Consider the following 60,948-nt stretch of genomic DNA (forward strand, 5'->3'; position numbering starts at 1 on the left):
AAAACAATAAATATATGAAAATGTAAGTTGAATTAATATTGTATATCATCCTGGTGTGTGGCTAAAGACAATGTATCTGGTCAGCAGTGCAACTGCAGATTCTAAGGCTCTAAAAGTAGTGAATTGCATACCTTCTTTCAAAGATTTAAGTCTACTGACTCCAGAAACATTCACCACCAGCAAGGTACTGAGTTGTTTTAACTCCTGTGAATATGCTATATATGAAAAAAATCGGCAGGAGAGCAATATATATACTTAAGTCTGTACATGTTTTAAGTGTAATTGTAACAGTGGGATATCACAGTGTAATGTGTCCTTTTACCAGACTATTTTGGATTTTCCTTTGGTCCCCTTGGAAAAAACAAAACAAAAAAAAAGCCTACAGAGTATTTCAGTGAATTCTTGGGTGGATGTTGGCTTCAGAACAGCTTCTGTAAAGTCCTGTCATGTTAGAAATAAGGCTGGGCATCATCCAATTTGTTGTGCAGACCAAAGCACATATTTGTTATGTTGTAGATACAAACAACATAACAAAGGGGAAAAAGTCAAACTAAACTGCTACATCTTGACATTTCCAATTGTCCAGTTGCATGAAATCCACAAATCAGAATCTGAATGGTTTGATCAGCCTTTTGGTTTTCTCAGTAGCTGTCATCTCAAACAAAGCCTTAAATACAGGTATTTTAGCTTCCCATCATTGCAAAATCTGCCTAAAGCCAGGAACCAAATCATCCATGATCATCGAGTTGTTCTCCAGTGCTACCTTCTACCTCATACAAAAAAGTCTGCTTCAAAAAATTGTGCATACAGTGCAGAGCAGATCTACGTATTTCATTTTTTATTAGGAAATCTTTTCACTTTCAGATAAATATATTTTTTCACTTGCTCGAGTTTTTTCGAAAAGAACTTAAAGTAGGTATCGTATCAGCATGGTAGCATTGGAACCTGATGTTGAGAAATATTTAGGTTTTCATTAGTGCAATGCTGTCATTGAAAAAAGTGAACCTGCCCAGAGGTTTTCCCTCATCAGAAGCACAAACAAAACAGATAAAAACAAAGGAGCAAGCCACGTCTGTGATTGAGAACAGCTAAAGTATCAGGCATTTTCTGAGTAAACTGAAAAATGTGATACTGAGTTTTCTGGCTGAACTATGTGTATGTCTGCCAAACACTCTTCTAATGTAGAGCCCTCGGGCTTAGAAATTGGTGTTGCAATTAAGTGGTGCAGTTTTTGAAATTGGTGGTGCAGTCAGAGGTGACTTAGGAAGATTTAAGCACTTTAAGCATTTTTAATTGCTTAAATACTTTTTTGATGGCAAACAGAGTGAAGTTGGCTTTTTGTAAGCCCTCAATACAAAGAAGCAATAGGAAGACTATCCCCAGGGTTATGGATGAGTCTGCACATGGAGCAGCCCCTGACTATTGACACTCAAATGCTGCAACTTTGGCCCATTTGGCATCCAGGTGAGAACAGTCTTTAGCAAAGCCAGCGCAGGAGGAGAAGAAGTGGAAAGTGCAAAGAGATGAAAGAGATAAACGGGAAAAAAAACCCCACACAGAACAAAAAAACAGAGAGTCTCCTGCAAAATACACTGTGGTGGTAGCTTTGGGCAGACATTTTCAGATGACATGACTGCAGATGCAGATGTGTTGGAAGAAATATGTGGTTACCCACCCTCTGGCCTGAAGGGAGGGAAGATGCAGGAAGCTGCAGAGGACTCAGCCTCTAGCAAAGTGCTTGGTTGAGATCCTTGACCAAAGAGGTTCCTTGGCCTGATGCAGATCCACCACAGCCCGCTGGCCTCCCTTGTCTCACTGGAAGAAATGAAGTCACACAAGCAGGAATCTGGTGCAAACCATGAAGTACTTTCATATTCTAAGACATGGAAAATTGCCACTTCCTGTGATCATAGCATATCATAAGCTTTCAATGACCAAAACTATGACTAAAGAAAAGAAAGGGGAAAGGATGTTCTGCAACAGTGCAGTGATGGAATTTGTTTAGTCTGCTTTTAGTTAGAATGAGTAAAACAAGGAACAGTGTTTTGAAAAAGTCTGAGTAAAGGCATGCACCACAGTTCAAAAATTTGTATAACCAGCATAATATCTACCTCTGACTGACAACACCAATTTTCTCACAAAGTCAGTGATTGATACTGCAAATATAATTATGGTAGCAGAGTAATTGACATCTATCCTATAGATCAGGAAGCAAATACATTTGGAAGCACTTTTCTAGTATGGAATCTCCCTTCATGTTCAGCAAAGGACATATACGTGCATTAAAATTTCACTTATAACCTCATGTTCATTCATTACAGGGTGAGACTTTTCAAACCATTCAGCACTGGCCTGATTTTGCTGCCTTTGAAATCTATAGGCATTTCATCATAGACACAAGTGAAGAACAACTAGAATAAGTACAAGAACTCCTGAAAACACTACCCATATGGTTCTGAATGGTAAAGCATGATTTTCTCTCTCACCACAGAAATGAAATGTTAAGATTTGTATTTTGTTCATTAGAGGCAAAAAAGAAGGAGAGAAAAGAGCTCTTTTAGAGATAAATAAGTTAAGAACAACTGTTAAGTTAAGATGAACCCCTCCTGGCTTTCAGATTTTAGACCAAACTGTATGTCATTCAGACTGTGTCATTCAGACATGATAATCTTCAGCCTCATCCTTATCTGCCTCCCTCTGCCTTTGCCAATGTGCTGTGCTTTATCATCTTCCTTGTACTCTGAGGTAAAATCATCTCACCTGAGGACACATAATGTTGAAATTTTCCACATAAAAATCTAGCTCATTTAGAATTTCATTTTCTTCTCTCTTGGATTCTGTAGTTGAAGTACAGTGGCCTAAAGCCTAACACCACTCTGCTTTAATCAATAGTGGCACAATTCCTTCAGTTTGACTTCAAATTATCGCTGGCTCTTTTCAATTCCTTATGAACCTCTGCTTCCTCTTCATTTCTTTTTGATGGCATGAGTCATCCAAACAGATCTCAACACTGTTCTTGCAAGTGCTTACCCTTTGCTAGGGATAGGAACGTTGTTCTGGCCAGCACCTTTGGTTTAAAACTCCGGGGATTGTTCCTAAATTCTCTACCTCATCAGATAGCTATCTATGGTGAACTTACAGCTCCAGGTGCATGAAGCTGCAAAGTCTTCTTAAACATCTGATTTTGTCAAGGCAGTCACAGCCAGTCTCAGGCATGAGAAAAATTTCTCCCCCTCCTGTAGGATCTGAGCTACACCCCTAGACAATTATTTGAGCTACCTCATCTGTATTCACCAGCCTCTGCAACAGTCAGCTCCCCATCTGGTCTGTTTACCCCAGTTGAATACAAGTGTTCTTCCTCTAACATAGCACGTTCATCTCACAGGCCTCTTTAGAGCTCATTTATCATCCCAGATGCTACCAGTTAAGTTGACAACGTGGCTTTGACCATGCTCCTGCCATCAGCATCCAGCACAGACAAAAGTCCACACATACATACCATGTTATGTTTAGGGAAGACCAAATAACTCCATCTTAGAATACCAGAAGAATCAACACATGAAATTGCACGTTCCATATGAAGGATTTTAATGAAACTGTAAAATTTTAGTTATGATGCCTGGCTGGAACAGAGCAAACACAGGACCAGAGCTACTTGCTCAGAAGAATGGCTATCAAGCTAAATGACAGCATTGACACAGTAATAAAAGTATGTAAACTGTCTATCAACACTATCAAACATAAAATCTGATGATTTATACACCAGAGCTGCAAGATTCCCTCCAACAGATGCAATGAAAAGCAGAAAGCAGGACATTTCAAGATGGCATTTGACAAATGAACTGCATTGGTTATCTGGCAGAACAGACCATGATAATAGTCTGAGCTCGACAAGGCAATCCATAGTATCCTCTATCTTCTTTTTACCTTAATGCTGACTTCTATTGAACATGTTGTATAATTTTATTCTCTTCAATCATTCAGGACCCTTTCAGCTGAAGTCCTGATGTTTTTCACCTGCCAGTTAATATGGGACAGTATTTTATCATAATTTTCCAAGTTGCTATGGTATCAATCAGCAGCCTTATGCCCCATATAAAACCATGAAGACTGGTAAATTCTGTCAGGCAAAAGTGTATGAGACAGTATTCTTGTTACCAAAGTAAAAAAGTTAATTATTTTGCATCATTTTTAAATTAATAAATAACAAGAAGTTCCTTTATACCTTAAGAAGTTCTTAACCTCTTTTAAATCACATTTTGCCACCAGAATGTTGTTTGACACAAATTTTCAGTGTTCCAATATTAAAAAAAAAAAAATCCTAACAATTCCCTCTAGGTTTTAAAAAAAATACCTGAAAACAAACTGTTTGTTAAATTAATCATAAATTCACAACATTTTTCGTTCAACAGAAAATTTCAATTTTCAAGTGTCTATACAGAATAACTCATTGGATCCAATTCTGCAACTGATGTAATAATACTCTTTTACAAGACATTTCACTTGATACCACACAACGCTCTAATTTAAAAAAAAATAACCTAGAATGAAAATAACCCACACATGGCATACATTACATAGCAAATTTCTAAGCGTAATTGTAAACAGACAACCAAAATCTAATAGATGTGCTTTTACTGCAATTTCGGAAACTATTGACCCTATACTGTATAACATTTTGTAAAAGATCCAGGGAAAATACATGAAGCTGTTAGTGTTGAACTTGGCAGTTGACATTAAGACCTGTAAAATAGTAAACAACAAAGAGAGAAGGGGACACTGAGTGAGAACAGCCTGGATTAGTCTTGGCACGTACCGATGGTACACATTAGTCTAGGTAGACAAATATATAACTGTATGTGTAAAATCATATACAGGCTATATACAGGATATAGTGTTTCTGTCATGGGAAGCAACGATTTTAAAGAGTTCAAGGATGGATAACCTCTACATCGTGGTCTGCTAACATTAAATATAGGTAGAGTACTAATGGGAATTTTGGGTGTGTACACAGGGAGTATTGAATAGCAATAGGAATGACAAATGCTTTCGAATTTAGCACCAGGGCAGTCACTGCAACAATATTGTGTCTGTTTCTAATATCAGCAGTTAAATAAGGATATTGACAGTGCAGAGCAGATTGGCATAACTGTAAAGAGCCTTAAAGCTGATTGAAGAATAGGAAAATTATGACTAAGAGATAAAGACTTGGGAATATTCATCTCTTTAGCCTACACATCTCCCCAGAGAACAGACATTTACCAGGGTATTTTTCAGCCATACAGGCATAGTTGCAACAAGCAATCAGGACCTCAAAGTGGAAACAGAATAGTTCAAAGAAGACAAATATTGAAACCACTTACTCCATTGTGTAACTCTTTTTCTATCCCTGGCGACTGCAAATCAAGAAATGGGGGCTGTTGTTAAAGACTTGCTCTATTTTAGGACAGAATTAATCAAGGGAAGTTCCTGTAATCACCCCAAAAGTCCCATAAGCCTATCCCAGTGTCCCCTTGTTGCACACAATGAACATGACAGACACAAAGAGTCTCAATAAAGCTGTTAACTCTATTTTCCAGTCCCTTTTGACATTGCCATATGATGAGTTCTGCTGTGACTCAGTTGCACAGAGTGATCTTCCTGGTCTGGAAATAACCCTGAACTGCTCCTGCCTTGTCCTTGAAGGCCAACATGACCACTGTACAGCAGGAGATTATCTCATTTCTTATCCCTCTCTTATCCCGGGATATGTTCACAGACTTCAAAGGGAACTTCAAATCTTCTCGACAGCAAGCCAGTATGTGGTGGCACCTTCAGTGCTTCCTCACAGGAAGATGTCTGCTATCCCCAAGCTTTTCACTGGCATTGGTCTGCTACTGATCTGACACATCTACTTCAAGACAGAATATATTAGGCCTGAGATAAGCTTGTCATATTTTAAAAGATGCTTTTGAGCATTGTGTAGTTTACTCAATCTACGTGCTGTCCCAACTTTCCAGCTCACATGGGATTTTCCTTGAGCTGACAAGTACAGAGTATCGCTTTCATCACTCACTGGCACATCTCCTAAATACAGGCTTGTTTCTTAAAAATCCAGTTTCTGATTACTATACCCTCCTCTTCAGGTCACCTACATCACTACCACTACCTCAGGCCTATGCTTCTCCATCAAAGAGTCTCCTCTCTCTTAAACTGCAGACAGGAATTTCCACTGCAGGGGATCAAACCTTCTTTCCCAGGCAGCCACATTGACCTCTGTCTCATAGTGAGCAAAGGAGATATTATAGAATTACGACCATTTTACTGTCTTCTACCAAGCTAGTAGTCTGTTCCTGAAGATAGTATTGCAGAGCTCATCCAAATGATATAAAAAAAATCTTCATCACAGTCCTTGAAATACTTTGATTTATAGTTATGGAACAGAATTCACAGAGGTAAACTTTGTTTAATGAGTTTCTTAGTTATTCTGCTGCTTCTTTATTCAAAGCAGTCAATGTTATTTATAGACCCCTCCCTTCTCACATCCCCATCCTCTGTCTTGCCTTGCATAACTGTCCTTGCCTCGACTTCCTCTTTTCACACAGTAGCTCCAGGTATATAGCAGTAATTTGTATGCAAAGGTACTGTCTCACTGAAAGACTAGTCTTCACCTTCAGGAAACCAAAATTATTTTTCCCCACTGATGATGATGGCTTTTTGTAATCGGAACTTACAAGGTAATTTTGGTCCCTTCTTTCCGCCAACAGCTACTTCCACTCTTCAAACCACTCTACAACAAAAAACAAGTCTCTGTGTAAAACAGTGAGACAGTACCAGATGACAAAACAACTCTTTGAAGATTTGCAATAGATGATTTAAAGCCCAACAAAAAAAGAAGGTGACTGCAATACAGTGACTACTGAGGTAACTTCTCAACATGGACGTGTGAAAAAGCTGTATTCTCCAAAGGAAACCTGTTTTGAAAGGGAGAAGTTAATGGTAATACACTGGGAGAGGCTCCCAACTGCTTTATCTGCAGAAACATGGGAAATGACATTCCTGGTGCTTAAGCACATCATATGTCCTACTGGTATTATAATAATAGTTACATTTGCTAAGGTGAGAGCAAAGGACAATTTCACAATTGTAGAGGTTTAACAATGCAACAGCTGGAATATATTTTAAAGAAGCTCCTTAGTCTACTGAAGCTGCATGTCCCACAGTTTCTAATTAAAAATCCTTTGAATCCAGGTGCTGCATGTCCCTGCGGTGAAGCTTGATCAGACTGCATTGCATGGAATACAACGGAAGTCCTGTCAGGCAGAGAAGAACATCTGTTTCCCATCTATCCCTATCCTATGGAAATAAGCTCACAGCCCTCATTAAAAAAAAAAAAAAAAAGAAAAGAAAAGAAAAGAAAAAAAAGAAAGTAATATGCGCTCTATGAGCATTTGTAGTTTGAGACAATCTGATCACACAGCTGTTGGGATCTTTCTCTAATTGAAGAACATTCAGCTTCTTACATCATGGAATTAGTTAAAAAAGTATGTGCCATGCTTCTGTTTGACCTGGTCCATGCTCAGAGGATGTGTCAAGAGGCAAAGATCTACCTAAATCTAGCTGGTTATTTTGCTCCCACACTGAAAACACAGAAGCCGCTGCAGCATGGAGGAAGTGAGATTAACTGGAAATGGCCTCAAGCACAAGGTTTAAACCCACATCACTATGTCTGCAGCTGAGTCTGTTCACCTCCCAGCGGCCACATCTAAACAGAGGCCATTGCTCCACAGCCCCTGTGTATCATTATTTAAACCAGATTTATTTAGATCAAGTTTAAGTTAGTTAGGAAAAAATCAAACAAACAAAAATGAAATGTGCTCTTGAAGCAAAGCAGCTTCCATTGAGGACCACAGAAATGTAGTTACTTAGGTTCTATTAAGCCTATTAGGTTCTATTAAACAAGAGAGAGAGACTTAACACTGGTGAATTTAGATTCAGGAAAAGTACATGAAATAATCATAAAATCTGGTAGGTTCCGGATCCCTGAGATCCGGAACATTTACCCTGAGATCTACAAATGCCAAAGTCATCTGAAAGAGTGCCAAGACTAAAGGAGGAGCTAGTTAGAGGCGATGCAAGGCATCGGATTTCTTCTCTCTAGAAGCAATGAGTCATTAATTAGCCACTCCTTAAGGAACTCCTCATTGATTTGTAACTGAAGGAGGTAGAAAGAGAAGTAATGGCAAATGAAGGTGGCGGTATTGTGAGTGAAGAAACAAAGGGGAAACCATCACTTCAGGTGCCTGTCCTGTGCGGCAGAGCAGCTGTGGGGCTCCCAGTGCTGCTGCCAAGCACCAGCCTAGAGGTAGACAAAGTACAGGCCTGTGCTAATGGAGCAGACCTCCTACCAGCCCATGTTCACCTCCAGGCACACATGGCATGACACCACATGGGCATGACAGAGCCTGAGAAAAGGGCTGGAAACCATGTTTGGTCTTGATCTTCCCAACAAAAGCTCTTATCCTAGAATACTATCTGTCCATAGATTATAGCTGGATAAAAAAAACCCACCAACCCACATGGATCATGTCTTTCCAGACACCTGAAGTTTTGGCCTTATATGCCTCTGGCAGAAATCAGTTAGCTCATTGTAGTGACTATAATTACATCAGAAGTAGTAAAGAGAAAAATGTACCCAGCCTGGATTCACTGTACCTCTATTTCAGTTACTCTCATGTTTTGTAACAGTATTGTGCCAAGAAGCAACTTACTCCAGATGGTGTCACTTGAAGTGTGGTGAGGATGGGCTATTGCAATTAGGAATGAAATCAATAAAGTATTTCTTCTTGTTTCAAACATTACACTGGAGCTATAACCTCAAAAGGATGCAACCACATCCCTGCTCTGCAGCATCTGGATGTGGATATCAGACTTGATTTCAGCAGAGCTTAATTAAACAGTCTCTGAGCTTTCCCTGAACTCAGAGCTTCCCTCAAAATAAGTTTGATGAACAACACAGCAGATGGAAAAGTCTGTGCAACAATCAGATGATGATATTTTACATTGTATGAACAATTCTGACTATGAGAAATAATTGGTAAAGGGAGCAGAACCGTACTGAGTGATGTGTAGGAAAGAGCTGAAGAAGTTCCAGAAAACTGGAAAAAAAAATTACTTTGTAGCACCACAGAATAGCAAAATAATTTAGTTTGGAGGACTAGTCATCATGGAAGGCAACTAGGTTGATCAGGCAGGGCTTTTTCCTTGAGGAACACCTGCTGGTTTTTCCCAAGCATCCTTTTTTTTTTCTTTCCTGTGCCTGGATGTGGCTTCCAGGAGGATTTGCTCCAAAACCTACAAGGGACTGAGGGAAGACTAAACACACCACACTGCTGTTTTCTGCATCATTCCTCTTGCCCTTTTTGAGGATGGCTGTGACAATTCCTTTCCTCAGGCATCAGAAACCTCCACTGATCACCAAGACCTTTGCAAAACAACATACAGCCTCTCAGTGATGCCCACTGGTGACCTCAACACCCTTACATGTGTCCTGTCTAGTCCAAAGACTTGTGCATTCATTCTTCTTAAATCTTCCATAATTCAGCCTTTCCTCTGTTTCTTGGTGGGCTTCTTCCCCAACAAATACCAAGACTGTATTATTTTAGCCCTAATTTCTCTAATTTTTAAAACAGAGAGGTTTAAAACAGACAACAGATCTTTGATTTGCAAGATTTACAGCACTCTTTGGAGTAAGACTACAAAAATCAGGGGCTATAATTCTCACTAAATACTTAGGGGACTGTAGCAGACAGATTTCACAGATAGACAATTGCCCTAGATCTCACTAAGAGACCACTCTGCCCAAAACCTTAATCAGCAGCAGTACTAACAGTCAAGACACACCTCATAGCAATTCATTTCCAGTGGCTGCCTTTGTTACATGAGGCATTTTGATTAAGATGAACAAGTGGATTCCTAGAATTTTGCACTTCTGGTACCACCCAGGCAGAGGGGAGCTTTTTTGAGAATCGTAAGTTCCTAGAGACACTCTCTGCTTTTTCTCCATAGATTCTTTAAGTTAAGTCCATCAAAGTCAGGTTTCCATTCTTCAAGTGCTGCAGATGCAATGTTTTCATTACAAGTAGGCTGTTTCTGATAGAAACAGCTCTAGTTTGTTGAAAGAATATACACGTTTCTAAGTTTAGTTGCTTTGATCTGGAAATGGCATGCAACTTCTCAGCTGCTTAAAGATTTCAACATAAAAATACTTGAATCTTTTAGCTTTTATTACCTCTTGTTCTGGTTACTCTTTGGACCAAATGAAAGGTAAAATGATATTTGACCAGTGCCAGCACTTTGCCAAATTGTACACATTGTGGACAAACCTAACACAAAAGGTCTGTGCATCCCATCTACGCCAAACAGCTTCTGTGCACTTTGTTTTCCATAATCAGGTGTAGAATTGCTGTACTCTGTTATATTTCATGTGAAATCTTGCTGAGAGTTTGGAGTCATAGTAGTTGATGAACACTGATCTTTTCTTCCAACCCCAACCATTCTGTGATTCTATTATTTGTCTTCATTCCACCACAGGTATAAAGGCTGCACGAACATGAGTGCACCAACAGCAACAGCATCAGGACTCTACACCACCAGAGTCACAAGGGGTGCTGTGATTAATACTCAAAAAGACTACATGTAGCTGTTTAAATTCACTGGGGGGGAGATATCTGCTACACTCAGGCATCAGCTTCACTCTGCAAAGCTGGAAGAAAGCATGGTGGGGCAGCAGGGGTAGGCAGGCAGGCAGGGAAACCTTAAGCGATTCTTTTCTCCTCAGTCTTCCACAGATTCCTGGCAAAAGTCATGTGGGAATATACTAAAAACACAGGAAAGGGAAATTTATGCATGATATCTCCCTGATGCATTTTAACTCCCCGTGACAGCAAGAACCAGGACATCCCAAAGCTGTAAAAGAAAATGACACTACTGAGGCAAGAGGTAACTTATCTCCTGCTAAACATACTGCACATCTCCCACTGACTTCAGTGGGAGTGAAATCAGACACATTATTTATGGGTATAATCAGAAAATACTAACTACTGCAAGACAGGCTCTGTTAGATACAGACATGAAGGAAGGAATCATCTTCAACCTGCTCTAGAATGAATCTCCTGGGAACTTTATAATCACTCTTAGGTAATGTTATTTGGATTCATGCTTCTCAGGCTCTGTCTTCCTGTAGCATCACCTACTTTCCATAACCATGTAAGACAGCTGACTGTCTTCTGTGCTTCCACCATGCAGCATTGTGTGATTGGCACAATATATTCCAGCCCAGCTCCATATTTCAGAACTGAGGACTGCTGAACAATTTAGCAGCTCTGGAACTTAAAGGCGGGTGTTGTAAGATGTAAGTAATTTTCTGGGTTTACAAATGCTTCCTTTGATATGTTGTAAAACTGATAGTAATTGAATCCCATACGGGATTGTTTTCAGAGCAGTTTGTGAATCAAAATCTGTTAACAAATAATAAGTTTCTCATGTTTCCCCCTGTAGCAAAGTGATTCTGCACATCCCAAGGTTTCTCGGCTCTCACCGGAGCTACAGATGTCAGGAAACATGGCCCTGCACACAGGCCAAGCAGTTAGATAGCATATGTTTCTAAGTGGATGCACCGCTGCTAACAGAAGGAAAAGGGTGTGTGACCACAGGTTTTCAAGTATAACACAAGAGTCTGTAAGACAACAGCTCAAGTCATCTCTTTCTCCTGACAAGGCTCATAGGCCAGGCTGGAAAGCGGGAGCCAACCCTGTGTGGTTACCAAGCCTGCACTCTCTTTGCCTTCTCAGTTTTTCACTGAGATTTCTCCCCAGTTGCCCATCGACTATGCAAGCTGGCCAGGTCAATCTTTACTGATAACCCAAATCCTGCACCCCATTTGTGCTCTGAAACAGGAGTGAGAGTGGGGTAAACACCTCAATACGGGAACAGGACTTTGTGCTCCTGGCAAACTCTCCTGTACTCAACATTTAGGCCCCAGCCACAAACTGCCAAATATTCCTGACGTTGGTCTTTGCTTCCTGGCTCCCTCCCAGGTGCTATGAAAGCCTCTCCAGGCAGCTGTAGCCCTCCAAGAAGAGATGGTGCTTGCCTGTGTCTTGACAAGTCCCACTCAGCAGTGCAGGCACAGGACATAACTCAATATACCCAGGGACCCAGACATGGAAGGAGCAGCACTGACTTTCTTTGGCAAGGACAGCATTTCATACAGTCAGACGCAATTGAGAGAAGGGGAATCATGCTCTGGCAACCATTTTGTGTGAGGGGACGTGTCAAACCATACCAAACACAGCCTGCACAGCTGCAAGGGACCTTTTGACTTCAACTGGAGCCTTTCTGGGTTTCCAAGCTGCTGATAGAAGAAGTAAATGTGACAACAGTTGCCCGAGGAAATATTTTAAAGTGCAAAGAAAGCAAACAGGAACTGCTTTATTTTGACCATCCAGCCCTTAAGTTGACATTTTGGACAGTTTCAACCCAACTTTCAACATCTTTGTGGCCAGTTATTTCCCATACATTATTTCCATACGTCTGCTCTTATGGATCATAGTTTGGGTAGCTGCCAGCTGCCAGACAGAGCTCCCACCAACATAGATCCTTGGTTTTCAGGCACCAAGAAGATTCATGGATTCTGACACAGGACTTGAATCAGATTTTTGCAGTTATAGAAAAAAAATCTGCTAAGTAGAATGGAAGCTGCATTGACAGGTGGAAGGGAATCAAATCCTGTGTCATCAGCCCTGCTCCTCTTCCGTGACACTTCCCTACACAAAAAACCTTTGATAAGCTCACATGCATGAGTGACAAAGTACTGTGCACAGTTTTCACTGCAAGACACATGCATTGGCTCATTACATCAGAGTGAGCTTCCAAAGCATGTAAGGAGAATGAAACTCTTGCAACTGTACTCACACTGTTATCATTAAGAACGAAGTAAAGATCTGCATCTGATACTGACTCAGGAAAAATAAATTGTGTCTATCTCCAGACCATTTTAACCATGTCTCTTCAAATGACAGCATCTGCCTTCTACAGAATACCCCACACATACATACGGCCTTACAAAGTCAAGCAGTTTATTTCAGCCATTAAATTTCTCTTTTGGACATTGCTGCCTTTAAACTCAACAGCAGCCTTTGAACTGTGTTCAAAGGAGGTCCCACTCCTCCCAACATAACGGAAATCATAAGCCACTATGCAGTGTCTACCAGAATTATAATAGATCTGTACACATACAGGCATACACACACATATATGATGCTATGGAGCATCAACAAGGAGAGCTGTTGTCTTTTCTCTTACATCCTGCTGTGGGTGGATGATGTACTCCAGCTTCCCAAGCCCATACTCCCTCAACATCAAGAAGAGGACACAGCATGACAGAGATGCAGGAGTAGACAGGGGAGCAACAGAACTCTTTCAGATGGTGCATTTCCATCTGCAGAGTATCAGTCCTTGTCCTGTTTCATCATCCCATGTGCCAGACACACCCAGCTTACATCTGAGGAAAGGAAGGACAGATCTGTAGCCACTTGCTGAACATGTGCTCAGCATGGATCCATTCTTGAGGATGTGCAAAACCACAGTCAGCAATGTGAATCTCACTTTTTGCTTGCAAGGCCTGGCAGAGCAGTTGTATTCCTTTAAACTCCTGGGTTTCCTTGTGTTGTTGTGAACCACACATATGCATGACATAACTAAATTCAGCTGGCTTGTCTGAAAGATGTTGCCCTTATATGCTGCAAAGTGACCCCACGTCCTTAGATCAAGACAATTATTTTAAAAAAAATCCTCCAATAAAATATGTTGCACTATCGTATTTCCTCTTCCTGTTCACCTTCCTATGCTAAACAGTTCTGCTTCTTTTGCAGTTCTCCTCATGTGGTTTCTCCTCTCCAGGCACCAGGTAATCTTCATTGGCATACTCTGGACCTTTTCTCTCATACAATAGCCTCCTTTAATCCCAATGATACAGTCATCTGCCATGAGCTTTTCAGGATATGAGGAGCAAAAGGATTTTCCACATCTTTAATTGTATCAAGTTGGGATTGTAGAAGATCTGCCTTCTCACCGAGCATCTTTATCACCTTATTAAATAGATTCATCAGACTGGCAATGCCCATCACAGCCAGCCTTGAGCTGACCCTCTTCTGAACAAGGAAGAATGCCTGAGGCTTGTGATTGCTCTTCTGCTTTACATCATCTCTGTAAGGGTCCATGGAAAATTACATCTGACAACCACAAGGAATGAAGCGGTGAAGTAAAGGCCTCAAGGAATGCATCATTGGAACGGCAGGCAGCAGCAGCACTCAGGCTTGTTAAATATAAAACCTCTCAGAGCTCATAGAAGGTTGGGAAGAAAAGAAAGAGGGAGAAGAGAGGAGAGAGATGGGAGAATTCCTCTTTCTCCTGTTAAGGTGGTCCACCAAAGGGTGCATTTTGGGTTACATGAGTAACCCAAAAGTGACTGATGACAAGTTTTGGAAAAGATTGCGTAGGATTCATATGACAAGGGCATATGCAAAAATGAAAAGAAGGAAAGCTTTCCAGACTCCTGCACAGCAGCAGACAGAAAGGAGAAAAAGATGACAAGCAGGATGCTCCTGGGGCTGATTAAGGGAGCAGTCCTGCACAAGGCAGATGTCACTCTTCTTGACTGACAGCCAGGAGGGGAAGATCATATAATGAGAACCGAGCTAACCAAGTAAAGAAAGAGTGTGAGATGAGTAGAGAGAAAAATGAAGCTCTCCAGCAAATACAGAACAAGAGGCTCCTCCTGATGCTGGAGGGCATGGGCTGTGCCTCCATAGGAGGCAGGGCAGAATGCACTGCATGGCACAAGCAGCTAGGGATAGCTCAGGTTTGAGCTAATCCCAGACTCCCTTTCTATCCACCACTGATGGAGAGGGGAAAAGAGACCACTGCTCTGACTCACTTGTGCTAAATCCAAAGCCCACTAAATCCCTGGAAAGATCTCCACTGTTTTTTCCAGTGTTTCCCAAGGATCTCTATGTTTAAAATGAGTATGTAACCAGAAGTGGTAAGAATAAATAAGGCAAAGCAGTACTACATCATCTAAAACTGTTTACATGACAGCTAAGAATCTGATTCAACAGAACAAAGTGTTATATGGTCAAGTAAACTCACTTTAAAAGGTACTATATGCTTGCTTTGGGTCTTTTTAAAGGCAGATCCAACAAGTGCAGTCAGACAGTCGCTGTGACAGAAGTAAAACCTAGGAGTGATAACACAAGGCAGGAATAGGGGGGCAGTGGGTTTTGCCTGGACTCTCCAGTCTCACAAGCATTTTTAATTCTTTCATGGTTTGTTTCTCCCGTCTCCTGGCTGGTGACTCAAGGGACCTATAAACCAGCAGTAGGATGCCTGGCAGAATCTCATCCTCTTTGTAAACAACAGCAAGTTGCCATCTTGCTGTGTGTATCCCCAGCTTATGGTGTTATCTTGCCTCAATGCACATAGTGCAGCTGCCCACCTGATCAAAGGAAAGGTGTATAAACCTGGGTTTCAGTACTTTTTTCAGAATAAAACTGGCATTCCTATTTGGAGTGCCTTTGACATTTGGTAAGCATGGACACTTCTCAGAAATAGATAAGACTGATATAAGAAACCAACTTTATAAAATAAAGCCCTGCTGTCTATGAGAAGCCACAATGAAGTTTTATGAACACTGCAGCTACAAGATAGGCTCAGAACACCTTACTGCTCAGACGTCATTGATTTTGTTTTCAGTGGACTGGACTGAAAGACTTTGACTAGAAATAACTCCATCCCCTTATTTGGAGGCCTGTGGCCAGTGGTTCCACAGCAATCGGTTCCGGGGTCAGTTTTGTTCAACATCTTCATCAATGACCTGGATGAGGGGACAGAGAGTACCCTCAGCAAGTTCACTGATGACACCAAACTGGGAGGACTGGCTGATTCCTCAGAAGGCTGTGCTGCCATTCACTGGGATCTCGACCAGATTGGGAGCTGGGCAGAGGAACCCCATGAGGTTCAACAAGGGCAAGTGCAGAGTCCTGCATCTGGAGAAGAACAACCCCATGCACCAGTACAGGCTGGGGACTGACCTGCTGGAGAGCAGCTCTGCAGAGAGAGACCTGGGAGTCCTGATTGATAATAAACTAACCATGAGCCAGCAATGTGCTCTCGTGGCCAAGAAGGCCAATGGCATCCTGGGATACATCAAGAAGAGTGTGGCCAGCAGGTCAAGGGAGGTTCTTCTCCCTCTCTCCTCTGCCCTGGTGAGGCCTCATGCGGAGTACTGTGTCCAGTTCTGGGCTCTTCAGCTCAAGAGGGACAGAGAACTTCTGGAGAGAGTCCAGCACAGGGCCACCAAGATGATCAGGGGACTGGAACATCTTTCATATGAGGGAAGGTTGCAGGAACTGGGTTTGTTTAATCTAGAGAAGAGGAAACCGAGGGGGGATCTCATTAATATTTATAAATATATAAATGGCAGATGTCAGGAGGTCGGGGAATCACTTTTTGTGTGTGTGTGTGAGTAGTGACAGGACAAGAAGTAATGGGATTATGTCGGAACACAAAAAGTTCCATTTAAACATGAGGAAAAATTTCTTCACTGCAAGGGTGAGGGAGCCCTGGCACAGGCTGCCCAAGGATAGTGTGGAGTCTCCTCTGTAGGCTTTCAAAACTTGGCTGGACACATTCCTGTGTGATCTGATCTATGTGGACCTGCTTTGACAGGGAGGTTGGACTAGATGACCTCTGGAGGTCCCTTCCAACCCTACCATTCTATGATTCTTTTCCAGAAGTCTTGTCTCAACACACAAGCAGAGGCTGAGATGGGATGTTCCTCGGTATTTTGTGTGCAACAGGCAGATGAAACTCCTCTGTGCTCAAAAAGGGATATATTCTAACTCCATTGGGCTAGAGGAGGTGTTCATCTCTTACTTGGTGGCTTTACCAAGGGAAGGCATCCCTCAGATCAACTTCTGGATGTTAACCATAGACAACATCTTGAAGTTCTTCAGTTCCTGGTGGCCTTGTCCACTTCTCCTTGCTAGTCTGTCTCACAAGTCACATCAGCTGCTTCCAATCCTGCCCCAAAGAAGGGTGGGTGGAGGGCAAATTTAGCACTGGCTAGGTTTCCTTCTCTGGAACAGGGGACAAAACAATGAGTACATTTTGCCTGAAGATACTAATTTTACACAGAGGGGGATAAATTAGTCAATATAAACACTTCTGGTGAGAAGACTCATAGACTATAGAAAGTAGTTGACGTTATCACCAACACTATGTTTCACTTGGTCATGCTGCAATGAGCAGCACAATGGGGACCTGATTCTGCATGGCAGCTTTGGAGGACTCCAGGGGAATACCGTCAGATAGATATCCATAACTAATCCCACTTCTCACACACCTTAGAGTCAGGGCCCTGTCTATGTTTTGATTAGTTAGATTAAATAGTTTAATTTCTGTGGAAAAGAGTCCTTTTTTGTGACATTAAAATTTTCTACATTCACAGTTAAGGGGGGGGGGGAGGGGAAAGAAAGTGAAAATGTGCTAACAATGGTAAAAAAAGGTTTCAGATAAAATTATGGTGCTTCATATTTTTCAATGCCAGTATCAGTAGCAGTTTCATTAGATTATAAGAGTATTACAGAACAATGTTACAGAGAAAATGGAATGGAAGGCAGATAATGTAATATGTTACCAGGTACATCTTCCACTCAATGAAAGAGTATTTTCTGGAAAACTCGAATGTGCTAGCAAATTCACTCATGTATACCAGCTTATGGCAAGTGCCTTTTTCAAGATCAGATTATTGTTAAGGCTTTTTCTGAATGTTTATATGGATGTGAGATCCTTGCTTTCCTATGTGTCATCCTGCACTCATAAAAGACAACGAGAAATTAGGGCAGCAAGGCTGAGTCTGCAGCTACTCACAGCCAAGTAAATTCCTCATCAATAAAGCTTCTCATGGTATTGAATGTGAAACACAGACCTGAAGACACCAAAGACAATTTGTCCACATTAACATCCTGGGTGATAAGGATCAAGGTGTTATAGAGAAACAGAGACACTACTTTCGAAGTAAATTCCTTGGGAATAAGAAGAGTCTAGAAGATTTTTTTCTTGTTTTACAGAAATGTTCCAGAAGTTTTCAACCCCGTCTCAGTCAGCATCTCCTTATAGAGCAGTTTTCTTCAAGGAAAAAGCACTCATCTCCAATCTCAACAGCAGAAAATCTGCATTTTGGGACATCCTGATGATTTCTGCTACAACATGAATCTTGCACACATTTCTGTGCAATAGAAGAAGAATGCGGGTGCCTAGGGTAGGAAAAACTAGTTGTTAACCAAAATAAATATAAACGGTTTACTTTTATTACTTACTTGTTTCCTTGCCTGAAATGGGCTTTACAGGGAAATGACCTGGTTTTAAAAAATAAAATCTTATTGCTACAGTTTGGTCCTAGGGTCCTTTAAAGAGCAGCACATACTAAAAAAATTACTGCGTATATCTGAGCAAGACTACAAGCACTCAGACTGGACAAGTCCTGTCATCCTGAGAGGAAAGGAGAACAGCTGAGCAGGTTTTTACAACTGAACACTCAATAAAAGCTAAGTGATCCCAGTTTCCCTTCAACTGCTAAAAAGATGGAAAGAGATGAAAATGATAAAGCTTGTGGAAGACCATAGGAAATACTCACCCAAGTCTTCCTCTTTCCTTGTTCCACATAAGAGCATAAGTGTCTGAATGTGTGGGTGAAAACTACTGATACTTGGTTCTTTCTTGATAGCTTTACCTTCTTGTAAGTAAGAGTGGCTTCAGGCAGAGGTTGTTGATAAGGTATTAAAATAACATAGCATTTGAGGAAAGAAGTGGCTCCTACCAGCTCCAGAGACAATAGGCCTGCCTACCAGTGAAAGTACCACAGGTATATTGTCTCACACTTTCACTCGACTCACACAAGTCTGGTTAAAACCACCTGTGAGGAGTCACCAAAGGTAAATTTGTCCTCCACAGAAAGATGGCTGTCTACCTACAATCACCACCTTCACTCAAGTGACATGGTGAAGTCTCCTGTATTGCTGAGAATTACTCATCAGTATGAGGAAAAATGCTTGAAAGGGGGAAAAAAAAGATAATTAAAAAAAAAATAATAATCCAACACGTTATTTTTGAAAGTTCAGGGTTCTTTTCATATTGTACCATGTTTTGCTGATTTTGGATATGTCAAATGTGTAGACAATGGTCCGTCACCGGAATAAGGAAGTGAAACCCTACCTGTTAATTTCAAATGTCATTTATCACAGTTACGTCATGATTACACACTACTTCCAGTCAAGATAACTTTTTGCTAAGGTCTACTTATTATCAGATATTAAGAGAAAATTTATTAGAATACACGACTTGGAAGACAAATGTAGCATCTATCAGAACTTTTTAATGACTGCTGCTCTTCTGTGAAACATACAGAGACCTTTTATGTATCTACCCTTTGAGGAATCAAGATTTTAAGTATATGATAGAACACGAGCTTTGACTGGGCTATGCTGAGACAGAAAAACTCCTTTACTGTGAGGGTGAGGGAGTCCTGGCACAGGCTGCCCAGGGAGGGTGGGGAGTCTCCTTCTTCAGAGGTTTTCAAAACCTGCCTGGATGTGTCCCTGAGTGACCTGATCTAGGTGGGCCTGCTTGAGCAAGGGGTTAGACTAGATGATCTTCAGAGATCTCTTCCAACCTCTGACATTCCATGATTTTTAAGTACATATATATATATATATATATATATGTAATATATATATAGAGAGAGAGAGAGGACAGCAATGTGGGGAGGAGCCACAGAAATTTCTGACTGGACAACATCTGTTTTGAATAGATAATTTGGCTTCCTCAGTAACCAAAGTGGTTATAAGACAAATGGAAAGAGATATTGGCACTCTGAAGTCTCAAGACTGCTACAGTATGAAATTGAAACACTCTACAAACTATTCCCAGATTTTACTGCGTAAGAACATGGCACTCTAAACTTCTGTAAGGATTATATTTTATCTAGAGTAATAATCTTAGTGGAATTTCTTCTTGCCTAGTGCACCTATTCAATGCTTACGCTTAATGCATAGAGACACTGGATTAACACCACAATTTCAGCAATATCCTACAGCGGTTCTCTAGTAAAGATCAAACAAGTTGTGACAGGCGCTAAGAGCCTGCCAGTGGTCAGACACTGTTCTTATTCTCCATGTGCCAGAGAAGGAGACAACATAGCTGTCTTTAACCATGACATTCACCATTGTTACATCCTCCCAGGCAGGCGTCAGACAGCAATTGCGTAGTTGTTGGCTCCACAGGTTCCACAAGAGACATTTTCTCAGGTCACTGAGAAGAAATGTTCAGTCTAGAAGATCACAATAGTTGTACTGGTGGTGCTGTTATTCTTCACAGGGCATTGTATATTGCAGTAACAAGAACAGGCCTGAGTCCCTTGCACAGTCACAGAGCTGTACCACTTAGAGGCCTTTGGAATCACCAGAACATGCCATGGGCTGCATGGGGTGGGGTGTGTCTATTTGCAGATGTCACAGCCCTGAGTACATTAAATCTTTTGTAATTATCCTTTTCATTTGTAATCTGAGAGGATTTATGTCTCAGTCCTAGGAGTTTATGTAAGCTATGCTGGCAATACAGGGTGGATCAGAAGTTGGTTAAGAAGAACAAATAATTCACTTAGCTAAGGGAGGTAGATTTGGATGAGGCTTAGATAAACCGATAGCAGAGAAGTCCATAAGTTAACAGATTTTAATTTGGGATTGATTTTTCAGGTTAATTTCACACACAAACACACTCCCCCTCCCCCAGTGAAATCTTCTTGTTAACATATGTATGCAAATTATTGACCTTATGAAGCTGTTTTGTTTGGAGAATTTTAATACGAGGGAGTGAGGCCACTTTTCCAGGTCGTTGGATCCACAGAATCAGTAGCAAGAGAATTTATTTGAGCTTCATCTACTAGAATTAATTTCAGATTGTACTATAATTGCTCATACAAAGCAGCTCCTATGGAGCTCAGGCTAATCTAGCAATTCAGTGATGTCAGTGATTGATTTAATTTACTGAACGTTCAAGGATGCCTAATACCTGAAGAATACCTTACCTGAAGAAAACTTCTAAATCTATAATATTTAACTGAAGTAGTGAAGGCCCCAGCATCACAAGAATCTTAGAGACCAAAAAGGACTCATCAGGCTCAGCTACTGATTAACCTCAACCTTTCTGTGTATTTACAAAGGACAGGGAACTGCAGATACTTCTCCATCCAGGGATATGGTTAGGAAGAAAATTAACTCTTCAGAAAACAACATGAGATCAAGACAGAGCTGACAGAGCCCTCATGGGCACTAATGGTCTCTCATGGCTCTGATCAGCCTCCCCCATCCCTTTCCCATTTTCCAGAGACCCACTCAGGCCCAGCCCTAGCCTTCAGTCCCACCTCGCCATGCTCAGGAGCTGTGAAACATCACCTTGACCCTTAGGGAGTAGCCCTCACTGCACCCTGACAACGCCATTTTGTTTGTCCTGGCTCACGTCACTCTAGAAAACTCAGATGAGTCTCTGCATGGAGCCCCTACAATTTGGCTCTCTCTTACTGGAAGTGGAACCTGGTCCCACATGGCAGCAGCTTTTCATGGATCTCAGGTCTCCTACTGGGAGTGCAAGGGGAGGGACATAGAATCCCAATGAGATGATGAGGAGATTGGCACCATTATGTTGGAGCAAAGGCTGTTCCTTGGAAAGAGATTGGTGTTCATGGTGTACCAGTGTCTTTCCTCAGTGCTGTAGAAGCTCTCCTGCACCAGGCACAGCTGCCCAGCACACCTCCAGCAGCAGCACATGAGAGTTTTGTTCATTATAAATCAGCTGAGAAACTTTACCTGAGTTTCCTTTTAAGCTCCCAGTTGCTCTTTGTAGTGTGTCCTGGAAGCAATGAGACTTCAATAACTTGGAACCATTACAATATTATGTCCCACAAAATATTCAGTAATAACTGGGGCCATTAACTCATTTCTGAGTTTGGAAGTGGAGAAGAAAACTCAGTGAGATCCCAGCACTAACCCAGGTCCCTGCACACTTTGACTGTAAAGTGAGTGTTCCTGCCCTCAGGCACCACTGAAGGTGATGACGTAGCAGGATTCTCGGGTTGGATGTCATCTGTTTGCATAAACGATTTGAGGCTTCCTAGACGTGCCATCTGATTTCGGCTGTGTATACAGAGATGCTCTCTGCCCGGAGCAGCTTGCGAGACGCAGGCTGACATCAGCAGCTCACTCCTACACTTACCATCGTCTTTCCGAGAGGTCGTGAATTTTTCCATCATTTTTCCATCAACAAATAAAATGAGCAATACCTTCTGACAGGGTGGCAGCGGTTACATGGAGCAGACAGATTGCTCAGAAGGAAAAACCCGGGAAGGGGGGATTAGATGGGATTTCGATTTCTAGCCCTGCACCAAAACGCTCCGGCGAGGAGCTGCAATGGGGGAAGGCGCTCACCAGGGGGCTGTCCTGCTCTGAACTGGCACAGAAACCGCTCTGCAGAGCAAACCACAAAAGCACTGCACCGTAACACTCACTGACAATATATCTTTTAAGTAGTTCACCAAAGAAACACAGCCGGTTATGTCTTCAGACACTACTTGAGTGTGATGCTCCGGCTACTTCCACACAAATTCCTACAAAGGTTTGATGGGATTCACCGAGCAGTTTTTCACATTAATGGAGATTTCCCTGATCACTTTAATTACAGGAAAAATCTGCCTTTGGAGAGGCTTCCGCTATCACTTTGCCCGTGGCAGTGGAACATTAATCTTCCTAACGCTACAGCAAGATTATACATGTAATTCTGTATCCTTTTAATTTTCACTGTGGAGCTCTTGTAAAATTTAAGAGGTGGTGTGGCATACTCCGAGAACAAAGGTCTCCAGTGATTTTGGCAGAGCATCAGTTTTATACAAAGTGTTTATACAAACCTGCTCAACCCTTAAAAATTCCCAGCTGGCACTATGGGCAACAGCCTCAATAGCAAAAGGGGTCCACAAGATGAACAGCCAGATTCTTCCTAGCAGTGTGCGTGGAGCCAAATCACCTCAAGCCAAATGAAACAGAAGTACTTTTGAAAAGAAAGAACATTATTATTGAGTTTAAGGATACTCATAAAGGAAAGAAAGACCTGAAAGGATTTCTCCAGGGACATACCATCTTCTACAGGACAAACCTAAGCAGAACAAGGCATTTTTAAAGAGACAGCTGCAGAGCAACAGATACCTAGGTTGGAGGATGTTTGTGTGGTGTTTTTAAATTCAAGTTCTCCATTATTTACATATTTTCCTCTTTTCTGTCTGCTCTCCCTTGGCCTGAAGGTTTGTCTCTTAATATCACAGTTTCTTTACTCTGAAAAGCAGCTACACTAATTGTGTGTGAGGTAAAATACCACAAGAACAGCATATTGTTCCCATATTTCACAAAGATATCACATTGCCATTAGGGATGTGGGTACTCGAGTCCAGTTGCTTTTGCTTAGTGCTCAGATTTAGAGCTACCATCCTGTGCTCCACAGCAGGATTAGGGGCAGGATTTGCAATGACTCTGCACCTCGTTTCACAGGATGTGGTTTCAGACTGGTTGAATGTGGGATTTTCAAGGAGTAAGGCTAAAACTCTTAGGCTTCTCTTTTTGAAGGTATGGTTGTAGCTGAAACTAAATTTTTGTTTGAAAGGCCTTGATTAATATTTTGTGACAGAAAACTGTAGCTGGGAGTGAGAAACCTGCTCATTATTGACAAGAAAAAATGCTGCAGCTTCAAGGGTAAGACCTTGGTGAGTTTCAGACTGCAGGAAGTTGCTGTTCAGAGTAAATGGACAGTGTCCTACCCTGCCAAACTAAGGGGCACAAACTTGCATTCATTGATACCTCCCACCGTCCCTAATTCCACCCCACTTCTCCTCCCTGTCCCATGGCCCATCACCCCACATCACCTCTGGGAAGCAAAATCACCTCCAAACCGCACTACAGACACCCAGAGCATCCCTTCAGAGCACGGTGAAAATCCAGCCGTGCTGTGCCACTTGCACATGGGACAGAGAAAGCTGCTCCTGCCTCTTCTTGGGGACTGAATGTCTCCAAACAGTCATGCTCCTGAAGGTGCTTTTTAAATAAAAGCAGTTGCGGTGGTGATACTCCTGTTAAGATGGAGCTGGTACTTTTAATTACAGGCTCTTTTCTGTGCCCTTTTCACTGAAAGACCACCTTTAGTCAGAGGAACACAACAGGAAATCATGTCCAGGGCTGAAAATCCTGTTCTTTGATGTTGTTGTTGTAGAAGACAAATATGCCTTCTATCACAAAAATGCAGGAATAGTAGAAAATCTGTTTTTCTCAAGAGGATGCTTGGTCATGTGATGGTACTGGTGGGAATGTGGAGGAAAGGAAAGCATCCAGCCACCACTGATGGCCTGCTCAGACTGCATCTGGAGACCTGCACACAAATGTGCCTGCTGGGCACCTGAGAGGCACTCTCTGGGCAGCTGGCTTAGCTACTGGGCACCTGAGAGGCACCTCAGTAGTCTCAGAGGCAGCATAAGGGCCAAAGAAAATGTGTTGCGTCTCTTTCTGTGGCTCTGATCAATCCACTTACCCTTCAAGCTAAAGCCAGGAAAGAGAAGGTGAAAGGCTGCAATGATTAAGTACCTAGTGTTAATAATATGCTTTGTACATGCAAAAGTTCACACGAGTTTGCCTTAGAGCAGTCTCTAGAGGTGTTTTCATCACCCATCTGCTAGCTCATCAGAGGTGGAGCCCAAGGCAGCAGCTTCCCGAGATGCTGGGAATGCCTCATGTGAACGGCTGGCTGGCACTTGCTCCCAGCCTGCTCCTCTCCTCCAGTCCTGAGGAATGATGGGGCTTACAGCTGCAACAGTGCACTTGGAATGCAGGTCAAAAAATCCATCTTTGCCTCTTCCAGTAGAATTTAATGACATAAGCAGAATCATGCACTTTGATTATGAACACTGACAAACTGATAAATGCTGAAAACTAATCAACCCATCATGGTATTAAGATGAAGAAAGCTCTGTCATATATAATCAGAGAGGTACAGGGCAGGTAACTGTGAAAAGAGTTGTATGCAGAAATCAACATGAGTTTTCATCCTAAATCTATATGCCTTTTTATTTATAAAGTTAAAAATTTTATAAATATAATTGTAATTTAAATAGCTAATTTAAATTACTATTTAAATAAATATGATTTTTATAATTATTAAATCATTTGCAGTAGCCAATTCAAACCCTTAGGTAGCTAGCATCGGGCATGCTGATGTACTGAAATTATACAGGAAATATATATATACTGAATATATATACTGATATACTGAAACTTATCCAGGAAAAGCAATTAAAATTTAGGCAGATGTAAAAATGCTCAGGAAGTGTGTTCCAGAATTTGCAGGAATGGAATTGCTTTGCTAGGCTTCAAAAATAACAAGAGTCACTAGCAAATTTACACCATTGCCTCAGAAGAAACAACTCATTTTCTGATAAATGATAAGCTATCAGCTTGAAGGAATAAAAGTGCAAACATGTCTACTCAAGGTTTAGCACTTTCTTCTGGTTTCTTATCTCATGAATGGCTTTATATTAACAGTGTTCCTCCAAGGAGAAGCCCATATCTAAAACTCTACCACAGGAACATAATTTCTTAGCTTTTATTGTAAGTTCCCATGAAGGCCAAGAACCAAGTGTCAGGAAAAACAGTTTTCAGCAGAGCCTGAACCTGTGTAGACAGCCATCTTTTTACCAAACTGGGTACCTGTATAGCTGTTCCCCTCTCTCTGCTGTTGTTGCCTTCAGAAGCAGCTAAAAATACATCAATATTACCTGTGGAAATAATGCACACCCCAAAAAATATTACGTGTATTGTAATTATTTGCAGCATATACTGTTACTGTGACGTTCGAGATCCCTGAGTCAAGTCACTTTCTTTGTTCTTCTATAGGTGATGCAAATCCCTCCTTAATAAAGTGCTTTGTGTTAACTGCTAAAACTGCTGCACAATGAGGAGGGAGCTCTACCCTTTGACTTTGACTCTTCGAGTGAATGTGGCGGGGCCTTGAATTTGAAGCAGTGAATAGAGTTTGAAAAGATGCTATAAGGCTTTTGTTTGAAAGAACATGTATATGTTGAAAAGGTTGCTGTGCTCTCATGCAGCAACAAAGTTATGCACAGAGTGGACCGTGTAAAAGAAAAAGCTTTGCTTTTATTATGACTGTGTTGGTGCCAATGAAGCTTAGTTTTGTAGAAGGCAATTAATTTAACTTGATTTTTTTTGTTTCAGGAGCAGAGCAATGGAACGTTTCTGTTGTTCCAAAATGTGCACGTGATAAGGACTGCTCGACTCACAGAAAAGCCACAGCCTTCAAGAAGTGCAAAAATCCACACTTTGTCTTTTTCAGCCATGGGCTCTTGCTTGCTTCTGTTTGCAAGGCTGATGATTTTTTTTCTTCAGATGCTTCCCATGACTGAATGCTGCATTTCTTGTCCAAGTCAATCAGTGAACTTACCATTTCTAATTCTTGCTGGCACTCGAGTAGAAATATGCTGACACTGAGAACACCTGGTGGGGCAGAACTGTCTGCCACTGCCAGGACTGCAACACTAAAAGTCCCAGCAGATGAAAGACAACTCTTAACTGCACTTCTCCACTCAAGATTCTGGGTATAGTGCCAGGTGTGTACTGGTTTAGAAAAAAAGCTGACACATGTACAGGAATTTTCCTTTTCTTTACTATTTTTATCTGTATTCTCTTCTTGTGAAGTTTGCTTTGTAAACAGTGAATGTAAATTCACCTCTCTTGTCAAAGTGCACTCCTGCTGAAAGCCCTCAAACGTCTTTTCATCCTGCACCAAAAATTGTACACTGACCTATGATAGACATTTGCAGGGCTGAGTCTCTAGAGTGTAAAGACAGTGGATAACACCTTGTTATAGAAGGCATAAAAATTCAAGTAATTTTATAGAATAGTTATTTTTAAGTAAAATTCATAAGTTAGTTAGCATAACTAAGCAAAACTAGGCCTCCTTGGTGAAGCTGCTCCCAAAGAGAACATGCATGAGAAGTCAGGCACAATGAAAATAAAAGTGATAACGAGGGGGAATGTTTAAATTCATGCACCTGCAAGCCATAAAACATCTAAGAACAATGATGGGAGTGATTCCTTTGGAGGAAGAAAGGAGTTCATTATATTAACCATTAATCTCTTCACTGTCCTGAACCCCTGTATAGAGCACCAGATAATTAGTACCCTTCTGGTCCAGAACATCAAATAAACCATAGCTTAAATCAGTCAGTTGGCCAAGTGATTCTGAAATATGTATGAATATATATAACTTGTGAAATAAGGGACCAATAAATAAGAGTGATGTAATGGGTAAAAGTAACAAATAACCAATGAAGGTAAAGGGTAAATTTAATGAACAATTATAAGTGGGCTTTTACGCATAGTAATAAAGAACAAAAGAATATTGGGTATAAATACCTGTTGATTTTGATGCTTCATCGGACGTTCCTTGGGAATCATCAAATAAAGGATGTCTCTGCTTATATAACTTTGTCCAGGTAAGTTTTTCTTCCCCAGCAGATTTGCAACAACCTCACCATCAAAACCAGAACATACATGGGTCAGAATATAGCTCAGGAAGGAGGTTTACAAGGGGTGAAAAGATATTATAAGAGGGAAGTTTCCTTATTCCTGATTTATCAGTCTCATAAGAACCTCCTTCAGCAACAGCGCTAACATTGCCTATTTAAAACATGCAAGAAAATGATAGATAATAATTACACTGACAGCATCACCAGATGCTAACCAGAAGGTTAAATAAGCCCTAGAGGAGGAACTAGCACCCTGGTGCCTCAGAAAATGCTGCCATGCTCAAAGCCACCATGCGCAGCTTTGCAGAGTGAGTATTTTACATCAGTAAAATGATGTAAAATGAACACTGACAGTCAGGCTACCACTGACTAACATCAGTTTTTTATTGTCTGACAGGCAAGCTGTCGTGGTTTGGCCCAGCTAGCACAACAGCACCACGACAGTTTCTCGCTCGATGCCCCCATTCACCCCCACCCTCGTTAAGATGGCGGAGGACCCAGCGAAATGGGAGTAAAAAGATAAGCAAGATTGTTGTGGATTAAGACAAGGGCAGGGAGGGCTCACTGCCAATTATGGTTCTGGGCAAAACAGACTCTAGTACTCGACTTAGAGAGGAAAGTAGGAAAGTTTATTCTACAAGAAACAGAACAGAATAAAAGCAAAAAGGGAGTAGGATGATGAGAAAATTACAACCAGCACTTTAAGATCTCCCTCCCCCATCCCTCCTTTCTTCCCGGGCCCAGCTCACTGCTCCCCATATCTCTACCTCCTCCCCCCGCAACAGCTCAGGGGGGCAGGGAGCGGGGAATGTGGTCAGTCTCTCACAGATGGGCTTTGCCGCTTCTGTCTTCTCAGATGAGGATGACTCCTGGCATTCTTCCCCTGCTCCAACACGGGGTTCCTCCCCCGGAACACAGTCCTTAACAAACTTCTCTGGTGTGGGTTGTTCCCAGCAGCTGTGGCTTCTGCCGATACAGGTTCCCTCACACGGGACACAGTCCTTGGTGAATATCTCTGGCATGGATTCTTCACCACGGTTGCAGTTTCTGCACTTGCAAGGTCCCTCTCTCGGGACAAGGCCTCTTCTGGGCATAAGTTTAATGAGCTGCTTTGTCGTGGGTTCCTCCCCACAGTTGCAGCTGTGGATATTGGGTCCCTTCCTCGGAACAGGGCCTGCTCCGGCCATAGTGATAAAGGGCCCCTCCTTCGGGACAAGGCCTCCTCCGGCCAAAATCACTGTCCCTGGCTCGGGGCCTTTAATGAAGTGAATCGCTGCCCCTGGTCCGGGGTCAGCTTTAGCAAAATGAGTCTTTGGCCCTGATGCGGGCTCATTATCAAAATGAGTCTCTCCCGCTGATGTGGGGTCTTTAAAGAAATGAAAATAAATCTCAGCTTCACCAGTTCTCTCCATAGAATGCAGGGGAGTCTCTGCTACAGTACATCTCCTCCCTTTCATCACTGACCTTGGAGTCCGCATGGTTGTTTCTCTCACCGTTCCTACTCCTTGCACCACCACCAGCCAGAAGAAGAGAAGAAGGGGCAGAAGAAGGAAAGAAGATGGAGGAAGACACCTCCCCTTCCGGCTTCTTCTTAAAAAGTGATCGTGGAGGCGTCTAATTGGCTCAGCCCCAGAAGTGAGCCTTTTCTGAGCTGGGGAGAGTTGTGAGCAACTTCTTGCAGGAGCCATCTTTGCAGCCCCTTCCCCCACACCAGAAAAGGCTGTCATGTCAAACCATGACACAAGCAAACCCCAGGCACAACAAACAGCACTGTTCTCCAGACTCTGAGGGTCACCACCTCTCTAGCACCAACATCCTGAATTCCCAACATTGTCATCAGTCTGCAACTGCCATCACTGTGTGTAACCAGAGAGGACCAAGCCAGCAGGTATTCTGCCACTCCATGTAGAATACTGTGGGTTTTGTTTGCACTTTCTCATCTTAATCTCATTGAGGTTCCCAGACATGCGTGATTTTGTTCGCTTTATCAAACTGATACAGCTCGGCAGTAACTGGCCACAGGCAGCCTTGCCAAGTCCCCAGCAACTTGTTTCTTATGTCTGGTTATTGTTCAAACATGTCCTTTTTTTCTCTTTCCTCAGGAGTATTTTCCTAAATCAACAAATTGCTTTGGACTCCAGATCTAGTCTGAGTCATCTCTGCTAATAAACAGGAGATTTGTGAACATTTGTTTAAAAAACACTGGAGAATCATTTACAAACACAATAAGCAATTGTATAAGGTTTGTTATGTAAAACAAAAAAGTATTTATGTACTAAATCTGGTTTAGCAGAAGACATTCTGTCAAGCTGGGGTTTGTATTACCTGTGACCTAAAAGTGCTGCGGTTAGTACATTACTGTATTCTTCCTTGCTAGAATTCAGGGCCAAATTACAGGCTAGTTTGGCTGTAACAAAACTTTGACTCTAACATAACAATAAGTGGGAAGATAGTACCTCAAACATTCAGAAGAAGGAGGGAAAATATCATAGTATCCTTTTCACTGCTGGGGGTCTTTCACTGCTTTGTTTATAAGTATTTTCAGTTATAGCAGTGGCTATCTCTGTTGAGGTAAAGTTCCTAAGGGAGACTGATGGGATTTGATAGAAAAGAAATTAACCTAGAATTACAGGATGTAACACTCATAATCTGTCTTTTGGCGTGGAGTTGAGCCGGGAAGTTAAGGGTAAGCCTTTGACCAGATGTCTGCTGCTCTCCCACTAGATCCTTACACTAAGCCTCCTGCTTAGAGAGAGACAAGTATCAAGATACTTCTGTACTGCAGCCATCACTATTTCATCAGCGTGGCACACAACATGCAGCTTACATGGCTCCGGAGACTCTAAAGGAAGAAAAGGAGTTTACAAGGACAAAGTGTGGAGGATGTAAGTGGAAAATGAAAGAAAAACATATAACAAGGAAAGAATGGATGCTATTTTGTCAGGATACAGAGCAGGGTGGATGAAGCTAATACAAAACTAGGAAAAGTCATGCCTTCTTAAAAAATAAAGAGATTTTTAATTCTTTTATGTGGGTTTTTTTCATCTTTATTTAATTTCAAAGGCTCTGTTACTAATTTTCTCTTCAAGACTTGGTAAGCTGGCTGAAAAGATATGCATTTTGGTTTTGTACTACAGGAATAAGCCCCTATTACATGACATCTCACTCACTACAGTTTTTTCTCTCATTTTCCAAGGCGTCTTTGAGATAGTTATCAATAACAGACAGTAACTGGCTAAATAGTCTGTTAGCTACTTTTCCTTTCATCAGTTAGTGAAAAATCTGCACAAACTACATACAACAGTGCCAGCAGAAGAAAATTCCATTTGTTAAATATAGATTTTACAGAACTGTTGGTTTCTAAGTTCATAGGAATCATTTCCACTGCTTCTCAGTGGCTCTTTCTCATCCCCCATGTCATTGTCCTTTATCTGTGCAAAATAGGCAGGAGAAGCTTTGCATTCATAATGCCTATCAAGAGATTTCAGGTGAATCAACATATGAAGAGCATAGGCAAGAACCAGAAGCAGAATTAGTGACATAACCAATCCCATAAGTATTGCTGGAGAGAAAAAGGATGCACAGTCCTTCGCATAGGCAAAATGTCCTTCTTGGATGTTAAAACCTTGAATCTACAAAGAGAATAAAAAGGCTCACGTTAAACCAACTGTCTGCTCCCTTGGTTACAAACAACTTCATGAACTTGCTCTTGACCCCAGGAAGAATTTTTCATTTAATACCTGCTTATTGCAAAATTGCATCTGTCAGTGCTAGTGGGAGTTAATGCTCAGAGTTTACCCAGGTCGGTCTTCTAGAAATGTCCATTTATTCTAATACCCTTCACTCTGCTGCCCAAAGGATATGCAGTTGTGTTTCAAAGGAAATCGTCTATGATGACTCTTGATAGCCTATTCATCTTTAATTGTCAGCACTACCAGCATTTGTCAACTTTTCAAGTTAACGGTGCATTTCCAGTATCGTTTGTTGACAATCTCCAGAGACTCTGTTTCAAACTGCATAAACTTCAACACAACAAGCAAGGAAATATACCCAACTACCTACCTTAATATTACATATTATTATATTATGTAAAAATATATTAATATACATTATTTGAAATACTAATGTATTTCAATCAGCAATCAGATAAGCACTCAACTATGGCCCATATTCTTAAGTTTTAGTTGTGGCTTCAGTCCTAAGGTGAAGTTTGCCACATTGGTAGTCAGGGAACTGTCTGCTTCATTAGATCGCTTTGTAGGCATTTATCACATGGTGAGAAAAGAGGGTCAATTTTCTCCCCCAATCTCCCTTTTCAGATCTTCATCCCCTATGACTTAGATATCTAAAAGCAAGACATCCTGGTCCAGTCACCTTAGTCTTCCTTATTGCCAAATACAGAAAAATAGGCACTTTCAGAAGATGATTAATCTCATCCTAAGACAAGGACTTAAGATGAGTCAGAGGAATTATCTACAGGCTTTAGAGGCAGAGTGGGGTGACTACAATGAGGGCACAAGGTTGAAATTACTAGGCATCAAAAGGTAAGAGAGATCAATCCCATACTAGGTGGTTGCTGCTGTTACTGATGCCAAGTTTGAAAGTCCAGCTCAGAGAGATGTAACACTGAACATTAAATTCCACCCCCATGCTGAAGGGAAACCCGGGTGAGAGACTGCAGAAAATTTATACAGTCCTTCATTTCCTTGGACAGGAAGTATAATAATGTAAGTCTTCACTTCTATTCAATTTCTATTTCAAGCTCCAAGGAGATCTTGTCAAGTGTAATGGAAGGTCATTATACTTTCTTGGCAGTGAAGTACAAAATTTCTTATCAGTCTGCCCATGGGATCTATTTGGCTTAATTGCATGGCATTACCTGAAAATCAGTAAAAGTGACTTCCCAAAGCTTCGAAAGATCATTTGCAGAGCTGGGTATGAGGAGCGCATCATATCTCTGCAAGCTGCTCACATGTTCACAGTGGTAGGAGTAACTTGCCGGTGCATATATTCTGGTTGCATTAAACGTTGCTTGTATGGAGTGGTTGTAGAGAAGCTGCAGCCTGTGTAAACTGAACCAGTTCTGAACAGACAACTGGTAATAGCTGGTTGTTAGTAAGAATCTGAAAATATTGTATGGAAGGAAAGACAAGTAAGAAAGGAAGTCTACCAGGAGCTGTAGCTATTAAATTCACATTTCAATCACTATTAAATACCATACTAGCATTTCACCCATTTCTATCAGTGTGAGCTCTAGCTCTGTTGATTAAGTCTGGAAAGCGATAGGAGTTTCTTCATAGTTGCAGCTGAAGGAGTTTGCTGCTCTGCCACACAGTCAGAGGAAATGTGAGGGATTTTTCCCAAATGACTGGGAAAATGATTGGTATTGTACATCCATCCAGGACATGGAAAACTGCTTATCAAGAAATATTGTTTCCTTTGATCGTCAAGAAGAAACATAACGTAGGTCACAGTCAAAATTCACATACAAAATTGTAGTTAATTAGCAGGGTTTAGCAAAAAATCTCAGACATGGGAAGATTCTGTTCAAAAGAGACGACCCAACCTTTTTTCATGACTAGAAAAGTCAACATAGAAAAATGTGTTTACAAAACAAGGCAGACCTTGTCTGTAAAATGATGCACCTATTACATGCAGGGGTCTTGATTACGCAACCAATAGTTCTACCACATTACTTTTGTTATTGTATTATTACATACATTCTCCCAAATTAAGGTCACACAAATCATGATTTTCTTTATCATCTTTATATTTTCTTTAAATACCTAGTATTTTCTTTGTCATATAAACTTACCTAATAACAAGTCCCTTTAGGTTGCCAATGTCACCAAACTTCAGAGAAAGCCTAGGTTAAAACGTAAGTAACATCAGGCTAAGTAAAACTTCAGAAATCTTAAGAGAAGAAAGCAGTACAAAAGATTAAGTTGTTATACATGGAACATTTTGCTCAGTACAGCTTTGAAGACAGTAGAAAACAAATAAACAAAAAAAACCTCTCAACTGATTAAATCTTGCTCCAGTGAAACCCAGTAGTTCAGCTGTTAATTGGAACGAGGCCTAGACTATCCAAAAATAACAGAACTGCACACTCAATTTTCCACACACTAAAATCCCACTGCTTCCAGTATTGGATGACAGGGTAATTTCACTGTGTACCCCTTCTCAAGCCATGATATCTTAGTCATTAGTCCCTTCTGTATGTCATTAGAAAATGTAAACAGACACATTATCCTCATCTTTTTAGACACTAGAGCATAACAAATGCAGAGGACATTCTATGACATTTGAGTTCAAATTGCAGACACGTGCATCATTATGGCAACATAAAACACAGTGGGAAGTAGCTCTACAAAGCCTATCTGCAGCGAGCACAGACACCTGAAGCTTACTGAAGTAAAAGGCCCTAGTAGGTTAATTATAAGCTAATGCATACTCTACCATCCTTTCTCCATCTCTGGAATTAACGCATTGTAGCATGTGTGACTGAGGGGTATACTCTTTTTATGTTTGTTAAACAAAAATAGTTTGCCTCTTATAACCAGCGTAATAGATTCTAAGTGTAGAATGTAAGAGGCTCCAAAGAAACACAAGGAAAAACTTCTTTACTGTAAGGGTGACAGAGCACTGGAACAGGCTGCCCAGATGAGTTGTTGAGTTTCCTTCTTTGAGGACATTCAAAACCCACCTGGACAAGTTCCTGTATGACCTGCTGTAAGTGGTCCTGCTCTGGCAGTGGGGTTGAACTAGATGATCTTTTGAGGTCACTTCCAACCCTTGAAATTCTGTAATTCTGTGACATAACATTTTCAGACTAAGCTAGAGACAAAACACAGTGAAACTACAAAGCATCTGTAAGACTTCCAAACCTAAAGCTGAAGAAAATATATATATATATTTTTAAAAAAATCCAAAATCAGATAGTCCTATAATTTCAAACAAGATCTAGACTTCTTCTTCTACTTTGACTAACACTGATCCAATAAGCGAGGACGCTGAATATAGACTATCCCTTGCTTTATTATATAGGAAATCATAGATATAGTTGAGAATCGGGTACAGGCAAATCTGTCATTCAGTTCAGTGGGCTGATCCAGATCTGAATCCCTATAGGCTGGATTGTTATATTTGTCTAGCAAATGCAAATGCGTTCAGTGTCAAATATATTTTCCTGGCTCTAGCTACTTTGCATTGATTAGACAGTATAAACCAGCTTGAAAGCTGGCCTAATGCCACAACAAAGTATTGTCTTAACAAAGAAGGCTGGAGAAGGGAGAAGTTTCAGGCACTTTTCTGGTGTGAGCGAAAGTGGGCATTGTATCATGTGAGCATTCAGTCAACAGCTGGCATCACTTAGGTCAGTCCTTAAACCTGAGATTACAGAGCAATGTTCAAGCCATTTTTTTTCCCTTTCTTCTCCAGTAGTCAAATGCAGGCTGCCTGAAACATCTAACCCAAGACTTGTACTTGTCAATTACACTGAGTTTAATCCCTACTCGTGAAACCAGGTTATACGTTTTCCTACCTATACAGCTGCTCACTCACTCTGTCCCCAGCACCTCACAACAGGACAGAGGAGAGAATAGGAAGAGGAAAAGAGAGAACTCATGGGTCAAGATAGAGTTTAATAAGTGAAGGAAAGAGGAGGGAAAAAAAAAAATGAAAGTTTTACAGAGGCAATCCATAACCATATCCCATGAACAGACCAATGCACAGCCTGGAAGACACAATCCCTACCCACTTCTCCCTCTACTGCAGTTTTTATTGCTGAGCATGACATTAAATGGCAGGGAATATAACTCTGGCTGTCCACGTACTGTCCCCTTCCAGCCACTTGCCAAACTCAGCCTACAAAGAGAGTGACAAACAGAGGGAGCCGGGACGCTGTGCAAGCACAGCTCAGTGAAGGCCAAAACGCTGGTGTGTTATTAACACTGTTTTGATCACAACGTCAAAAGACATAGGAATTATCTCCCTGCCAGATGGAGCCAGGACAAATCCTAATTTCTTATAACCGTGTTTACAGAATGCAGCATGCACTCCTGTGACCAGATTATAGAGATATCTGTGACAGATAGGTAAACAGAGTAGCCTGCTCAAATAACAGTCTCCAAACAGCAGCTCCAGCAGGATCCTGCACTGTCTTTGTAATTTTTCAAACCTTATGAAAAACTATAAAACTGTACTCTATGTTTTGCAGTCCTTACTTTTGCATGAGTGTATTTTCTATTAGGCTACAATTATTACTAATAAGATTCTTTCTGAATTGCAGAGCAGAATAGAAGAGTAAATGTTTGTTACTACGTCTTATTTTTGAAAGAGTATTACTCCATTCTCTAGACCTTCCGGTCAAAACATAGTGCTGGATTAGTTCACACATTGAAGACACAAAACTCAGACTGTCTTCTTGAATACTAAGATACCACAGGTAGAAAATCTGGCTGCTTCTTCAATCACAGTCTTGTTGTAATCTCTCTAAAATTTCTGTGCACCTTGGGTTATCTTTCACAGATGTATAAGCAGAAAGAAGTAACATCTACTTTCTATGGAAACGTCCTTAGATATACAGGTGAGCTAAATAAAACTGCTGGGTTCAGTGGTGTTACTATTATTGTAGTGTGTCATTACAGATTTAAACACCATTTATGGGGCAGACTCAATATCCAAATTCTATATGTGTCCAGTTAAGTATTCACCTCCTAATTTTCACTCTTGCCTACCAGAGTTGAATCGGTGACCTGGTATTAGACATGAAGGCAGCCAGCACACTACATGGAGGGAGAGAAGTGGTCAGGTACATGACAAAGGAAACAAAAAAAAACCCCAAAGTACGACTGGAAGATTTTGTATACACTTAGGTTAACATATAGCTCTCACTCAGGTTTAGCAGGAGCAAAGCTGCTAAACGCTGTTCACATTGAAGAAAGTCACGACTGAGTGGGATGTTCAGGTCTTCAGAGATTATTCAGGTCATATGCAAACCTGTAGTGAATTGATTCTTTGGCTCATGGATCACATTCTGGGACTTGAGGTTACCTAACACTGTTTCTAAATACACATCTGCATCTTACACCAACACTGGCATTACTTTACAATTACTTCACAATTGCTGGCATTTATTTACATTTACCATCTTACATAACTGCTGGCACGTATCCTACAAAGGGATAAACAGTCATGCACAGTCCACTCCTAAGCCACCCTATCCAACATAGGATCCATTATTCAATCTCCCAAGCAATTATGTAAAACACCTGGAGACTAAAGAGATCAACAGCTTCAGCTTCATAGGCACTAAAACTAGATGGCCACAAGGATTGACTGCACCACTGCAAGCGATGAAGAGAGCTACGTACAGCTATGTGCCCCTTGAAAGGCTGGCCTGAAAGTATATATATAGCCCATGCTGCCCCTCTGCCTGCAATGCCAGGACATTGTAGGAAGCAGCTTTCTTCTGGGGCTCTACACCACATAATACAAGGTCTGTTTTCCTTCAGTATGTATTTACTAGACTTATCATCTGGTACTAGTTCCACTGACAGAGTAAAACGCTGCCTTACATTGCATTGTCTTCACTGCAGTTTGAGTCTCCAACATCCACTGTTGCATGGACACCAAATGTTTTCTCTGTCAAATCCAGCTGTGTGTTGTTTTCAAACTTAATCATGATCCTCTTGGCCCAGAAGAGAATGCAGGGGATGCCATTAACTGTGACATTGAGAGGGCTGTAATGACTGTGGGCGAACGGCCTCCAGGATGCTCTTTCCCACTGTCCTTTCCTGCTCAAGTTGTAGCTGACAACCTGATTTAATTACATAAAAGATCAATATCAGAAGATGTGTATTTCAGGAGTTACTCTCCATCCTACCAGAATAAAAGACACCAGCACTTGGACAGTACCTGTGAAGCCAGTTCTCAGCTGCAGCAGCACTGAACTGAGGAAGCAGAGAAATCTCTGGCTAACCCCTCGTCACCACGAGAATGGCACCATATAGATCTCTCTATAGTTCCAGTAAAACTGGCCAGAGAGCCTCTATAAGTTATATCTATTCTACTAGAGTAGTATCATTGGGACAAATGGCATTCTTAGCATGCTCCCATCTCACTCCAGCACACTGTAGAGGTGCCCAAATTGAAGAAAAGTTTGAATCACAAGAGGCTCACCCTAGCAGAAGACTCTCTAGGACACCTGTCAGGCAACTTAATTTTGAGACAGTGATCTCAGGCTCACAAAGGACTTAAAAATTTAACTATCATTTCCATATTTCAAACTAAAATTTCAAGACATCAGCTCTTTTTCTTCTACAGGTATCTCCTACGTGAATATAGTAATGTATGCAATGTCTACATGGCTATTTTACATGACATATGATAAAGCAAATTCAAATCATATACAAACAAGAGAGGTATTCTGAGTCCTAGTTGTAAACAAGAGAGGTATTCCGAGTCCTAGTCATAAACAGCATCTTACCAGGTTCCAGAAGGGATGCAGTTAAGCCCTGAAGCTTTGTCTTGGCTTAAAGAGAGATTTTTTTACTGTTCAGATTAGTGAATCACATCTCCCAGCTCAGACCCTGAAAGACCCTTTTTGATACTTGACCTTACATATGGCATAAGACTGCTTTAGGATTAAATTTAGTAACTACTCAGAGCAACAAGCTGAAATCAAGGTAAGATCACGGTCAGAAAACAGAATGCAACAGCCAGCAAGAAACACCGACTGTCTCTTTTAATTTGTACAAATTACGAGGCTTTCTCAGAAGTACAAGTGAGATTTAATCAACAGATTGTGTCATTTGCAGAGTTCAGGGTTCTCTGTAAGTTTTTGACAAGACCTATAGGCTGGACTCAGGAAAAGCTCCCACTAAATGTAAGCAACCTTTAGTTTTGGTTCAGCTATTCTTTTAATATCAAGTGATATATGCAAAACATTAATCTCACCTCAGTCCTCCAAAAAGCAGAAGAAATATTGTACAGAAGGCAGTGAATGAGTACCACATCACAGTGACTTAGACAGTTTTGTTGGTTATTTCTAGCAAACAATGTATTATTTCATTCAATAATGCAAATTAGAATACCTCAATGTGCTATGGAAAAACTTTACAGATCCAGTCTTTTAAACATTACCTGTGCAATTTCTACTTGATTTACGTTAAATTGTGGCTTCACATCACTGTCATAATGCCAACCTGCAGAAAAAAATGTTATTAGCCTACAAAGAAAACATCCAACCATTTATAAAAGCAAAATCTTGCATGTTCTTATAAAAACAATAATTATCCCTGCACAAAATGTGTATTTCAGAATATCTAATTTTGTTTTGGAAAATATTTTTCTTCACTCAGATATTGCCTTCAACATATGCATTTTCTAGTTTACCCTACCTCACTCGTACAACAAGGTTTCTCTTCTTTTCATCAGACATCCTGCCACCCTTACTGGGAAGTGGCCAAAATTACAGGAATCAGCTATACATGTATTTATTCACTTCAAAGACACTCAACACAAGCAAAAAGCAAGCCCTGCTTATCAAAGTATGTGTATTTGATCATGTGGAAAAAGCACACTAAATATGGGTGGGAATTCCTTTCCTGGCACTGGCCAGAGATGAGAAGCTGTGACAAATAACCTGATGGCTTGACTGCTTGCTGGAAGAGTGAAGTTTCACAGATGGCAGAACATTTCATGGACACTCTAACGGCTTCATCCTTCAACTCTAACAGTCCTGATTTTCATTTGGTAAAAAAATAAAATAAAATAAAATAAAATAAAATAAAATAAAATAAAATAAAATAAAATAAAATAAAATAAAATGAGTGAAAACTTCTTTCTTCCATACCCTCATATCTTCACTGATTCTCAGAGTCAGTCAATAAGTCATTATTTTAACCAGGCAAATCCTTTAAAGGATATCTGCTAAAGAGGCAAAGACTTTACTAAAACATTTGACAGGAGAGTTGACTAATGCCAACAGAAGAACCATCTGGAAATTAAGATCTTTTACAGCCACAGTAACAGAGCCACTATCCAGCCATTAAGGCCACTGGAGAAAAAAAATAAAATAAAATAAAATAAAGCCTTACCATTTCTTTGCAGGGAATCTTGATGTGAAAACACACGGGAACTAGAAGAGAGGAGAAAAATATTTACTGCACTGCCATCTGCATTAAAAGTCTGAAATAAGTTTACTGGTGAGAGGTCTTGTTCCTGCTACATTGGATAAAACATTCAAAGCACAGCTCAGAACTGTGGCTGGTTAACGTCACCGGAACAGGGCAAATTAATCCCAAAGACAACGTATCCAGGATAAAAATGCATTTTCAGAAATACCTCGGGTAGGTCAGTCCCATCAGGCATTCCCATATCCTTACCATATTGACTAAAGGCTTCATCAACCCTCTTGTCCCTTTCCATGGGATATCAGTTTTGGGTTAGAGACTGAAACAGTTCCAGTCCATTAGCAAGGCAACACAAGGATAGTGCTGCACTATCCTCAGCCCTCTGTGAGGACCAGAAGCAATACATTCCATTCCTCCAGGACAGAGCAAATACACTGGGCTAGCATGCCTTAAGACCAGATTTACAGCCATCTGAATAGTTCCAAGCAATCCCAAATCCCATGGAAATTAGCTGCAAGGTAGGGCACAAGTGAAGCATGTCTCAAGTGACAACAACCAGGCTCATGCAATCTTCAGCCTTTTATTTTCTTCTTTGGTATAATTTAGGAGTAAATCTTCAGCTGGTGTTAAGAACGATCTGTTTTCCTGAACTAGAGATTCAAGCCCAGTAGATTCACATACATTGTTATAAGACCTGAAAGATCCAAACCCAAGAAACTATGCTGTGCCTTAGGCCTAGACTCCACTGTCATGTGGACACACCAGCTCTCCCACATTTACCATTGCATGTCATCCCCCAGACACTCCGCCGACAGTGTCTTCCAGGACACAAGCAATGATGGGGCCAGATCTGCTTCACACTTACTTCATGTGGAAATACACTTCCATCTTATTTTCATGCCTTGTTTCTGTAGCAAGGCACTCTCCCTAGTGAAAAGATACAAGCTGAAGTTCATGCTGTTTTCCAGTGTCAAAAGCCATTACAGACCAGCTTGACTTGACTATCTCCAAGAATAACTTGGGAAGATGAGAAAATTCTGAGCTAGTGAGCAGTGAAACAGACATCTCAGAGATAAGGCTGTTGCTAGAAACCAGATGTTCTTGCTAGATCCACAGAGATGTAAATTCAACAAGATGACTGGCAGTCAATCACTTTATTCTATAAAAGCCCAGTCCCATTCTGTGGGGTGTGAGAGGATTTCTGCCTATCCTCCTTCGGAGTGTGTCTGAAAATCTTTCCCCGTGAGTGGGTATGCCCCTCAAGGTTACCCTCCAGAGCTGAGAGAAAGAGTATTAGTCACTGTCTTTGATATGAGTGAATAACATACTCTATGAAATAAAGTATTCTCTATAAAATAAGCTAACTTTAAACTGTTAATTCAGTTAATAATACATAGTAGCTACGGTACTAATATTGTGTAATTGCCTACTAAAACAGAAACCCCGTATTCCTATCCTGACTGAAACTGTATATTAAATATATTTCCAATTCCAAACATATTGTTATTCTGTAAAAATAAAATTCTGGTTTTCTGTACTCTCTGAGTTTGCCATCATCAACCTGCAGGCACGGGGAACAGTTTCTTACCTCTTTTCCAACCCATCACAAAAGCAAGATATACACAAAGCCCAACATATAAGGACTAGGAATAAAAGTAGCTTTCATCATTTCTATGTAAATTGTACTGTAAGGTAGTTGCAGCGTCAAGCCTTGGCCCTGCTGGAGAGCCCTTGAACAACTAGGTGAACCCACTCCCCAGTGGAGTCCCTGGGCAGGGGAACTTCTGACCTCTCATGTGCTGCAGAAGTGATTCCAACCCAATTTTCTTCACAGCATCTGCAATGGCAGGTAAATACGAGTCCAAACAATGTAATACCATCAAAGAAGACATGTGGGGCAGCTTAGAGCCTGCCCTGCCATGCCTATGTGGTTCCAGCAGTTAGGGAACTTTTTCACACTAAACCTGGCTTGCCTGAAACCCATGGCAACATTACCAGCTTCAGCAAAGCCCAGATTTCACATGCAATGACTTGTTTACACCCAAGGTTCAGGAGGGCAGAAGGCTCTTTCTTCTGATTGGTGTCTCCCCAGAAAGGCATACTCCCTGCTGCCAGAAATAGATCTCATGTGTCCCCTTTTCAAACCCCTCAAACCCAGAAGGCAAAACGGAGTCTGTATTCCAGCTTGTCACTTCACCACCAATCACCAGGTCTGATGGGCAGCTTTGTGCCAGAAAACCAGGCAGGCCACTTGGTCCCTTCAGCAAACAAGGCAATAAAGCAGAAGGCAGTCTCAAGAAAAAAAATGTAACACAGCACAAAAAGAGACCTAGGCTCTGCAGCACTGCAGTAGTGACTGTGATCTGAGCTGAAAGAACAGCAAAAAGATCTTACATTCAAAACATAAATAATATTGTGTAAAATTATTCTGCCAGTTTTATTTACATATCATGAGATCAGCTTTCTCCTCAAAAGGCTGCACACTTTGCCCTGCTTTGACCCACTGCTCTTTGGGTGCAAGGGTTGGTGCTGGGCTGAGGCGACCAAGACAGTCAAAAGGTCTTGCACCTTCAGAGATGGGTGGAAATAATCCTCATTTTGACAGGCAACAAAAGACATAGCAAAAAATGGATCAAATCTCCTTTTTTTGCTCAGGCAAAACTCTCTCTTAAGCTGTTTAATGACTAGGAACTTGGGGTTTGTGAATTGATGCAGCCTAATTTTTCTTTTCCAAACTTCCCTCGTGACAGATTACACCTTCAGGCTGAAGAAGGCAATTTTGAGGCATTTTTTCATTAGATAGGTACAAAAATGAGACACAGTAAAAGGAAATTAATGTAAATTATTTAGTTACACTAGCTTCAGTTATATGTTGTTGTACTTACATAAAATTATGCTTATTTATACTTTCAGCTTCTTCCTGGATGCATTCATAACTCATTACTCCAGTTTGGAAACTTTAGTGCTGTGATAGGCTGACTAAAACATTGGGCTGAGAGGAGACACGCGTAAAATTGTGTAATTCATTTCATTCCCTTACTGGACTTAAAAGGTTTCTATGCTGTTCTGGAAAGAGGAAGGGTTATCTTTTCTTTCGTGATTGTCAACTAAAAAACCCTAAATCTTTACTTAGCTCCCCATTTAGGATAAGGCTAACACCATGGACACACAAATTAAATCAGTTTGAAGCATGCTAATTGATAGGCAGCATCAAGCACTGAGGAGTGACTACAATGAATACAAGACTTAACTCACTGCTAACACCCCTGTGGGAATCTGTCCTGGGCAGAATGGTTAGAACCAGCCCCCAGACAGCCCACAGGTGCAGGTTGGGAGCTTGTGACAATGTTGTTCGACATCTCTACAGCCCCTGTAGAGCCACAACCACATACAGCCGTGCTGCTCCAGAAGAAATGTCAAGTTTCTGCTTTCAGCATGAAGATACTCAAATATAGATGAATGTGCACAGCTAATGAAATATTCATGCTTTCATGAGGAATGCAGAGGAGAGAGTGACCCGGCAACCACCGCAAAGTACTACAGTATGACAAATAGGTTCAGTTACATGGCTCTAGGGAGGCAGAAAGAGGCTTGCAAGTGAGGTAGTTCCACCCAGGTACTCTCATTCCTTGCTTTTTTTATTAGCAGTGCTGGCTGCCTCCTCTTCTCCTCACAACGTGTGCAGCCCCACTAGAGAAAGGCCAGAGAAATCCATCATGGCAAGGCTTGTAGTCTTTTCTTTGTCTTACTAAAGACAGACTGCTATGGCACAGTCTATTCAGTGGCATAAGAGAAGGATCAGCTCCCAGTTTCTGAGCAAGCACAAGTTGATGTTGACATTATCAGGTCTGTCATAACCCTGTGCTGCCACAGAGTGTGTGATCTGTTACAGGAACAGGTGGCCTCAATGGCCACCCCGTGTCAAACCAGTAGCCTTTCCAATTAAAAAGCAAGTTGGAGAACTCACAGGCCATCTCTGGCAAAAGAGTTCATTTGCCCTCAGCTGGAGTATGTTTCATAGAACAAAAGCACTGATAGAAAAAACTGGGAAAATAACAACACGTTAAACGTATATATTCATTTTTGTATGCAAGAATGTTAGCTACATGTACAAGAGAAAGGAAAATAGAGCCGCCTTCTCCAATGACTGCAAAAGTATCAGCAAAGACTGGATAGACCTGCAAATCAGTGACAGCAAATCATTTTTAGCACACTGAAATAGAGACTACACTTTCAGACTTACCATCTTTTTTCAGCCACGTTACCCAAAAACTTCAAATTCAGTTCCACACATAGTATATGTTTTCATGACTAATATTTATTTTTACCAATTCATAATGTACATTGTGTGTTGAATTTACTATACCAAGTATGTCAGGAACCCCCATAAAATTGGATTAGCCCTAATACAAAGCACTGGGATGACTAATCACAATGTAAAACCCAATTAAATAAGATTATAAGCATAAGGAAGCATAAATTCTCTCTTATCAGATGACATTATCCACCTGCATAAGATAACCAAGTCTGGTTTATTTGTCTGAAATACTCCAGCCCCTGAAGACTTTCACATAAGCAGACTGTTGTCCACTCAAATGAGGTGTGTGAATAAGCCTGGCACTCAGCATGGAGGCCACAGGTAGTTTTCACAACATCAGGTTAAAGGAAGCCACATTAACACTGTGTTTTACTCTCCATATTGCTGCAGTATTTTAATTTCTTGAAAATTATCACTCTGATACTAATGCTGTCCAGCTGCAGACTACCTCACTGGCTGCTGAACTAGTTTCAATTAATTCATGAAGCGTTTAGTTGAAAAATAACATGTGAACCTTCAAATACACTAAAACCAAAATTATGATGACAAGTGACAAATACTCGCAGAGCACCTGGTAGCAAGGAACTGGTTGTAGTCCTCGGGACACTGGTTGTAAGTAATTCCAATGCAGTTACTAAAATCATAAATCCTGAGAAGCCAGATTCAGGATAAAACCTAGTTCCTTCTAAGAAGCATTGTAACAAAAATGGTTATAAAATTTCAAGTATATCTATTTAAGTTCTATCATGAAGAAATACCTATAAAGCCCATGATTCTTAAGTTTTTAATTTTTAAGTATTCTGTGTCACATTTCGGTAGCTTCATGTGTGATTTGACACAGGGAGATAAATCTGCATAATTATTTTACAATGTGATGATTAGCTTGTTCTGCACTTGAACACGTCTGATATGAACTGGATCAGAATAAGAACATACTCAAGCTTTCATTTTTAATATAAAAAAAGAAACTGAGCTCATAGAACTTCTAGCAGACTAACACTGTGCAGGTATGATCCCACCTCCATTGAATGCAAAGGCAAAATCCATAGTCAATTCACTGGCACCAGGATCACAACTATTTATTGTAATAAAGCTCGTGTAATGTTCCACTGCTTGCTCTCTCTCAGATTTTGATTCAATTGCAAAAAAGTGCAGTCATGCTAAGAAGACACTAACAAATCTGAAAACTGGCAGAGGAAAAGAGCAAGTAAGCTATTTAAATGAAAACATATTGTAGTATTTATTGGTAACTGACTACCAGATCTCTTAATACAAGCTTAAGCAAAGCACCACATGTCCTTCTTGCCTTAAATGCATAGATTTTACTGCCAGCTGCAACCTTCATCAGCATATTTGATCTGTGTGTTATTAGTGACTTTGAAGCATGATTCAACTAATACAGTTTAGGCTGTTTTCACTTCTGTAATGCTTGGCTCTAGAAAGTCCTCCCCCCGTGCTACAGTTTGGGCTTCACATTTATATTTCATTAGAGAATTAAATAACACTATAAACAATGATAAATACATATCTCTAGTAATTTTGAACGTTTAATATTTCTTTGCAATACTGAATTTATGCTTCACATATTCATTCTACAAAAGTAGAGCACTTTACCGTCTATGTTTCTTTGAGCAGTTTTCACACCCTTGCTGGTTTTCTATTTATAACTCAGTTTTTACACAGACCAAGGAAAGTCACTGTGACAGTCATTAAACTGTAATGAAGTGTAAGACAGATGTTTAGAAAATGGTCATTTTAAAACAATTTCTAGAATTGCTTATAAAATGGTTTTAAAGCTACATTTTTTATGCACTGTGTGCTTTAAAATAATTTCTGTATTAATCCCAAGTGTTTCTAAACCTGAAAAGAACATTTAAATTGTGTCCTGACACCCAGAACTGTGACCAAACACACTTCCACACAGCACAAATGACCAAAAGATAACATTTAAAACAGGTACTCAACTCCATCAACAGAGTTTGTGGATACATGCTCAATTACTGACCTGCTGTCCACCGTGGCATTCATCTGCTCCACAGACACTGCAAACCTCAGATACAAGAAAAGCAGCAGGAACCTGGCTGCAGCGTTTGTTTCCATTGAGAAGAGAGGCAGAGCCACTCCACATCCAGCACATCTGCTCCTCTGGTCCAGCGGGCAGCCTGGCGCCTGTGCTCTGTCTGGCAGGATGACAGGCAGGAGATGCAGCCAATCACAGGTGAGATCCACTGCTCCATCACCGCACTGGTACCCACAGGAGAAATTCTTCCTGCTCTCTGATCTATTCTGACCACAGACATCTACCACTGGCACCTTCCAGCTTCCCTGTGAATTAAAGATCACACATTCTTGGGAAATGGTGCCAGGGAGTCAGCTGTTTGCTAAAGAAAAAAAAAAAATTAAATCAGGTGATCTCTCCAGGCTCTGAAATGACATAAAAGAGCACTTTTTATCTTTCTCAACCCTAATCTTATGGAAAGGTGAAGGTGCCATTTCCAAATAGCTCTGAAATGTCTCCATCTGTATGATAATCAGAGAAAGAATTAAATGTATTTTGAAATCTTACAGTTCCTTTGGAGTAACAGTATTATCTCAATTTTACAGATGTGAAAGCAGACGTAGCAAGCTTAAAAGTCATTTGGAAGTGGTTTCCTTTCATCAGCACTAATTCAGTTTGTGTCTGTACATGTTCAGCTTTCTGCCTCAATTGGTTTTATACCTATAGATAACTCTAAGCCAGAACACCATTGTTGAAAGCCCACAGCATTACATTGCCTGTTTCTGGTCTGTCAGCTCAAGACATCAAGGAGCAAACACATCACTGAATAAAGAAGGTTTGTTCTCAGATAAGTCACTCTCAAAAGACACACAGGTCACAGGCAACAGTACCTTTCCTGCAGACCCTCTGTCCTCATCAGCCTTCTCAAAATACACAGCAAAGATGAACGAAAGGCATATGAACTCACTCCTCAAACTCTATGACCCACATGTGTTCTCCATGCGTTGCTAACTGCACAGGACCACAACAGCTGAAATCAGGGTAGTTACTTGTAGACCAGCTGCAAGAAAAGAACTCTGCAGCACACTCATGCACAGTCTGGCCAGCCTGGAGGGAACACTGGGGTCCAGACTGAAACAGGGTCACAGTACCTGCTTTCAAGTGCACGCAGCTCACTCTCAAAATGAAGCTCGGGCCAGATCTTGGCTGACACTTTGTCACACGGAATGCCTTCTCCACGTAAATATCAGACAGGACACTGTCACACCCTGCTTCTGCTATGTGTGCTCATATATATATACCTATGCATGTGCACACATAGCCCACACGCCCCCACTGCTTTGTTACTCTGTAGCAAGAGTCAGCTGCCTGTCAATGTCAATCACACAGTTAGTCCCGCTTCAGTGATTAAAAGCTTCTGTCTGTTGCGTTCCATTATTACTTTATGTTATCTTTATGAGATAAAGATAGGGGCTTTAGCATCATACTATTAAAAAGGATTTACGATCTTATTTCATTTCTCCTTCTGTGATACAGACAGCATGCACTAATCTTAAAAATCTCTCAACAGCTTGTCCTCAGCCATACCGCTTCTATCCAATTTAAGGAGGAATCAAGATACTTATGTGAGAATCCCAGCTTAAAAAATGAGATGTAGGAACACAATGATAAATAAGTACCAGCTGAAAGTAATCTCTAAATTTTCTGTGAAGCGCCAGAAATGTATGATGCTAAATTTAGAATAATTACGTCAGTACAGAGATATGGCTCAGATGAAAATTTTAAGCAGCCCTGAAAAGAGGCAGAAGCATCATACACTCTCTTCTAAAACTGTGAAGCCACTAATGTCACTGATAAACGTTGCAGTGCTCCCGACCCATTGTCCCAAGACCAATAACACACTTCCAGTCTGTGTGTTTCCCTAGTGCTACCAATTTCTAGGGAGAACAATCCTTCTCAGACCACTGTTAGTCACAGATGGGGAAATACAAGTCAATTTGCTCAGACACAAAGGAGTTTCTGCAGACAATCAAGAAAACATGTAATATCAAACTGCTACCACAAGTTAAACCAATACAAATCAGTGACATTATACTAACTTCCTGACACAAACACTATGGCTGCTGATGTAGTTTGCTAATCAGCATCTGAAATAACTGTAGAAGCAAAGAGCATGAAGAAATGTCCTTACCTTTGATGCTTGCTAATATTAATGATGATGATAACAATGTTAAGAATGATACCATTCTTTAGAATGTTGCTTTTTTATGAGGCTCAAGCGCAAACATACTCACATGGTATCTAAAAAGGAATGAGAGCCACTGAAAGCAAAGAAGAAATTCTAAGCATTTGCTTTATTCTGGTGAACAATAAAAAAAAAATCCTACCACTTCTGCATTACAGGGTTTAAAAAGAAAATTTACTAAATCCTTACTTGCAGTAGCTCTGACAAGATCATGATTAGATGAGCTCTTCTGACTCAGTTGGGGAATCAGTGTTGTACATTTGACTGTTTTACATTGAAATCAATCAAACGCAGATTTTCAGCTGCTTCAACTACACACATACACAGTGCACAAACGATAAACAGAGGACCATGGGCAAAGCCCATACATGGTTTTACAGAACACATAAGGCCACATTCAACTCCACAAAGGCACATGACAAAACCTAACAGTTTTGTTTACACCCTGTGAGATGGGCTATGGTGGTTGAAAGTTACCAATATTCCAAGTAAGAAGATTAAAATGCTGTTTATCATCTCTTGGTTTTCCCCTTGGGCAGAAAGGTTTTGCTCATGATAACTCTTCATGCAAAATTTGTCCTTCAGTGATAAAGCAGTGTGTTGCCCAGTGTTTTGCTATATGACCGGGGGTGGCAGAAAGGACACAGACACCAATAAAAAGATTAAGCTTACTTTACTGACTACTTTAAAAACATTACAGAAAATAAGATAAAGAATTCAGTTACAACAGTAAGCTTATAACACTTTTATTCTTAAGCAGCAAAAAGTTTAAGCAAGGTAATGCACCTAGTCATTGCTACAGAGGAAGAGCAATAGTGATTAAGAAAGATCACCAGTTGCCCTATTGATTTGTTACCATCATCCAGACCTGCAGTTGCTGGGGAGCCCCAGATGCAGCCAGGATTTGGAAAGTCTGTCCTGGCAATTGGGAACTCCTATGCCATGCAACCTCTCATAAGGGAGATCTCCAAAGCTGTTACAAAAGGGTCCACCTTTTTATATTGTTGAGTAAACAATACATAACCTCATCTGTGGAAAATCTGGCATCATCCTCTGTTGAGATGCCACCTGAAACTTGGCAAAGGCTTCAGGAGGAACCAAGAGAGCTTCTTTATCTCCGGGTTTTTTTCCTTTCAACCTAGGCTGACCATCTTGTTTCCCAGCCTTGAACACCAACCCCTGTACACACAGGAACTGATACATCAGAATGATAAATATTCTCATAGACATTTTAGCTATGTCCCTCACTAATAAACAGAGACTTTACTCTCATCAACAATTATATTTTGTCTAAGCTACCTCTTTTGCTATTAATCGCACATATTTCATTAATGCAATTATTGTCAGTAAAGAAAATACTGTCTGGAAAATAGTAGCAAGTGCAATTATGCTGGGTCCATTTGGAAGCCAACTATTATCCGAGGCCTCTTTCCCAGGCCTTGGCATATCAAGCAAACTTGGTTGGTTTTTACTTTGTATCACAGCAATTCAGACATTTCCACTGCTAGGGAGGAGGCACAGTAGGAGATTTTACCATACTTTAAACACCACTGCTCTTTTTTGCCACCTACCTCACAGTAAAGGTAGTTAAGCATCTGGCAATTACATTCAATGGAAAGGTTCACAGTTTTGTAAGGTTTGTGAAGCAAACCATCAGAGACTGATAGGTTAGCCAGTCAGTATTGCTGGCATCTCACACATCCCTGAATGTGTCACCACAGTCCAGCAAAGCCCCTGTCAAACAGGATGATTACATAAATGTTGATGGAGACCCTGGGATGACAGCTGTTCTGCCTGATGCTGCAATGATTATACACACACTGAGCTTGCATGCAGACATAATTTTAAACACGGGTGATTTCTCTTTGCACCTCCTCAGGCAGACAACAGCACAATCTATTTTCAACACAGTTTATACTTACCTTCAGATGACATATCAGGTCACCATGAACTGAGCAGCTTTCAAAGACAGTATGTCTCAATCAAAGTAGGAGCTGCTGCATGAGGTGCTAGAACTTACTATATCATTACTATTTTTTTACTTTCCAACATGCATTGTTTATCTGAGTCAGATATATTCACTATGCACTGACAATGTAACAGAAGCATGGACAGAAAACTTAATGTATAGAAAAAGCTTGTCTCAGTTCCAATAAAATCCTCTCTGGACAACTACTTTGCCCACAGGCCTTTCAGTCGTCATTTCCATCATGCATGCTGGGATGTTGCAAAAATTAATCCTGTTACAACTCTGTCTTATTCCTGTCTCCTTCCTTCTTCCTGCACCCACCCTAACAATCCCAAAGGATGCTGTTCTATTTTGAGACATCTCCATATAGACTTCAGGCCCTATGATGGCTGGTCTGGATGGCAAACAAGAATGAGGATTCTGATTGCTAGAGCTCCCTTTAGGGAGTGGGACAAGGCTGGGATGGGGGTGAACTGCACACAAAAAAGAAACAACAAAACAGGTCAGTCTGTGTTACAAGGTAGATCTACCACAGTGGAAGGAGGCTCCAAAACTTGTGTGTCTTCACTTCCCTGGAGAATATAACTGCAGTCAGTTTGTCTTAAACCCATCGGTGTTTTGTAAAGTATTTGCCATTCCAGTGACAGAAAACCACGGACTCTGAGGTACCAGACAAGCCCTAATTCCCTCTTCGCTTCTCCTTCCTTTTCCTTTTTGTTGTTGTCCCTGTTGGAAAAGGCACATGAGGAAACACAGAATCTTAAGGGTTGGAAGGGACCTTGAAAGCTCATCTAGTCAAATCCCCCTGCCAGAGCAGGACCATCTACAGTAGGTCACACAGGAACTCATCCAGGTGGGTTTTTAATGTCCCCAGAGAAGGAGACTCAACAATCAATCTGGGCAGCCTGTTCCAGTGCCCAGTCACCCTCACGGTGAAGAAGTTTTTGCTTATGTTTCTTTGGAACCTCTCATGTCCTAGTTTGTACCCATTGCCCCTTGTTCTATCATTCGAAACCATTAAGAACAGCCTGGCTCCATCCTCCTGACACCTGCCCTTTATGTATTTGTGAACATTAATAAGACCATTCCTCAGTCTTCTCCAAAATAAAGAGCCCCAGACCCCTCAGCCTTTCATCATAAGGGAGATACTCCACTCCCATCTCTGCGGCCTGCAGCTCTCTGTCCTTCTTGAACTGAGAGGCCCGGAACTGAATACAATATTCCACATATGATTTCCCGAGAGCAGAGGGGGAGGAGAACCTCTCCCAACCTACTAATCACAGCCTTTCTAATATACCCCAGGATGCCATTGGCCTTCTTGGCCACGAGGACACATGGCTGGTTCATGCTCATCCTGCTGTCCACCAAGACCCCCAGGTCCCTTTCCCCTACCCTACGCTCTAACAGTTCATTCCACAGCCTGTACTGGTACATGGGGTTACTCTTTCCCAGATGTAAGACTCTGCACTTGCCCTTGTTGAATTTCATCAGATTTCCCCAAAGTCAACTCTCCAGCCTGTCCAGGCCTTGTTTAATGGCAGCACAGCTTTCTGGTTTGTCAGCCACTCCCCCTAGTTTCGTATCATCAAACTTGCTGACAGTGCCCTCTGTTCCCTCATCAAGATCATGAATGAAGATACTAAGAGTATCAGTCCCAGTACTGACCCCTGAGGGACTCCACTAGATACAGGCCTCCAACTAGACCTTTCCCCATTGATCACAACTCTGATGTCATTCCTTCAGCCAGGTAACAACACACCTCACTACCTGATCATCCAGCCTTTCTCAGTTTTGCTGTGAGGATGCTGTGGGAGACGGTGTCAGATGGTTTACTGAAATCCAGACAAACCACATCCACTGCACTACCATTGATCCACCTGGTTACATCTTCATAAAAGGCTGTCAGGTTGGTCAAACAGGACTTCCCCTTGGTAAAGCCATGTTGGCGGCTCCCAAGGACCCTCTTGCCTGGAGACAGCACTCAGGATAACTTGTTGCATCCACCTTTGCGTTTCACACTCTGGTAGCCGGGGCTGCGCCACGGAAACCGCGGGGATGCTGCCAGCGGCGCAGGTAAAGGCCGGTGTCCGCACCTCAGGCGAGGACCGCACGGACCAACATGCCGGCGGCGCAGGGGACGACGGGAGTTGTAGTTCCCCGGAACGCAGCCGCGGCCGGGCGGGGAGGAGCGGGACGCGGGAGCGGCGCGTAGGGCAGCGGGGAGCGGTATGCAGGAAGGGGGCACAGGCTGCAGAGGGGTTGGTGTCTGATGCTCTCTAGTTCAGGCTTTTGATTTAAAGCTCTGCAGGATGTCAGAAATCAGATTATACTGGGAGTTTCGAGATAAACGGTGGGATTTGAGGTGGATTTATCTGACCAGCCAACCAAAACATTTAATTTTATAAGTGCTTATGTAACAGAGATGATGTTGTCCAAGGAAAACAACCTGTTTCCACCCAGCTGCCAACCATCCTCTGAGATAGCTGTTCCCAGCAGTTTCTAATCTGGGATATTTCACTACAAAAACCCTCAGCCAGGTGGAGTAAAGACCCCATGAGAACAGGGCCCACCTTTGCGAGCCCACTCCTGCAACGCCTGGCCGCGGTAGGTGTGTCCACGAGCATCAGGGACCGAGCCAAATCACTGCCTGGTGCCTTGAGCACCAGGTTGCCAGCAGCACTAATCATAGGGCTGCCCCACACAAAGAAACTGGTGCTTCATGCCCAGTTTGCTCCTCTGACACAGACTTGCAGACCAAAGCAGCCGAGCTCTTCCATCCAGCAATATGTTAGCACCCAGCTGATCCAGAGCAGCAGGAAAATAACAGCTCTTTTCCTCCAACATTGGTTACCTGAACTTCGAGGTAAATAACCTGCATCCAAACCCAATAAAGTTAACTGCTGGTTTTCGCTGGGATAGAGTTGATTTTCTTCACAGTAGCTACTGGGGGGTTCTGGTTTGGATTTATGACCAAAACGATATTGATAAAGGGATAATTTTGTTACTGCTGAGCAGTACTCACAGTAACAAGGCCCTTTCTACCCCACCCCACCAGTGAAGAGGTTGGTGGGGTACAAGGAGTTGGGAAGGGATGTCAGCCAGGGCAGCTGTCCCCAACTGACCCAAGGGACATCCCAGACTGTGTAGTGTCCTGTTTGACATATAAACTGGGAGAAATGGAGGAAAGAGGACATTCAGAGTGGTGGCGTTTGTCTTCCCAAGTCAGCACTATGCATGATGGAACTCTGCTTCCCTGGAGACGGCTGAACACCTGTCTGCAATGGGAGGCAGAGAATGAATTCCTTGCTTTGCTTTTGTTTTTCTTCCTTATTAAATTGTCATTATCTCAGCCCAGGAGGCTTCTCACTTTTACCTTGCAATTGTCTCCCTCATCCCACTCCAGGGGAGTGAGCAGCTGCACGCGGCTGAGCTCCTGGCTGGGGTGCATCCACGACACTGTCCCAGTGCAGCTGCTCAAAACAGTCATGTTACTCGCCCTGCGCTTTGGGGAGTGTAGAGCTGCTGAGTATTGCTGGTTAGTAAAGACAGACTGTGAAGCCACTGAGCTCAAATCTTCCAGCTGGAGGCTATTTCAACAGACTCAGGGTGCAGCTACTCCCCAGGATGTATGCCAGTAAATTTACCAAAGCGAGCCTTACTTGGTATTGATGTTTCAATTAAATTGTACAGTTAACAGTCTGGTTAATGCTAAATTTTAGGAAATGTATTACAAAGGTCTGTTTGTTGGTTTTAGTTGGAAGGGTCATCCTGTTGGTGACATTCATGGACTTCAAGGTTGTCAAAGTAGCCAGTGTTTCTATGTTGGCATTGTACAAGGGCAAGTTTTGTAATTTGTGGATGCCTTTCTGTCTTACAATACATTATATCTCCAAATGTATCTTCTGCATGCTATTAAACACTGGATGAAATGTCTGAATGAATGCTTTTGCAATGGATGACACTAAGCACTTGCCTCTGGCTTTGAAGAAAAAAACCCTATACTAATTTTGAAGAATATGGTGAAATGAACAACAAACTGTCATAACAGAGGTGTCCCAAAGTTATGATAAAGTTTTAAAAGACACGGCAACACCTACAGCAGCATCATTTCAAATCATTTGTTCCCTAGATCTTCACATCTTAATGAATATTTGTGTACCAAATGCCTGTTTGTTACTGTATATTCATTTTATTTATCAATTTCCTTCCTAGTCGACTTTTAAGTATTAGGCATCCCTAATGTTCTTAAGATTGTAAAGCAAAGCTGTCGCATTTTTAAAAGATTAACTTCTTTGTTCCTAAAATTACCAAATAACTATTGCATTCCACATTGGAATTGCATCTTCCAGAGAGTTGTCTTACATAATAGTAATGTTTGCTCCTGAAAATGGCAGCTGGGTTTTCATGGTGATTTGTTTGTCGACAGTCTTAATGGTTTTTAAATTATTTCATACTTTTTGATTATTGTCTCAAGATTGAATGTAAAAACATTCCTACATAAACACAGAAAGTACATCTTTTCTATTTAAGCTGTAAACACATGCTGTGTTACTAAAGATATGTTTAGATCTAATTACTGACCCTTCACAGTAATTCCAAAAAAGGAACTGAACATTCATTACTTTTTCTTTTAGGGAGTAGATTACTTGAATGAGGCAACTGCTTCTGTTCATTTGGCATCTGCAGATAGCTGGAGTTTGTCAGTATGGGCTTAACAGAACCTTTGAAAATTAATGAATGCTTTTTTCAGGTACAGGATTTTATTCTTGTGTAGATCCACTGGGAGACTTAGGGGCAACATAGTTATTAAAATCAAAATTTCGGAGACAGAAATCCTGCCTCTGCTACCATCAGAGCTCCTTGGTCTCTTCCTCACTTGTCCTGAACGCACTGTATGTGAGATTTCTGCTCACCTTGTGGGCATCTTGAAAGATGCCTACTGCCTAGTCTGAGGAGGATGCTGAGGAAGGAACACGGTGGAATTATGGGGCATCACAAGCTGCAGCAGAGGCCACTCCAGTCATGACACTCCAAGGCAATGCCACCGTGCACTCCTTATGTTTAATTCTGTGTCATGACTGTCCCGAGTGCAGGTGTTGCTCCCCACTTCACTATGGAAGCCCTCTGTTGAAAAAGACTGAACATGGGCCATTTCCCCAAGCCCACTTGAACTCCAGTGTCCTTTGTGTGTTCCTCACCGCCTCAGCTTGGGGATCTTGCCCCACTCCCCAGACCCACCGCCGCACTGACCTGGCCTCAGCACCATGCTAACCCAAGACTGCACTAGCCTGGCACCGCAGTGACCCGCCACTGCACTGACCCTGCGCCACAATGACCCTGTGCCACACTGACCCGGCACCTCATTGACTGACCCGGCACCGCACTGACTGACCCGGCACCGCACTGACTGACCCGGCACCGCACTGACTGACCCGGCACCTCACTGACTGACCCGGCACCGCACTGACTGACACGGCACCGCACTGACTGACACGGCACCTCACTGACCCGGCACCTCACTGACTGACCCGGCACCTCACTGACTGACCCGGCACCGCACTGACTGACCCGGCACCGCACTGACCTGGCACCTCACTGACTGACCCGGCACCGCACTGACCCGGCACCTCACTGACCCGGCACCTCACTGACTGACCCGGCACCTCACTGACTGACCCGGCACCGCACTGACTGACCCGGCACCGCACTGACCTGGCACCTCACTGACCCGGCACCTCACTGACTGACCCGGCACCGCACTGACTGACCCGGCACCGCACTGACCCGGCACCGCACTGACTGACCCGGCACCGCACTGACTGACCCGGCACCGCACTGACCCGGCACCGCACTGACTGACCCGGCACCGCACTGACTGACCCGGCACCTCACTGACCCGGCACCTCACTGACTGACCCGGCACCTCACTGACCCGGCACCTCACTGACTGACCCGGCACCGCACTGACTGACCCGGCACCGCACTGACTGACCCGGCACCGCACTGACTGACCCGGCACCGCACTGACTGACCCGGCACCGCACTGACTGACCCGGCACCTCACTGACCCGGCACCGCACTGACTGACCCGGCACCGCACTGACTGACCCGGCACCGCACTGACCCGGCACCGCACTGACCCGGCACCTCACTGACCCGGCACCGCACTGACCCGGCACCTCACTGACCCGGCACCGCACTGACCCGGCACCGCACTGACTGACCCGGCACCGCACTGACTGACCCGGCACCGCACTGACCCGGCACCGCACTGACCCGGCACCGCACTGACTGACCCGGCACCTCACAGACTGACCCGGCACCGCACTGACTGACCCGGCACCGCACTGACTGACCCGGCACCGCACCGAGCCGGCACCGCACTGACTGACCCGGCACCTCACAGACTGACCCGGCACCGCACTGACTGACCCGGCACCGCACTGACTGACCCGGCACCTCACTGACCCGGCACCTCACTGACTGACCCGGCACCTCACTGACTGACCCGGCACCGCACTGACTGACCCGGCACCGCACTGACTGACCCGGCACCGCACTGACCCGGCACCGCACTGACTGACCCGGCACCGCACTGACTGACCCGGCACCGCACTGACCCGGCACCGCACCGAGCCGGCACCGCACCGAGCCGGCACCGCACCGAGCCGGCACCGCACTGACTGACCCGGCACCGCACTGACTGACCCGGCACCGCACCGAGCCGGCACCGCACCGACCTGGCACCGCACCGACCCGGCACCGCACCGACCCGGCACCGCACCGACCCGGCGCCATCACCGCACTGACCCGGCGCCATCACCGCACCGACCCACCGCCGCACCGACCCGGCGCCATCACCGCACTGAACCGGCACCGCACCGACCCGGCACTGCACTGACCCGGCGCCATCACCGCACCGACCCGGCACCGCACCGACCCGGCACTATCACCGCATCGACCCGGCACCGCACTGACCGACCCGGCACCGACCCGGCGCCGCCACCGCGCAAACCCGGTGCCGCAGTGACCGACCCGGCACCGCACTGACCCGGCGCCATCACCGCACCGACCCGGCACCGCAGTGACCGACCCGGCACCGCACTGACCCGGCGCCATCACCGCACTGACCCGGCACCGCAGTGACCGACCCGGCACCGCACTGACCCGGCGCCATCACTGCACTGACCCGGCACCGCACTGACCCGGCGCCATCACCGCACCGACCCGGCACCGCACTGACCCGGCGCCGCACTGACCCGGCGCCGACCCAGCGCCATCACCGCACCGACCCGGCACGGCACTGACCGACCCGGCACCGACCCGGCCCGCCACCGCGCAAACCCGGTGCCGCACGCGGCCGCACAGGGCCAGGCCCCCACCGCCTGGTGAGGACATTGGCTCCGGTCCACCGCGCGCAGGCGCGGGCCGCCCTGGCCGGTGCCGGGCGGGAGTTTGTGTCAGGCACGGCGCGGGCAGCCCGCGGGGGCTTCGCGGTCGCAGCTAGGCGGCGCGCCGCGGGAGGGGCTCCCTCTTTCGCGCCCGGCAGCCGCGCAGGAAAGATGGGTGAGCGCGGCTGGGGCCGGGCTGGGGACAGGGCCAGGGACGGGAAAAGGAACAGGGCCGAGGCGGCGGAGGCACCGCTGCGGGGCCGAGGCTCTCCGCTCTCCCTGCCCCACGAGCCCGCCGCCGCCTCCGGGTCTGCCCGGCGCTGCAGTGGGCGGTAGCGGCGCGGCCGCCATTACCCGGCTCCGCGCGGCCAGGCCCCGTCGCCATGCGGGCAGCGCGGGGGTGGCCGCACGGCGCCCAGGTCAAGGCCGGCGCGGCAGGAATGACCTCTCATCATTCTTCCCCCTTTTCCCGCAGGAAAGTGCCGAGGCCTCCGCACTGCCCGGAAGCTCCGCAGCCACCGCCGAGATCAGAAGTGGCACGACAAGCAGTACAAGAAGGCCCACCTGGGCACGGCGTTGAAGGCCAACCCCTTCGGCGGCGCCTCCCACGCCAAGGGGATCGTCCTGGAGAAAGTGTGGGTACTGCTGCGCTCAGGGGGGTGGCGGGGGGAGAGGCCCCAGGAAATAAGGCCTTTTGAAGGGGATCTCAGAAGTATCCACTGATAAGCTGCTTTATTTTCTGAGTATGGTAGGTTTAGCTCCCCACAACGTACCACGTTGCTGTTAGTTTCTATAGGGTAGATTGAAAACGTGGTCTGTTTTTCCATGTGGCTGTGGTGAAAGATATTTTTTTGCATATACTTGTTATTTTAAAAATTTTGTTGATTTACATAAGCAAAAGCAGGAAACTATCACTAGGATTTGAGGAGAGCAGATTTTGTCAGCTTTGTGTCGAGGATCTTATCTTTGAGCATTAGGTTTAGTGGAAGGTGCCTCTGCCCATGGCTGAGGGTTGGAACTAGATGGTTCTTATGATCCCTTCCAACGCAAACTGCTCTATGGTTCTGTCTACTTATTTTCTGTCCTTTTGTAATTTACAGTTTTAACTGGGACATTGCTAATGTTCAAACATGTATCTCCTCCTTTCTTTTTTTGCCTTCCAGATTTTTATTTACTGAATTATTCTAAATCTGTGGGTGATGAATTTTCAGTTTTCACTTGGCTTAGTAAGTGGGTTTTTATATATTGATTAGCTTTTAACAGGTTTTGGTTTTGAAGTACAGGTTTATCTTGTAAGTAGTGCAAAGTAACACAGCAGTTTGTGCAGGGGTAATGAATATCTGCTAGTTCATAAAGCCAGTTTTTGCTAATGCATTTCCATGTGCTCTGATTTTAGTGGAGTGGAAGCCAAACAGCCCAACTCTGCCATCAGGAAATGTGTGAGAGTCCAGCTGATTAAAAATGGCAAAAAAATAACAGCTTTCGTTCCCAACGATGGTTGTTTGAACTTCATTGAGGTGAGTGAATTTTGAAGAGGTCTTCTCTAAGAAGTTGCATGTCACAGTGGAAAAAGAATACATGACTGGTGGGGGGGTGGTCAGACAAGGGTGGGTGGCATTCTGCACCATGTGTGTCTTAACTGCAGAGGCAGATGAAAAACACCAAAAGTGTTTTTTGTACTTTCCACTTCTTAGTTAAGTTTTCAGTGGTGCTTCTGCAAAAGCTGAAAGAGCTGAAAGTTTAGATAACACTGAAGGGGATAATAGTCCTATATGTTGTATATCCTGTCAGTTGCCTTCAGTGTTTCCACCCTTTTCCTTAGAAAGCTGAGGGTGTGGCTGGAGTTTAGTGTTGATGGCTCTGTAACTACATGGTCTTTTGTTGCAGGAAAACGATGAAGTGCTGGTTGCCGGTTTTGGTCGGAAGGGTCATGCTGTTGGTGACATTCCTGGAGTTCGCTTCAAGGTTGTGAAAGTAGCCAATGTTTCTCTGTTGGCCTTGTACAAGGGCAAGAAGGAGAGACCAAGATCATAAATGTAGATCGGTTTGCCAAGAATGTCAATAAAAATTTTGATTGGAAAAATTTCTGTGCTTGTTGTTTGAGGCTTCCCATTTTCTAGCATGTTCCTGCATGTGATGTTGGCACGTGCTGTTTCTGTTTTGTTGACAGCTGGCTTCTGTAGGAAATGCCTTGCTGTTAAACAGCAGAGGAGAGCCAGAGCATCTTTACAAGTGGCAGGAACTTGAAGAGCACTGTATTTCCAAAGTTTACCTTTGTGTTGTGTGGAGTCACGTAGCTGTTACCCTGGCACACATGGTCCTGCACAGCTGACGTTTTCTGTCGGCAAAAGTAGCACAGCCTTCATGACCTCAAGGGGCTGCTGCATCGCAGATCGATCTTCATCCATGACCTGGATGAGGAAATTTAGTGCACCCTCACTGAGTTTGCAGACACTACCAAACTGGGGAGGAGTGTGTGGACAGGAAGGCCTTTTGAGAGGGTCCTGGATGGGCTGGAGTGATGGGCCGAGGCCAGGTGTGAGGTTCAACAGGGCCAAGTGCTGAGTCCTGCAGTGGAGCCACAACACCACCCCAGCAGTGCTACAGGCTTGGGGAGGAGTGACGGGAAAGCTGCCAGATAGAGGGACCTGGGAGTGTTGGTTGACAGCAGCTGAAAGTGGGCCAGCAGTGTGCCCAGGTGGCCTGTATCAGAAATGAGGTGGCGGTGGCCAGCAGGAGCAGGGAAGGAATTGTTCTCTGTACTACCGCATCATGCCGTAAAATTACACGTCTCAGACATTTCTAACTAGATGTTAGTACAGCACTTACACGTGGAATGTAACTGTTAGGATTAAAAGATCTTTTAACTGTTAGATCTACTGTGACCTTTTGCTAGCCATTTGAATTTTGCAATTATCTTTAAAGGCAGATAGTTCCAGTGCTATAATGTACCACTATACAAAGACAGACTGCTTTTCAGGAGCACGGGATGAATGTGTGTTTCCTTTGGATGCTAAATAGGTCACCTATTGTAACTAAGAACAAGTAGTTGTTTTATTGCGTGATCTGATGGTGGTTTGGGTTTTTTTTTTTTTTTAAAGACTGAGGTATTACATACTACTCCCTTATTTTTGCCTATTTTAGTGTCTTTGGTGTAGA

The 60,948-nt window shown here is 42.9% G+C and overlaps 2 protein-coding genes across 2 annotated transcripts; one reads left to right on the forward strand and one right to left on the reverse strand.

Moving 5' to 3' along the window:
• Window positions 1-31,059: 31,059 nt before the first annotated feature.
• On the reverse strand, window positions 31,060-53,885 carry LOC104551980 (V-type proton ATPase subunit S1-like protein). The gene is made up of 7 exons (XM_062017661.1): window positions 53,772-53,885; window positions 39,832-39,958; window positions 38,876-38,937; window positions 37,309-37,550; window positions 33,546-33,596; window positions 32,610-32,853; window positions 31,060-31,362 (listed from the first exon to the last, which is right to left on the reverse strand). The coding sequence occupies exons 1-7, from the start codon at window positions 53,883-53,885 to the stop codon at window positions 31,060-31,062; spliced, it is 1,143 nt and encodes a 380-aa protein (XP_061873645.1).
• A 3,959-nt stretch (window positions 53,886-57,844) lies between these two features.
• Window positions 57,845-59,872, forward strand: RPS23 (ribosomal protein S23). The gene is made up of 4 exons (XM_062018416.1): window positions 57,845-57,964; window positions 58,265-58,424; window positions 59,186-59,306; window positions 59,677-59,872. Exons 1-4 carry the CDS (start codon window positions 57,961-57,963, stop codon window positions 59,821-59,823), a joined length of 432 nt encoding a protein of 143 aa, XP_061874400.1. The 5' UTR covers window positions 57,845-57,960; the 3' UTR covers window positions 59,824-59,872.
• The last annotated feature ends 1,076 nt before the right edge of the window (window positions 59,873-60,948 follow it).

This window comes from Colius striatus, chromosome Z (assembly GCF_028858725.1).
Source record: "Colius striatus isolate bColStr4 chromosome Z, bColStr4.1.hap1, whole genome shotgun sequence".
NCBI classification, from domain to species: domain Eukaryota; kingdom Metazoa; phylum Chordata; class Aves; order Coliiformes; family Coliidae; genus Colius; species Colius striatus.

Coding starts and splice junctions, on each gene's coding strand:
- LOC104551980 (XM_062017661.1), bottom strand. CDS start 53,885: ATGACTGTTTTGAGCAGCTGCACTGGGACAGTGTCGTGGATGCACCCC. Junction 38,938..39,831: donor AGATTCCCTGCAAAGAAATG/GTAAGGCTTTAT, acceptor TTTTTTCTGCAG/GTTGGCATTATGACAGTGAT. Junction 31,363..32,609: donor TCACTTTTACTGATTTTCAG/GTAATGCCATGC, acceptor TTCTCTTTGTAG/ATTCAAGGTTTTAACATCCA.
- RPS23 (XM_062018416.1), top strand. Junction 58,425..59,185: donor GGGATCGTCCTGGAGAAAGT/GTGGGTACTGCT, acceptor CTCTGATTTTAG/TGGAGTGGAAGCCAAACAGC. Junction 59,307..59,676: donor GTTGTTTGAACTTCATTGAG/GTGAGTGAATTT, acceptor CTTTTGTTGCAG/GAAAACGATGAAGTGCTGGT.